The following is a 63863-nucleotide window of genomic DNA, read 5'->3' as shown; positions in this document are numbered from 1 at the left end:
TATATATATATATATATAGTCACAATCTAGAGCACACGAATTTTTTTGCAAATAATAATAAATTAATAATAATAAGTTGGACTCCTTTAAGCAGACCTTTTATTTTTTTTCAAATAATGCTAGTTATAGTGCACGTATAAAGCATGTCATATTTAATTAAACTAAATTTATATTTATATTTTGAATTCAAATAGCTATTGTTGGTACGAGTCTAGCTACCGATTGATTTTTTTTTTCTAACTTTCATTTGCTTTCAAATAAATTCTATACATTTTCAATTTAGTCATACCGTAAATACTTTTCATATGTGTTTTATAATATACAAATTTATTTTAATATGTATTAAAATTTTAAAAATTTAAATTAGTTCTAAATTTTAAATTAATGAATTTAGATTTAGATTTATGAATAAAACTCAAAATTTGAAGCTAATTTTTAATTCATGATTTAAATATAAATAGTTATTGAGAGATAATAGATACTGTGAATATTTTTAATGTGTGTTTCATAGAGGTTTTCTTCTTCGATCAGTACGAAATATTCTTTTATGATGCGTCTGTAAAAAATATTATATAGTAGATACTATGAATATTTTTAATGTGCGTTTCATAGAGATTTTCATTTTTGATGAGTATGAAATATTCTTTTATGATGTGTCTATTAAAATATTATATAGTAGATATCTTCCAGGTGGCTGAAATTTAAACAAGTATGATTTTTTTTTTCTATTTCCGCAAATGGAATGCGACATATATTTTTTTTTGCTAAAAAATTGGTCAGTTAATAACTATTTCAATAGTTATATCAAATCAGTATAAATTTGAGAATCATATTTATCCAAAAATGTAAACTTTTAAAAAGTAAATTTATCTGTTATATTTTATTCAAAAGTATTTCATATCTTTAATTTAAATTAAAGCAATTGTTGCCTATAATAATTATATGGTTCTATTTTATATACATATACATTAAATATTTTTTTATAATTTTCAAATTCTAGCGAATTTAAAATTTAAATATATATTTTAAATTAAAAGTATCAAAATTTTAATTTATAATTAATTAAAAATGTCATATTTAATTTTAAATTAAATTTATATTTATATTTTAAATTTAAATTCGTCTTACGTGGGACTTTTCAGTTTCGCCGCCCAACCAAGTGAAGTTGCGTAGGCCTGTAAACCGTATAAAAACCTAAACCCCAATCCTCGTCCACTCCCGAAGCTTCCCGAAACTTCCGATCTCTGCGATGGCCGCCTCCGCCTCCGCCTCCGCCTCGGAGACGTCGTCGACATGGGTGACGGAGACGGGGAGCGGCTCCCACCGGTTCACCGTCACCGGCTACTCCCTGACCAAAGGCATCGGCGTCGGCAAGCCCATATCTTCCGGCATCTTCACCGTGGGCGCCCACGACTGGTCCGTCAAGTTCTTCCCCGACGGGTACACGCAGGACGCCGCCGACTGCGTCTCCCTCTTCCTCGCCCTCGAAAGCGACGCCGCCGACGTTAGGGCCGTCTTCAACCTAACCCTCCTCGACCACGCCGGCAAGCCCTCGACGTCGACCCCGACCGATCGGCAGCCCAAGTCCTTCAAGCGCGGCGTGGAGAGGGGGTTCAGCCGCTTCATCGAAAGAAGCCGGCTGGAGTCCAACTTCCTTAAAGACGACTGCCTCGTAGTCCACTGCACCGTCACCGTGCTCAAGGAGTCGCGTCTACAAGTGCCCAACAGTTGCTCTACCAAGCCGCGGCCGTCGGACTTGCACCTGCACCTTGAGCGCCTGCTGGAGAGCGGCGAGGGGACGGATGTGACCTTCCGAGTCGGCGGCGAGGCTTTTTCCGCGCACCGGTGGTTGCTCGCCGCGCGGTCGCCCGTGTTTAAAGCCGAGCTATTCGGCGAGATGAAGGAAAAGAACCTGCAGTCCATAGAGATCAAGGACATGGAAGCCGTGGTGTTTAAGGCTCTGCTTCATTTCGTCTATTCGGATGCGCTACCTCGCTCGGAAGAGCTCGCGTGTAACGGGTCCTCGACGGTGATGCTTCAGCATTTGCTTGCTGCTGCGGACCGATACGGGCTGGAGAGGCTGAAGTTAATTTGCGAGGACGAGTTGTGTGCAGACATCCACATAAGCACGGCGGCCACCACGTTGGTCTTGGCCGAGCAGCACCGTTGCGGTCAGCTCAAAACGGCTTGTCTCGAATTTATGGCTTGTCCTGACGTGCTGAGTGCGGTCGTGCAGACCGACGGATTCGAGCACTTGAGGATCAGTTGCCCCTCAGCCCTGAAGGAGCTTCTCGAAAAGCTATCGAAGATGATAGTTATTGCTAATGTGAAGTGAATGGGATCCTACTATCGAGTATTGCGTCACTTTGGGGAAAATAAATATTTTGAAAACCATACATCTTTCCTAGTGTTCAAGTTTCTAGTTCTTAGGTTGTTTAGCTTGTGTGGTACAAGTATTACTACTACCTGGAAATGCTATTAGTGCCCTATTCTGTTGTAAAACTTTTGGCAGAGTAGGTTGTCTAACTACCGAAATGTAGTTCTTGTCTCCCGTGCTTTATTTCTGTCTACATATATAGCACCAAAACATATATAACTATTATAGGTGGATGCTTTATCTCGTGGATGCTTTATCTGAATTTCTTCCAATTATTTGATGTTTTCACTGATTGTTTTTTGAACTTGATCCATTCATCAATATTTTTACCTATGGTTAATTATTAGTAGAATTCTTTCATAAGAAACTTGTTCTGTTCCTTATTGTGTTTTTCTGTGGCAGTCTCCCCCTTTTTTGAGGTTTAGTAATTTGAAGAAGAGAAGATGGTGAAGGAAAAAGAATATAGTTACTGAGTTTCTATTTACATATCACGACACTTCTACAATCTCATGTGTCTGTGTCAGACATGTGCGTATCCGTGTCGGACATGTATCTAATGTGGACACTCCTTGGACGACCGTGTCGGACACGTATTCAATGTGGACACTCCTTGGACGCCCGTTTAATGCCGATATATAGCGCATACAACTAAAAATATATATATACCTATTTTTATTTTACTTTTTCTATACATATGTAATATACGATAATAAATATTTTAGCTTTCTTTTTGACAATATAAATAAATTATGTATGGTGGAAATTTTTTTTTTAAAATATATAAACTATCAATGAAAATTTTACTAACTTTCATTCGTATGAAGAAATATAATAATATTTTACCAAAATTAATATTTTATATATAATAAAAATATATTATGTTAGGATTTGGTTAGATTCGTAATTGAATCCTATTTGGATTAGAATTAATATTTAAATCTGTTGGAGATAAATTAAGATTTAAATATTAATTAGAGGATAAACCTAACTAGATTAGGATTAATATTTAAATATATTAGAGATTGATATAAGATAGATTTAGATATTAATTAAAGTATGAATCCTAAATATATTAGGATTGGAGTACCTTTTAAGTTGAGCATTATAAATAGGCATTGTGGCTCTCTTTTTGGGATGGGTACGGTCAAGAGAAAAAAAAAAAGAGTCTCTTGTGGGGTGTGTCGTACCCGAGAGAAAAAGTGAGAGAGAGAGAGTTAATGAGTTGAGTGCACCTAGTGCACGGGTGCGCGTGGATGATTGTCTTCTTTGTGGAATTATAGAAGACAAGAGAATGGTAGGAGAGATTCAAGAAAGAGGGCTCGGGTTGTAGCTACTCTGTGCAGAAGAGGAGTCAGGTGTAATCTTCTCTTATTTAATAAATCTTATTTTACCCGCATATTTTCTGTTTTGGTTTTTTCTCTCTTTTATGATTGTATCAGTTTTTGCTGAGGAGACGGGTTTATGGTAAAAACCCGATTTGATGTTTCCGTTGCAGAATCCCAACCATCGGTATCGGATTCACAGCAGTCGGTATCGGAGTGGGTTGCGGATTCACAAGATCCGGTATCAGGGCGAGTACCGGATTCCCAACAAGTGGTATCAGAGCTAAAGGTTATTGATCCGAGGGAGAGATCGACGAAGATGGCCATGAAATTCGAAATCGAGAAGTTCGACGGCAAGAACAATTTCGGATTGTGGCAAATTAAAGTACGGGCGATCCTCGTACAGCAAGAGTTAGATGAAACGTTGAACGGAAAAGAGGCGAAGCCGGCGGAGGTCACGGATGCGGCATGGACGAAGATGGAGCGGAAGGCGCTGAGTACGCTTCATCTATTATTAGCAGATGAGGTTCTTTACAACGTAGCCAGTGAGACGACACCAGCGAAGTTGTGGAAGAAACTAGAAGATCTGTATATGACCAAATCCTTGACGAACAGGTTATATCTGAAGCAGCGATTGTTTACGCTGCGGATGCAGGAAGCGGTAAGCCTACATGATCATCTGAACGAGTTCAACAAGGTGGTGGCCCAGTTGACTAGCATCGGAGTCAATCTGGATGACGAAGATAAGGCGCTGATTTTACTATCTTCGCTACCGGCGACATATGAGCATCTGGTGACCACGTTGCTTTATGGCAAGGAGACCATAAGCGTGGAGGCGGTCACGGCGGCGCTTCTCTCGAACGAGATGCGGAAGATGACTCAGGAGTCCGGCACACAGAGCCGGGATACAGCTTTGGTGGTGAGAGCGAAGAAGGAGGCGACAACATCAGCGACCGGAGATCGACAGAAGAAGCCGATATCTGAGGTGGAGTGCTTTTACTGTCACAGGAAAGGGCATATAAAGCGCAACTGTAGAAAACTTCAGGATGATCTGAAGGAGTTAAAGCGACAGAAGGAGAAAACTGTCGTGAACCAGGACGAGACGGTATCAGCGACGGCACAGACGGCAGAGTCGGAGATGTTCGATTCTGATGTGCTATATGTGGCGACCGGAGGTGCGAAAATTTCGGATGACGCGTGGGTGCTCGATTCGGCGTGTTCTTTTCACGTATGCCCGGAGAAAGAGTCTTTTGCAACCTATAAGGCGATCAAAGGTGGAAAAGCTCTAATGGGGAACGGGACGACGTGCAAAGTTTTGGGAGTCGGCACGGTGAAGATCCGAATGCATGATGGGGTCGTGAGGACGCTGACAGGTGTGCGATACGTTCCTGGATTGAAACGAAATTTGATCTCGTTACGCGCATTGGACTCGAAGGGTTGCGATATTTCGGCTTCAGGTGGAGCTATGAGGGTCCAAAAACGAGATCGGGTCGTGTGCGAGGCGAACAAGTATGGGAACTTACACGTTCTGAACGGGAGCATAGTCAGAACGGAAGCAAAGACGGTTTGGGTTCCAAAAGTTCGCGGAGGTGCAGTCGCTCGAGGCGGAGCGGCGGATGCGGCGACATCGAGCGGAGGAGACAAGCTCAAGGTGGAGCTTGCATGGTGAGCTCGACGTGACGGTTGAAGATTACAAATCCAACCAAGGTGGAGATTGTTAGGATTTTGGTTAGATTTGTAATTGAATCCTATTTGGATTAGAATTAATATTTAAATTTGTTGGAGATAAATTAAGATTTAAATATTAATTAGAGGATAAACCTAACTAGATTAGGATTAATATTTAAATCTATTAGAGATTGATTAAGATAGATTTAGATATTAATTAAAGTATGAATCCTAAATATATTAGGATTGGGGTACCTTTTAAGTTGAGCATTATAAATAGGCATTGTAGCTCTCTTTCTGGGATGGGTACGGTCAAGAGAAAAAAAAAAGTCTCTTGTGAGGTGTGTCGTACCCGAGAGAAAAAGTGAGAGAGAGAGAGAGAGTTAATGAGTTGAATGCACCTAGTGCACGGATGCGCGTGGATGATTGTCTTCTTTGTGGAATTATAGAAGACGAGAGAATGGTAGGAGAGATTCAAGAAAGAGGGCTCAGGTTGTAGCTACTCTGTGCAGAAGAGGAGTCAGGTGTAATATTCTCTTATTTAATTAATCTTATTTTACCCGCATATTTTCTGTTTTGATTTTTTCTCTCTTTTATGATTGTATCAGCTTTTGCTGAGGAGACGGGTTTATGGTAAAAATCCGATTTGACGTTTCCGTTACGGAATCCCAACCATCGGTGCCAGATTCACAGCAGTCGGTATCGGAGCGGGTTGCGGATTCACAAGATCCGGTACCGGGGCGAGTACCGAATTCCCAACATATTATTATATTAATAATATTATATTTTATTAATGGTGTTCATGCCGTGTCAGTGTTCTAATTTTTTGAAAGTTGTCGAGTCGCGGTGTCCGAGTCGTGTTATGTCTCGTGTTCCATATCAGTGTCCGTAACGTCTAGGTTTCTACACTACGTAGCAGCATTTTTTTGTTTCGTGGCTTATCCTACTCACATAAAACACTTCAATTGGTAGTATTTTCCTTTTAACCTCTTATACTCAGATTGTTTTCAGATTGGAGTCTGCTTAAAATTAGCTTTTTTACTTGTAATGATTTGATACTATTATTGCAAAATTAACAGAGTTAGAGCCATATAAGGATAGCTCTCTAGGTTGTGATAGAATCTTCCTATTTTCTTATTCTTTTTTTTTTATTTGAGAGATAGATAGCATGCTACCCGCTTGGTTTATTTCATTTAGAAATAAACGTAGCTAAAAATCTTTCTATTTTCTAACTTTAGTTTTTATTAACAAATCAAAGTCTTGTGCCATCTTCTAGTGATTCATTAACAGAACTGTTTTTTTTTTTTTAAAAATCTCTAAGAAGCATTTCTACGATTTTTCGAAGCTTATATGTTAAATATAAAATTATATAAACACCGTTTGCTAATGACTTAAGCTTTTAGAACATAATGATTGTTTCACATAACATCCGAATAGGAGGTCTTGAGTTCGAGCCACCCAAGCTCTTAGTATTATTAATTTTCTCTCATTTAATTCAAATTCATATTATGAGCCTTCCAAAAAAAAATTTTAGGAAGAGTATTAAATATAAAAATTTTGGGAAGAGTATTAAATATAAAAATATATAAACACTGTTTTATAAAAACTTAAGCTTTTAGAGTACTCGCCTCTACATTTCACTTACATGAGTATCAATGGTCTAGCAACACTTCCTCCTGATTTGCAGCTATGCAGTGCTTCATATTTAATAACTTTGTAACTTTTGTCATAAGGGATCATATTATATCTTCAACCTTAACTAATTTTTCTATTTGATCCTTAATCACATGCTAAGCTTATGCCATTATTTTAACATGATTTTCTCGATAAAGTAAACCAAGCAAAAAATCATACTTTGTATTAACAGAGAAAAAAAATAACGAAACTTGAGAAAGAAGACGAAATAAAGAAGAAAAAGAACACACACACTGCAAAGGTGTGCGGAGATACACATTAGTCCACAAATTAAGCTCCTTGATAATCTTCAATGTAATTATGATTAGAACATGATTTGGTAGAGCATTTTTTTTTTCTTATTCTTGCATTCACTGCTTGGTATCTTGCAAGAGTAATTTCTAAATTAGAATTAATTTGTAGAATAGTGTCTATGAGCATTTCAGATATCTGTAAAAACTCTTTGAACTCCCATGGATATAAAACACTATCCACGTCCCACCAAGTAAGTGGTTCGTCACAATCTCTCTTTTCCTTTATCGTGGGTCCCTCTCATTTTCTATGGTGGAGCCTACTTTTCTTGCCCTCTACCTCATTTTTATAATAGTCTTGCTTAATGCTTTTTTCCTGCTTATTCTTGTACAATTCTCTTGTATGCTTTACTTTCCCACCCTACTCCTGCCATCTTCATCCTTTTGGTGATTGCTTTATTACATTCATCCTTGAAACTTGCCATCCGAACTCGATGCCAACTATTGCAATTACTACTTGCAGAACACATGTGTTGGTTTCTACCATGGCGAATTTATGACCTCACTTACCTTATTAAATCGGCCTTTGTTTGATCTTGTCACTGGCCGTCGACGTTTGCTGGATCCGGGATTGATCTGGTCGTACCCTTTCTCGGCTCACTCGCAAATTTTTTTCCCACTTTTGAACGCTCAAAATTGGATTAGGGTGCCTAGAAGCATTGTTCCAAGGTGAGATGAATTCGAAACTCACTTTAGAACGCTCGATATTGCCGAAGGAGTATCCGAATAGGATTTGGGCCTTGGTTCTAGATGCTCAGAATTACTGTAGCAATCCAAAATTTAGTTGGTATTTAAGTCGGTGGATTTGATGAGTCAGCATGATGATTTATTAAATTTAATCATTAAAGATTTCGGATGCAGGAACTGGGCGACTAGAAAGTAATTTGGATATGACCGTGAAGGATTTCGAAAGATGGGGTGCAATAGGGACCATCCGAAATAGCATGAATAGGAGGTTTCGGATGCCCGAAACATTTAGGGGTCATTTAGTAGAATAGCGGAGATAATTTTAACTATTTTCGGTTTACTTGAGAATCAAACACTAATAAGTAAGAGATTAAGAACAGTGCAAAATGTTTAGGGGCACGTTGCAAAACGCGCCAAAGTTGAGGAGGCTTCTTACATTTTCACCATCAGGAAACCCTGGTTTCTTCCGGCCGTTGGAGATATCATCCCAACGGTCACAAAAGAAACTCTCTCATCTGCATCCCATCTCAACCTCCATCCAATGGCGGTTCTCCACTGCAACCCCGACCTCTTCCTCTCCCCCTCCCCCTCATTCTCTTCGCGCCAAAACCATCCCCGAAACCCTAAATTTCCAAAGGTCAGCAAATCGAAACCCTTCCCTCTCCTCTGCTTCTCCTCCTCCTCCTCCTCCTCTCGAGCCCCCGATGGATCTTCTTCTCCGGAAGAAGCTCCCGAGACGAGGATTTCGAAGCAATCCTCGTGGGAATCGAAGGACTCGGAGGGGAACGATTACTTGTATCGCCTCGGAAAGGAGTCGGATAACATGAACATCGCAGTAGGGGCTCGGCAAGGCGTGATTGATGATCTCTTTGTGGGACAGTTCCTTGGGAAGGATTGTAAGATTCTCTTTGTTTTAATTTTATTAGGGATTTTAGGGCTAATACGTTTCATCTAAGATGGAATTGGGGCTTTCTCATGTAGTTGTTTGCTTCTTGTTTGGTTGTTTATGTGTGCAGCGGATATCGTGTTTGATTACCGGCAGAAGGCGACGCGGTCGTTCGAGTATCTCGAGGGCGATTACTACATAGCCCCCGTTTTTCTTGTGAGTTCTTGTTCTTTTGGATCATTTACTTCGAAAATAAGGTTGTTAATTTTGAGTTCTTCTTGTTTATGATGCTGGCCTTATATGGAGTGCCATGGTTTTGATCTGTTACAAATTCACATTTGAAAATAGCTACATATGGAATAACAAGTAGAGGAGCACAGTAGTAAAGAATTAATACAGAATATTGGGCCAAATTCGACAGGGTTAAGCTTTTGAGTTAATGGGTTTTGTCACATCGTCGGGATTATGTGGACTTGAACTCAGCTTGAACTTCCCTAACAAACTATGTACTTGATTGGTATTGTTTTTCTTTTTCCGCTCTTTATGAAAGGGTTCAAGTTGAAGCAACTCAACCTGCTTCATTCATAAGCAAGAAAACAAAATCACAAGGAAAAGGGAATTGACACAAAAATGTACAAGCTAAGGCACGTCATGGTTTATGCTTCTAGTTTTTATGATTTTAAATACTTATATATTAAAAACATGAGAAATGATTTGGTACTTTATTTTATAAAAAATAAAAAAGATCTTAACCGTTGATCAATAAAGGGTAATGTGTTATTTTAACATATAGCAGGTTAAAAGGTTACTTCATGTAGAGGGTATTTTTTTAATTAAATATCACAAAATTTAAGAAAGTTTTGATTGATATCATAAATTTAGGCATTAATTTTGCACTAATTTAAGTATTAATTTAAGAAAGTGATTGATATTTCATATTTAAGCATTAATTTTGCACTAATTTAGGCATTAATTTTAGGAATTTTAGAATTCCTATAATTTAGGCATTAATTTAAATTTTAGGAATTTTAGAAATAGTATTATTTCTAAATATGTTGAATTGAAATATTAAATATTAAATATTTAAATTTAAAAATATTAAATTTAAATTAGAGGAATTTTTTATTACTTTTTTTAAAAAATTTTAATGTCGGTAAATGTTTAAATTCAACATATTTAATCTGTTTAAGAAATTTTTAAATTCCTCTAGTTTAGACATTAATTTTGTATTGTTAATTTAAAAAAATTTGAAAGTTGGTAAATATTTAAATTTAACATATTTAATATGTTTAAAACATTTTAGTAATTTTCTAATTTAGACATTATTTTTGTATCGCTATTTAAAAATTTTTTAATGTTGGTAAATATTTAAATTTAGCATATTTAATATGTTTAAGAAAATTTTGAAACAACGAAACATCTGTGAATGGAGAGGAAAGATAGAGAGAGAAAAAGAAAACAGAGAGAAAAAGGGTTTTGATAATATAGTTGAGGTAAAATTATTTAATACGTGATAATTACCCAAGTATTAAAAGACCAGAATATCCCTCTTTAGGGTACTTGATAATTGGTACCTTTCTTAAAGTGACATGTTATTGTAAGTTACAACTTAAAAAAAATTAAATCTGAGCCGTAGAATAGAAATGAATGAACGGTATCGAAAAATAACGAGTATAGAAGCACTACTCTAAAAACATAGGTTTGAATGACTTTTACTTTTATTTGGGCAAGCTAGTTTACCTGATTCTTTTCTAAGATGTAGGCAGAGAAAGGCCCGAAATCTGGCATATGAGAAATTTTAGCTGTTTTAGATAGAATACATATTTTATACTTGGTATGAGGCATGTAATGAAGTTACCAGTTTTTGAAGAGTATAAATGCAAATAAGATATTATTGCAGCGTAAATATGTGAACATATGTGAAAAATCTGTAAGTTTACTTCTTAATAATCACCCGTACCTGTTTGTTTGTAATTAACTACACTATATCACACTTAACTATAATGATGTTCTCACTTTCTACACTATTTTTTTTGCCAAATCCTCCATTTTACTTTGAATTTTATAGCAATCCCTGCATGCCTCATGCTTTCATCAACAAAAGTTGTATTCTTTGTCGAACAGCTAGAATATTTCCAAGGAGATTTTTTGGGAGAATTTGTTGAGCATTAGTTATGGGACTAGAATATAACAAGACCTCATGTAGCCCTACTTGCCAATTGGTCTCATGCTTTCATGATAAGTTCTTGTTGTGGATTTTCTTTTTTTTAGCGGTTTTACACAAATTCTTTCAGGGCCTTTTCATCTTTGAGATGTGCTTTAGCTGCTTCATTTTGTTGGAGACAGCTTGGATGATGACATGTAAAATGACATTTATCAAGAATACTGTGCTGCATAAATTTTTGCTTTTTGCCTATATAGCTTACTAATTGTACATGTTCTTTTCTTCATTGCTGGTTCTTAACCAATCAACCTCAAGTTTCAACTACGATGTCTTGTGCATTCATAAGAAATTCTTTTGTAGGATAGTGTCAACCTAATTTATTGCAATTGCTATAAATGTTCTCTAGTTGCAATGAGCAACCAAAACAATATGTTCTCTTTTGCATCGTTGCATAATATTAGCTTCTTAATCTCGCTTGTTGTGTCATTAATAATTTAGCACCTATTATTGAAATCGTATCATGCGTGAATTAACCTCTAGCCCTGCTGGGATTTTGGAGAGGACATTTTCAGCCCTCTATTTTATTAAGTTGATTCCTGCTGATGGTGGGTTGTTTATAAAAATTGTCAGCACTTAGGGCTGGACCGCCCAAGCTTCGAAAAATCATTAAAAAAAAATAAAGTTACACCCTAACAATGTGTCCATTTCAAGCAGCCATCTATGCTTATTTCCATCAGTTTTTCTTGCAGCCATTCATCATATGAAAGCCAAAAAACCTCAAATGCCCCTCCACTGGTTTCGAAGATATGGGTAAAATATGAGCTCGTAAGGATGATGTGACAGTCAAGTGCTAATAGTTATTATAAAAAAACTCACAAAATTGTGGGCTGGGTGATTGATAGAAACGAGTGGCTTGTTTTAATTGTTAAATAATACAAAACAACCGCTGTACTTTAAAAGCTTAAATTGATAGAGGACGGTATTTAAATATTTTTATATATAACACTTTCCCTCATGTTTGGGCTCGAGACTTTTTGTAGGCCATGATACGGACAAATTAAATAGGAGGAATTAATAATGTTTGGAGCCTGGCGTAATTCGAACTCAGGACCTCCTGCTCTGATACCATGTTAAATAATACGAAACAACCGTTGTTCTCTAAAAGTTTAAGCTGATAGAGAACGGTATTTAAATACTTTAATATTTAATATTAACTTTTGAAAGTTGAAACTATGGGCGGTTATCTACAAAAGTGTGTAGTTTAGGTTGTAATTTCCTCAAAAGGAGAATATGTATTTCACTAATTGGAGAAAATTTTATTTATTATATTTGCTTTGTTTTACCTCTTTTCACTGCATTATTTTATTCAATAGACTATTTTTCTCTCTTGATAATTTTTGTTGCCTCCCAACATTGATTAATAGATTTGACAAAATACATTTCTTATTTTCTACAGGATAAAATTGGTAAGCACTTTAAACTTGGCTTGGATTTTGCAAGCCTTGAATTTAGTGAGGTATTATGAAGCTGAAAGAACTTTTCTCTGTTTTTTTTTTGCCTTTTGATCTTCTACATGTTGTGATGTTTTTCATATTTGAAGATTATAGAGTTAGGTGTTGAAATGATTTTTTTTTTGCTTTATTGTTTAGCGTACATCCTTCGAATTATATGGAACTGATTCATGTGACTCTTTTACTTATTTGATTGTCCAGAAAGGATACGACTATCAAAATTTGTTGATTTCTCCATCTTGACTAACCCCTAGTATCGAGAAAATTTTATTTTCTGTTTCTTCGAATTTTTTGGCTTAAACAATGCCGAGTACAAACAATGCCGAGTACATACTTTGAGGTATCAACAAGCCAATGTAATTTAAATGGATGAACTTTGACAAATTTTTTTCATCACTGTAATCTGGAACCAAATCTCTCAATGTGATGTCTGGTCATGAAAATTTAGATGACTCCACTCTTGTGGCATCTTGAACTTCAAATATGCATTGTAATTTTTGGTAATTGAAGGTCATGATTATAGTGAATAACAAGAATTAGTGATAAGGCCTTTTTATGTTTCAATCGTGAAAGTAAGATTTGATACATGCATTTGACAATTTATCTGATGTAGGTCCCTTCTTTAAAGGTATGTCCCTTTTTTTCGCCCAATTGGTTCTAATGCAAGTGGACAAGTTGATTTGATCCCAACTTATTTTAGACTCCTTTCTAATTGACCCTCCTGATCCATAGGCTATCGTTTGATTTGTATTATGGAAGGAAAGATAACAGTGTGATCCGGTTGATACTGAGTTTAGAGGATTTTCTCTGGGAGCTAATGAAATGTTCTCTAAACACATAGATCTGAGGTAGCATGTATTCTAGGCTTGTCAAATTCTCTCAAGTTATCAATTAAGTTTAATAAAAGCCTGTAAACCTAAATTCCTCTAGTGTGCCGTTTGTTAAGTGCCCTGTTCTGTTATTAATATGCCATCATTATTGTAATAACATTTTATTCTTTTGCAGCATGCCACATTGTGAAGAACTATATTGCTCATCTTCTCAACATTAAGGTTCCTCTAATATTAGGTAAGAGAATATGTGTTTTCATCATCTTGACTCTCATCTGACAACTTTGAGATGGAATCAATTATCTTTCTACTGAGGAACCCTTATAACTCATCTGCAATTAAGAACTCGTTTTTGATTACTTTTGTTGTTCACTTGATGGTCATAAGATCTCTAATATAACGATAGTTCTCAAGACTTTTCAAACCTAAGTCATGTTTTTCTTGAGCTTACAAAGTTCCTGTGTATTATAGTACCATTTGGATTCTCTATTTGGCAAATTTAAGAATACTAATGTGATGTAGGTATATGGGGAGGAAAAGGACAAGGGAAAACATTTCAAACTGAGCTTATTTTTCGAGTGATGGGAATTGAACCAGTAATTATGTCTGCCGGGGAGCTTGAATCTGAGAAAGCAGGTTAAGATGCTTCTTTTATATATTTCTAAATGCAGATTAATGGCGGCATCATTGTTATTAATTTTTCTTCCATCAATAGATTATCGGAGTTCTTCTATTGTAGAATGCCTTCAATGGCATAACTTTTTAAAGATATCCCAGCTTTGAAAATTTGTTCATTAAACTATAACAAGCATGCAAGTACTAATAATGACTAGTTGATTTTCCGTAAGATTTAGAGATTGAACTAATTTGAGATGCATCTTTGACATGAATTGTATAAGACTGTTAACTTAGCCTAGTGAATTCAATATTATTGAAGAGTAAACGAAGCTTTAATTTTGCTTGCGATATCTGTGATATCATATAATTATGCTTGCGCGGTCTTAGTTTTGCCCATTATTTTTGCAGGAGAACCGGGAAGGCTCATACGTGACCGGTATAGAACAGCCTCACAAGTGATTCAAAACCAAGTAAGAATTCCTTGGTTACTTGCATTAAGATTTACGATGTTCTAATGGCTTTGCTTCAAAAGATGTTAAGCTAACTATTTATAGGTTCATTTGCTAAACAAATAGTTACTAAGGCTATGTTTGGTTGGGGGATAAGGGTGGAATAAAGGGTTTATTCCACCCTTATCCCCCAAACACAAACAAAAAATGGTGGGAACACTAATTCCCTCCTTAACGGGCTATTCTAGAATAGCCCGTTAAGGGGTGGGAACACTAGCGTTCCCACCTCTAGTGTTCCCACCCCAAGGTGGAATAAGCTAGGATAACCCAGCTTGTTCCACCCGTGAAGAGAGATAGAGAGAGAGAGTGTGTGTGTGTGTGTGTGTTTGTGTGAGAGTGTGAGTGAGTGAGAGAATTTTTAATTTATTATAAAATTTAAATTTCGTAAGTTTAAAAATTAAAATTTATAATTTTTAAAATTACAAAATTTAAAATTTTAAAATTTGAAATTTAAATTCTATTTTAAAATTAAATTTTTATGTTTTATAGTTTAAGATTTATTTTTTTAAGTTTTATAGTTTAAAATTTTAAATTTTAATTTGTTGAANTGAGATTTTAAAATTTTAAATTTTAATTTTGATTTTTAAAATTTAAAAGTTTATATTTTAAAATTTAAAAATATAAATATAAAATATAAAAATTCAAATTCTAATATAAAGAAAAGAATAATATTATTATTTTTTATTTATAATTACCCACTTTAATTCTTATTCCATCTTACCTAACCAAACGCTATTTTTTTTATTTTCAGGAATAACCCAATTTGCATCCAAACGCAAAATTGATCTAATCCCCGCTTATACCTCAATTTATAACTATCCCCGGAATACCCACTTTTTGCTTATCCTCAAACCAAACGATACCTAAGTGCACCAACGCGCGTCCCTCGCCATCCCCCGAAAAAAAACCCCGAAAATAAAAAACACACGAAATGAAAAAACGGGGCGATAAATAATTGTTTCTATGCAGTTTAAAACAAATTGATTTACATGTGCTGTTTCAGCTATAAACTCTATGCTATAGTTATTACCCACTAAACTTGAATGTCTACTATTAATTTGCCTTCACCGTTGCTACTCGAGAATTACAATGGTGTTATATAGAATTTTGTTGTGTGCTCTCACGACTCCTGGCTGATCCAGGGAAAGATGAGCTGTTTGATGATCAATGATATTGATGCTGGGCTGGGAAGATTTGGTGAGTGATTTGTGCAATTTGTGCAATAAATCTAATAATTCCTAACTTTTAGTATTGCACGTATATCTAGTAATAAAAAGAACAAGCAAACAGTGATGCACCTTCCATTTTGTTAAATAAAGTACTCCAGCATTAACCTTTTTAAGCAAATATATTTTTTAACTCCACTTTTCTATTAGACCTTTTTGACTTGAGTTGGCTTGAAATTGCTTTTTTTTTTTGTCTTAAGAGCCATATATGGAACCTTACAACTAGGATTGTTAAAGCAATTTGTGACACTTTGACTCCTTTATTTTGTTTGCCAGGAAACACACAAATGACAGTAAATAACCAAATTGTTGTTGGAACCCTGATGAATCTGTCAGATAATCCTACTAGAGTAAGCATTGGGCAGAAGTGGAGAGAATCAGATGTCACACATAGAGTACCCATCATAGTAACTGGAAACGATTTCTCAACTCTTTATGCTCCTTTGATTCGTGATGGACGGATGGAGAAATTCTATTGGTATGTGCCTTGTCATGCACTAGCATCTGCCTCTGGTTCAATTATTATAACAGAAAATTCGAGTGTCATGTCATTCCTATAATCAATTCTTTTATAGTTTAATCAATATAATCATACCCAATCCTCCTACATCCGCAAGTTGATTGTGATATTGGAAACCCAAGATTATATGTCATCAAGTAAGGACCGAATGATTAAACAACTTTAAGTGGAATTAACAGGCTATCTGCAATAGATTTCAATGAGAAGGTAATATCTGAATCTTAGGGGTGATATTAACAGTTATGTAAATCACGTGTCACAACACATGATAGAGAAAATGCAACAGGAAGTAAAAGCATATTTTGTAATGATGCTGTGAGAAAATTGCAGAGTTTTGGTTAAACTCATCCGATGCAGAACTCCTTCAGACACATACTTATTTGATATACTTTAAAAAATGTTGACTGCATGACAAAAAGAAAACTTTGTGAACAATTATCTTGTGTTTGTTGGATGTAATGTTATTGGAATTGGATTTGAGTTGGTGATGGAACCCCATGACTATGATACTTCGGCAAGTACGGACAGTGGGCACTATGTTTTGTTGGTTACCAATATTCAGGTTGTAAAGAAACCTAACAATCAAACAGTCACCTTAGTTGAAATGTATCATCAATTAATGAAACTGCTCACTATTTTTAGTTGCATAAATTGAGGTTACTTGCCTAAGACAGGTAACTTAACTGGTTTTCAAACGCAGGCTTACTGTCAATTTTTGCCAAGTCAAAACTTGAAAAATGGCAGGAAACCAGCAATTGGTTACTTCAATTGTTATTTTTTTTATTCTTGATTTGTCAGTCTCTGAATAGTTTCTACTATATATAGAAACTTGCGCAAAAAAAACAAATTACTTATACAGCATCATGCTTTTTAAAACTTCCTTTAGGCACCCTAGGCATGATTTCAATCAACTGCTAATAATCTAACAAAATACATCCTGTTTCATACAACTTTTTCTTATAATTATCCCTTGATATCCAATAGCATTTACTTGTTATAGTATTCTTTACATACTTCCATATGTAGCGAGAAGATAGTAACTAGAAGATCTTCCTCAATTGTTCTATTCAAGTCCTTTTTGTTGCTCCCTATGACTTTCTCACGATTCGTTCTATGAAATTCTATTGTGCTTATTTTATTTCTGATACTTCTATGTGTAATCAGGCAGCCAGACCGTGAGGACATTATTAACATTGTTAACCATATGTATGTTAAAGATGAAATATCCAGAGAGGAAGTCATAAGAGTCGTGGACACTTTTCCCAACCAAGGTAATTTTACTCTTTTATTTTCCGTAACAGTATTTCTTTTAAATGCTTGTTTTGTAAAAAAATTTGCAAACAAATTGACAGCCATGATCTGTTTATGGCTAGGAATTTCTTATAATATTCAGACTTCAAATTAGATTAGGTTTGATTATATTTAGAATTAAGATTATTTCTTTCTTCAAGAGTGGGGTTTTAATTAAATACTTTTAGGGATTTTAATCATGTAATTAGGATTGTGCCTGTGGCCTATAAGCAAGGATTAAAGTGCCCATCGGCACGGACCGTATCTACCGTGCCATATCGTGCCCAGCAAGATATCGGCACGATACAGCCCTCGTACTGATGGCACAACTCAAAACTCTCTATTGAAATTAGTAAGTAATTTTCTCAATAAAGTTTAAAAGATTTGATAAAAATACATAATAAATAATTGACATATTTTGTTGCTAAAGAAAATAAATATTTCATGCTATTACGTATCGGTACACATAAATTTTTTGTGATCGACACTCATCGGCACGGCCCGGCATGCATTGTACCGTACCGTGCCGGCAAGTTTTCGGCACGACCCTGTGTTACAACATTTAAATCCTTGTCTATAAGTAAGATGCCTCCCATCTATTGTAGTCATCAGCCACTCTTCTTACAAGCTTTTACCTTGGGCAAAGCGTAGAAGAGGTTCCTTTCACCTTTGATGGAAATCATTAACTCTGTCAAATGGTTTTTGCATATCAGTGTTATTTTTGTTCATTATTCTAGTGTCTTGGCTGTAATGCCTACTCTGTAAATATTCTTATTTATAATTTTCTGGTTGGTAATGATTTGAGACAGTAACAAGGTTCATTATGTGCTGTAGTCTGCATCCTAGAAGTCATGATTTTATAGGTTTCATTGAAAACAAGAAATACTTGCTGTATTCGAATGCCTTCTAGAAATACTTTTATATGGACTCAAATGTATTTTTTGAACGAGGAACTGAGAAAGCTCACAATAACTTGCTGAATAATTTTTCAAGTTTGTATGTGATGGTTCGGCCTTCAAACTTAAAGACTAGATAAAGAAAACATAGGCAAATCATTGATGATGCATAACGATGATGGTCAATGGTACTCGTAATAGCTAAATAGCTGTAATAGATTGAAATTTAGCAATAATCTCACAAAGAAAAAGTCGCTTCGTTTGTTAGATTTGGTAGAATAATTGTTACATCTACTTTGCCCGTCAGAAAGTTCTATGTTCTGAATAAGAACTTTGATCTCAAGAAAGAATCAAATTGCATATTTTGAGTTGCAGGCAATACCATACCAACAAACAGCGTATGTGTCACATATTTTTGCAACCAAAACATTTTACTACTCCTTTACTCAGGGTATTGGAAGTTTTGAGCTCATGGTAGTGGGACAAAAGGCTGAAGACCTATTAAACTACTGTCTTACTCAATTGGACCCTCATTTGATGCAACTCATAGTAGTATTTGTATTTTTACTTGTAAAGAATCTGGAATGATGAAAATTAAGGGTTAAATTTGAAAAATATTAGTCTTAACTCAATCGAACCCTCATCTGATTCAACTCACGGTAGTTTTTGGATAATTATTGAAAAAGAATCTAGTGTAATCTAGGATACTTAAAAAAAATTTGGGGATCATCAGTTTGGAAATACTAATATTTTCTGGAGTTAACCCTCAATGTCATCAAATATCTAAAAATTCATGAATTAAGCTTAAGACTCTGTAGATATAAAAGTTTTTTCACAAGATTTTCACTGATTTAATAAGTTGTATTATACTAGTTGAAAAATAGGGAAAACCAATGTTTGCAATTTCTACCCTTATGATCCACAAATTTCTTTATGCAAATTATTAAAGAAACTTAGAATAGATAAATCGAAGAGACACCGCAGTCTTTGTTTATAATTCTGTCAAATATTCTTGAACACTTTTGGATCTATGGAACATTTAGGTTAATGGCTTAGGAAAAAACATCTTCTAATAAATAATGTCAATAACACTGAACTACGTTATGTCAATCCTAAATGATGATCACAATGAGAAGATCCAGAAGGTTCACTCTTTTTCTGCCACTTATTATATTAGGTATTTTAACCTTCTATTTAGATAAGATGAGATTGATGGTTACTATTGGCAGAATCAAACTTTCCATCATTGTGAAGCAATGTCTGAGTTTATGCTTGCATATCGCTGGAATTTAAGCATTCTAAGTTTGTCAGTTGCTTGTCTTCTACTGACTGTATTCGAATGAAGGAACATGTACAACATAGATTGTTCCTTGTATGCCTTTGATCCATATTTCCACTGTGTAATATGATAATGCCTTTGATCCATATTTTTACTTTGTAATATGATACTTTGGTAATATTGAAACCAAACCATTCAGGTAAAAGTGTTAAGGTAACCTCTCTTCATCTATTTGTTAAACTTCTTATTTCCTTGTGCAGCTTTGGATTTCTATGGAGCTCTGAGGTCTAAAACATATGATCAGGCAATTTTAAAGGTAGGCACATATTGAAAGAGTTTGATTTATTGCCAGAGTTCATGTATCTAGATGCCAGTTTTTATCTATATCAACTAAAATGTTAGTTATGAAAGAATAGTAAGTATTGAAACTTGTCATTAGTATATGCATTTCCATCATTTGTAAGATAATTTTTAACTCAATAACAAAGATGACCAAACAACAAGCCATACCTAGTTTCAGGCTGGAGTAAATTTGCCTAGGCTGGCCTATAATTTGTATTACTACTGTGGCCTTGGACTTGCTCCAAATTTAACAGCGGGGCTGTGCATCAAATGAGAAATATCGAGCTAGGCTAGGTTAACTGAAGAAACTTAAAAACCCAGGCCCAGCCCTGTGAACCGTGTTAGGCCTGCTTGACTTGCCCTGAGCTATTAAAAACCAGGTTGCGCTTGTTGGGCAAATTTTGCTTGGATCTAATAGTTAGGATGTTAGTTGATTCTGACAAATGTCTAACTATAGACTCAAAATCTTCACTCTAATTTCGAATTATTATAGTTTTTCTTCCCAGTCGTTAATCATCCCGTACCTTTTTATTTAAGCTGTCAGAATAATTAGTTTTTATTGTAATAAGAATAAAGAATATTTTAGAAATTGTATCTGTACCATCTTTAATTATTTTGTAGATGTGTAGTGTTCTTCATGACTAATTTTGAGTTCTCTTCTTTAAGCTTGTTCAGTTTCAACTATGGAAAACTTCTTGAGGAAGACTTATATATATTTGTTGACCTTACAACTTGCAGTGGGTAACTGATATGGGTGGATTTGAAAAACTTGGTGAAAAACTTCTCGACAAAAGAAAGAAAGGCAAACTTCCTACTTTTAGTCCTCCCAAGGTAATTACTTTTCTGCACACATATACTTACATTTTGTACTTCAATTTCATAGTATATACGCAATCATTTTCTTCATAAATTTTTTCTGTAATTTCTACTAAGTGACATAAAATATTCGAAAATTCCCATATTGATCTACATATTTGTGGTAGACCCTATCAGTACAAAAGATTACTTAAATTAGGTAAAAATGTACAAAACATACTTTATTACACAACCATTCAATTTGTTTGATTTGGGTCAGTCAACGGTACTTTAATTTCAAAATTTAAACTAATTACTTTAATGAATTTATAATTACGAGAATTGCATATACTAAGTAAACATATAAAAATAAACGATGCATTCTAATTTTGATGTCAAAGTGCCCTTGATTGACTCAAATCAAACAAATTAAAAGATTGGGTAGCGAAATTAAAATTTTGCAAGGTTGAGTAGCCATTTCGAAATAATCCATAGTTTAGATAAGTTTTGTATGTTTAAGCTTCAATTTATACACTTTGAAGTTTAAAGTAGTAGACAACATTTTGGTTATTCACTGCCGGAGATTAACTGCCAACATAGGTTGCATCTCGTTCCAAAACCATGATTGGAAATACCCAGCAAATCCCCCACATAATTGTATTGTATAGGAATATCTTACAAGAAGAATTATATATTACAGCATGAGACGTAAATATTTATACTAGATTAGAAAGTTTGTCTGGATTTTTTATATGTTGTTTTAATCCAGATTTTAGAGCCTTCATTTGTTAATCTCTAAGTAATGCATAATATGATATCGGACTCTGAATAGGTGCTAATTCAAAGGACATTTTGTGATATAGACCATGAAAACAATATGCTGAAAGATGAGTGAAAATTTTCTATAGAGAAACTATTAGCAACCATACCGAAAGAAAGGGCAAACAACACAAAAAAAAAGGAAAAAAGGATTAGCCCATTGATTTGAATTACCAGTGCCAAATATATATTGGGAGTAAAGGGTTTGGGACCGAAGATCCTATATTGTACAAGTAGCCATGAAGATGCCATTCTCAAGTCTTAAACTCTTTTGTATCCAAAGGGCCGATAATTCTATTTGTTGGAAATAAGAAGGCAGCGGAAACTTACAAACTGGATAGTCAACGTATTCAGAAACCGAAATTAGATCGGATTACTTGTTTTACTAGCCTTCTTGGATCGTTCTGGTGTAGATGCTTCTAGATCTCCCACGTTTCTCGCCTTCTCCTACGCCTACGCCTCGCATTACGAATCGGGTGCGTCGGATACGGATGGGATGCGACGAATGCCAATCGAAGAGGGCTACCAGAGTCCTCTTCTATGTCCACACTTCAAAACCCGGGAACGTAGGTGGAAATCCCAGAGAGGAAGAAGAGAGAGAAGAAGGAAGATTCGAATTAGATCGTATTCGATCGTCCCTAACGGGAGAGAAAAATGGGGCATATTTATAGAATAACGGAATCCCTAAAATATCCTGAATCTTACAAAGACATTAGGATAAGGATTAATAAGAAACATAAAATTTATTCTTATCCTTAACTTATTAGGATAAATCCCAATCCACATCTTAAGTGGACCGGGTTAAATAAAAAATGCGCCAATGTGGACACACCACATGGCAACACTATTATTGGGCCTTCACACACATTATGTAAAAAAGAGCATGAACCCTGTACCATTCCAGCAATACAATGAACCAACGGGAGCACAACATATAAACAAGTCGATGTACTCTGGCTGCTGGGATACAAGGCTGATTTCAAGGGAGGAGGATTGCCCGGCCTCTCACTAGTAAATTACTTTTTCTCTTCATGGCAGCATGAATATCAAATTTTTTGAGAAAGTTTGAAGTGCTGGATGCATTGTGCATGGACGTTTCTGCCACAATTGAAGATGATGTCTGAAATGAGTCAACTTGACTCGCCTCAGGAATTCTTTGCACTTCATCATCTGCATCTTCATTGATTTTAGAAAGCAACTAGAGTTATTGGTGCATTTATATAAAGATCATTTGTGAGCATTTAACAAGAAAGCAATAACGCCACATCCCAATTTATATTTGAATGCAATCCAAAGTATCAAATCATGAAAACATTTTTCTTCGGCCTATTAAGTATAACATGACCAAGGCTTTGATAATTTTTTGTTTAACAAAAAATGGCATGAAAATGTAAATATTACCTATTTGTCTAAGAAACAATAAAAGTAGCTCTTTTAGAACCACAACAAATTCATTCATATCATCTGTAATCAATTAGAACACAAAGTTTGGATCTAAAAAATTTACTTGATTAGTTAAGAAACAATAAAAGTAGCTCTTTTATAACAACAAATTTGTTCATATCATCTGTAGTCAATCAGAACAAAAAGGTTGAATCTAAAAATTACACTTGATGTTCTCTTTAACCTGAAATAGATAGCATTGACAAGTCTGATTTGTCACGTCCGCTTCCATTTGGGTCTTTCGAGCTTCAAGAGATCCTACAGAGGAAAGTAAGTACGTGCTCGAATCGTCAGAAGCAACAGAGGTATTGTTGGGAACTGGTAGAGGGAGCATAGGGGAAGTGGGAGAGGTCTCAGATGTGGAGGAGAAGTGCTTTGGTGTTGCAGAGGGGAGGTGCTTTAGTGTTGTAGGCAAAGCATAGGATAGGGAGTGTCGAGAGATCTCAGAGGCTGGACACATCAGCATTGTGGACTCATGGATTGTTAGAGGGAAAAGGGAGAGGGAATGGATTGGAAGCAGGCTTTGTAGGAGAGGGACTGGGAATAGAGTACCAGGAGGTGGTGTTGGTGTAATTAGGCTGGGAGCAGATAGAGAACAACTAGGATTTAATATACAAATTCTATATCTAGGTTGGCACTTTGTAAATAGATAATATATAAACCAGCATTGGGGAAGAGCCGGGCTAGATCCTTTTTTTTTTTTTTTTTCATTTACTGGCCTGAATCTCTCTTGGATTATGAAAAATGCCTCATTTACTGCCCCAAATCTGTTTGTCCTCCTCTTGGGAGGTACAATGAGAGTAGAGTAGAACGAGAACCACATCTATTGTTTGTGTGAAATTGCTTCTTTTGTTATCTTACAAATGATTTGTGTCATTGTTTATTTGAACTGCATGTAAAACGACGGCATCTATGATCATCAGTTGCAACTAAATTAAATGGTTTTGATAATTATCAAACTAAATTTAGATACTCAGCAATCTATGCTTTTGGATTCTCAATTGCTTATAAAACCAGTGATCGAGGACTAGCACAGCAATATCATGTCAATTGTGGCTATCAAAGAGTGTTGTAAAGCAAGTAAAATTTGATTCAACAGTTACTTTCTTATACGTTCTTCCAACAGAAGAGTTAGTATTTCATATGAACAGATTGATTTTGCTTACTTATGACAGCAAACAGTGAAGGCATTACTTGAATCGGGGCATTCTCTAGTCAAGGAGCAGCAGTTGATTAATAGTTCCAGATTATCAAAAGAATACATGAAGAATATAGATGACTAGCGAACCCCTCGGCGAAATTTTTTGCGAAATTTATGAAGGGTGTGCTATCTCAATTTTTTGGCTATCTTTTTGCATGGTTGGTTAAAAAAAGGAAGGGTGAGATGGTCACAAATTATAAACATTACGTAGTATGTAAATGAATTTTTTTACTTTGCCTGCTACTTGTGACAGCATCTCAGTATGCATTATGGTATTGTTATCTTTTCTTGCTTTCTCTATAGTCCTTGTTTAGCTTTTCGGTTAACTACTACTACCCCCAATATATAAGTGAATTATTCCACAAAGTAACTAAACTAACATGCTAAATGCGTAATGTAAGTTTCTTGTCTTTTTACTCAAAAAGAGTGGGTAAATGACACTACTAATTCCTGAACTTTTTGTCAAGTTTAATTTTGATCGGTGAACTTTGAAGTTCGATATTTAACACTCTAATCTGTTGAAATTATTTAGCGTTGTTTTTTTGGTGGAAATTATTGGGTTTTTAACTTAGGTCTTTGTTACTGATAGGTGAAGTAAGTGTTTCCTACATCTGGTGCTTCTTCCTGTTCGTGCACAATGCATGTTTCAATTCTTGATTCCATCCCATTGTTCAATCGTCCTATTTATTAAGTTACAATCATTTTTCTATTTGGAGCTAAACCACGAGGTTGAAATTATGAAATGGATGGATTCATCGTGCATGAATATATAGATGCAGATGAACGAAGCACGAACAATAAATTTTTTTTTTTTTTTTTTCCTCCAGTAAGGACTAAAAGCGAAACATCTTGAAAGTTTGAGATCTTTCTAACCTAAACGTTCAAGGATAGAAAGCTTAGACAAAAGTTCATTGGTAGTGAAGCTTAAAAATATGTATCTAAAATTGACTTATGGTTTTGGATCATATAGGCGAGAATGTTTATGGTGTAATATTTACAGCACATCATCAATAACCAGTGAATAACATCTCTCTTTTCGGAGAAAGTTTACTATATAACACTTATACTATATCATCTTTCTTCGGCCAATCACATCTTTACTTTTGAAAAAAAAAAGTATAATAAAATTATTTTTTAAAAAATTATGATGGAATGGGTGAACGTCAAAAAAGTTTTTTGATTGGTTTGGTATACCATGTCGGCAATATAAGTAATTGCATTCTTGAGTTTTTCCTCTTTTCGAGAGAGAAGTATAGATGGATGAACTCAAGAAAACAATCTCATTAGTTGGACATGCCACATCAGCAATATAACTGATGCATTCTAGACTTTTTATATATAGATTAGGAATAATCATGACGCTTTTGGTCACACTAATTAGAGAGGTGATGGAAGAAGTAATTATATCAGGTAGGTAGATGAAAACACAACTGTCCATAGATTATTGGGTAAATTTTTTTTCCCTTTTTTTCTGTCTTTTGTTTCATTTTTTTTGCCCCTAGGTAAAGATTATCAAGTATTTTGCTTCAGTCATTCAAGATCCACACTCTTTTTAACTTCACGATAGTTATGAATTTTTATTGAAGAAACCAAAAATTATAATACTCAACATGGTAATAATTTTGTGCTAGGAACATTCATCAAGCATTAATCTCCTTCCAATCAAGTTCTAAAAACATCTATCTGTCTCATTTTTTCCATTTGGAATGCAAAAAAACAGAATGAAAGAAAATAAAAAATAAGAACTCCTATCTCTTCTCTTGATCTCTCTTTGACTAATATTAATTAAGCAATCCTTTGATTATTCCTGAATTAATTAAGCATGAGATAAGAATTTCTAAATTTTGGTGGACTACTTAGAAGTAGCTTTTATTTATTTTATTTTTTTCGATCTTTGAAGAAGCTATCATTTCTTATTAGGCTGGAAAATATTGCAAGCCAACTAACAATAAAAAAAGCAATCCATCCATCAGCATATTAAATTATATAATATTTACGATTAAAATAATAAAACTTTAGTAACAGTACTAATAACTAATTAATGGCTCTCAATCCCCCAGGATCAAATAAGGAGACCCTATCTCTCTTATCTCTTTATCTTATGTGCCCAATCGTTCACGGCTTTGTTTTGGTTGATAAAAAAATAAAAGATAAAATGTGGGACTTTTAGAAATTAAATTTATTACGATTGTTTAGTTAAAAAATTTTGCACATATCTTACTTTTTCAAAAAAATTGGAATCTTATTTTATAATAGGATTCCGTTCGATCAATTTTTCGTGCAATAAGACAAAAGTTATAAAGAAATTGGGTAATGAGTTATCACAACTTTCTTTAATTTTTTCTCCCGGTTTATTTTCCTCCCCCGCACGACTATTCGATCCCATGCTCCCTCTCTCACGTCATATTTTTATTACCTCAGCCCTGCCGCATAAACTTTGTTCATGCGCCCTACAGCATCAACTTTTTTCCGCCTTCCTATCTAATTCAGATCTATTTTTGATCTACCCTAACGCCCCACTACATACCAATACATAACACGTTTTCAGAAAAAAAAAAAAAAATCATCTAATATAAGCAATATGTGTTAGCAGCATACAAAGTTTTAGTTTTGTTATCTAATAATTTGTAGGCAACCAAATATAAAAAGTCAACAAAGGTTGAAATTTTGTTAACCACTTATTATACAAACCCAACAAAAAGTTCTTCCTGATTGGGTCCCCTCAGAGCTCATTTTTCTTTTTATATTTGTACCTTTGGTTTTAAATATCTCCAAATAGAATTTAATGTTAGAGAATATATATAGGAACCTCATAACTATATAAGACTGAATCAAAGCTATAACACAGTTCTTGACAAAATTATTAGGGTTACTTGGGAAGTTTCTGTATGTGACTAATCCAAGAGCTGAGGGGGCCCTTAATCATGTTAAGGAGGGCCAATGCATGTTACCAAGTTACTCAATTATCATATAGCTTTTTTAAAAAAAAAAGAGGGAAAGATAGCATGCTACACACTTTGATTGTTTTTTTTTAGAAATAAACTTAGTAGGAAATGTGAATCAATTAGGGTTCAAATTTGGGATCTCGGGTACCAACCAGCAAGCCTTTTGTCACTTGTGTTAGGAACGATCGGTGAATTAATAATATTGTTGCCGATTTCCTACTCCAAGCTAGGCTCAAAATTTCAGATCGTTTTGATTCAGCACACACAAACAGAGAATGTAATAGATCTTGCTAATAGTTTAGCTAATATATGTAGGCTAATAAGTGGGTCTATGCATCTCTTCTGGAACATTAATAGTATATTTGGAGGAAAGATGAATTGAAATGTATCCATTTTCACCTTTTGAGAGGACTCTCCAAAAGTATTTGTAATATTTGAAAACTTCTGTAGCTAGCTCTTTCAATAAAAAATTAAAAAGAAACAAACAAAAAAACAAGCCCTTAAAACTCTTTAAAATAGCCATTTAGTTTGATGATGACAGCAGAATAAAAGGATCAGCTAATGCACAGCTCCCTAAAAACAAAAATTTTGATTTTAAAAATTAAAATACAAAATAGTAATACTATTTGAATACCTTAAAAGGGGCATATATATATATATATATTAAGATATAATATATAATATATATATTATATATATATTTATATATATATTAGGTTAGGCTATATACTATATATAGTACGAGTCTCCGCGTATATAGTATTTGTTTCTATCTTAGGGATCTCAAATCACGAATCACCACCGTTAATATTGATCTAGGGTATAGGATTTCTCTAGGAATAAATTTTACCTTTTTTCGATATCGTTTAATTAGTAAATAAATTATATCAAATGGAGCGGTTTTGGAAAATTGATACTTTAAATTTGGCATATGACTTTAAATTCAAGATCAAAGTGTTAACCTTAATGTTATATAGTTTAAGTATTTTCTATCAAATTTGAAAGAAATTTAGATTTCTAACGTTTAAACTCCAAAGCTCGCTTAATAATATTATGAAAATTGACAATTTTGAAGATAGTTTGATCCATAAGTAACTATGTTAATGAAAATATATAAGTTGTTACTGTTATTTCTAGAAAACTTTAAATACACTAGATCCATTTTTAACGGTGTGGATTCGTTGATTTTAGAGCCCTAGATTCGCAAAAACCAACACATAGTACGAAGTCTCGGGTACTATAGATAGTTATAGTAGCCTTAGCTCATATATATATATATATATATATATATATATTTTAGAGATAGATCGTATGCTACTTATTTAGAAATAAACTTAGCTGAAAATGTGAATTAACTAGAATTCGAATTTGGAACATCGGGTATCAATCACCAAACCTTTTGTCACTTGCGCTAGGAACGGTCGATAAGAGGCATAAATATTTTTTTTTTACCAGAGATTTTGTGTGGTTAGGATTCATCTACTGATCTTATCAATTGTTTTTTTAATAACTATCCAATTTTTTTTTTTCTAAACCCTTGAATCCAAAGATGTAATATGTACACCCCTATATATGATGTACATATAGCATTTTTCAAAGGGCAATATTACTTGTACATTCTAAAAAATATATAAATCTTAGATTTAAACAGTTAAAATTTATCTACTAGCCTTATCAAAATACACCTCTTTCTTTTTTACACAAAATATGTTTAAGGTAAATAAATAAAACATCCCACTCATACAAGACAAAACAGTGGAATTCTATGTTGTTTTTATTTTATTTTATTTTTTTGAGTGGAAAAAACAATGTTATCTATGACATATTCCCATCGAATATTGCTAACTGTTCCTTGTATTACACGCACAGAGTTTTTAGTTAGCAATTTTATATTACATAAAGAAATCTATTTCTTGTGTTGTACTCTTGTGTTTGGCATTGTTTACCTTATATTTTTCCAAATTGTTTTGTATGGGAGTGTTAATGGGTTGGTTTTTATTTAGAATCAAAAATCAAATTTGCAAAATTTTGTTTCTTACTATATTAAAATCCGAATATAAATAGGATGTTAAAGGATCGGATTTGGGACGAATTTTTAAAAATTCAAATCCGAATTCAACTATCGAAATTGAAATCTGAATCTAAACTCAAACCTATCGACTTTTGAAAATTCATAACTAGAATCAAACCAGATAAAAGAACTGAAGCCCGAAAATCCGAATATGAAAATAATCATTTCTCTTTATCAAATTTTAAAGAAAAATCTGCACTTTAGGTGCTCAAATTTTGAGAGCTGTGAAATTTTGGTTCCAAACTTTACTTTATTGTAATTTTTAACTTGAATTTTCTAAATTATTGTATCAAGTCCTACAATCCAATTCAATTGGCTAAATATTGATAAATTATTAATGTAGAAGTGTTGTGAAAGAATCGCGATTAATGATGCGAGAATAATTAAAATATTATATCACCTCTACATCAAATAATTTTTGTCAATGTTTAGTGAATTGGGTTGTGCAACTGGATTGGAATTATTCAGAAAGTTCGAGATGAAAATTATAACAAATTAAAGTTTGAGGACTAAAATATCATGTACCTTTTAGGACCAAAAGTATAATTTATTTAATTTTAAAACATATCATACTTAAATTTAAAATTTTTATGTACTGATTTAAATTTCTATATATTATATAATATAAAATTGGTTCAGGTTTGACTTGGGTTCAAGTTCTGGTCATATAGANTATATAATATATAGAAATTTAAATCAGTACATAAAAATTTTAAATTTAAGTATGATATGTTTTAAAATTAAATATCATGTACTTTTGGTGACCAAAAGTATAATTTATTTAATTTTAAAACATATCATACGGATATTTAAAATTTTTATGTACTGATTTAAATTTCTATATATTATATAATATAAAATTGGTTCAGGTTTGACTTGGGTTCAAGTTCTGGTCATATAGATAAAAACTATATCTGAATTTAATTTGTCACATTTTTCTTTTTATATCTGTAACTGAAGGTATTCCTTTTTAATATTGGTTAAACCTGAACTATTCGAATTCACGCACAGATAAAATTTTAAATATCCATATCCATTGACATCTGTAAATATGGATCCTAGTATCCTACTAATAAGTAGTTTAATTCTTAGAATGTTAATAAACCCATTATTTTGATCCCATTAATAACCCGGTTTGAAAGTGTTTTTTTGGCAGTTATCACTCCACTTGGCACATATCGAGATTAGAGAGTATTTTTGGCGAACTTTTAGCAAATTGGAGATCAAAGGGGAGCATAATGTGTTGGATCGTAAATACGCAAAGCGTACAGATACAGCGTCCACGGGTTTTGATTATGACTTGGCCCAACCAGCTTCATGCCAACCTTATTTTGATCCCATTAATAACCCGGTTTGAAAGTGTTTTTTTTAGCAGTTATCACTCCACTCAGCACAGATCGAGATTAGAGAGTATTTTTGGCGAACTTTTAGCAAATTGGAGATCAAAGGGGAGCATAACGTGTTGGATTGTAAATACGCAAAGCGTACAGATACAGCGTCTACGGGTCTTGATTATGACTTGGCCGAACCAGCTTCACGCCAACCAGCCTTACGCCACTTCAAACATGAACATGACTCGTCCCAACATGGCCTCCCGCCACAGGGCAGGATGCTAACCTATTTAAGCCAACAATCCCCTCTCCAGTACTTACACATATTTTCAGTATGCGAAAATCAAACCTGTGACCTCTGGCTCTGATACTACTTATCGGATCGTTTGTGCTAACCATTAATCCTAATAGCTCGAGCTGTTAGAAATACGTAACCAATTCAATTAAAGTGTACAGATACAACGCCCATGAGTCTCGATTATGACTTGGCCTAACCAGCCTCACACCACTTCGAATATGACTCGACTCATTCAGCCTCACGCCATTTCAAACATGACTCGGCCCAATATAATCTTCCGCTACAGGACAGGATGCTAGTCCATTTAAGCCAACATAACGTATTTTTAATTCTCCTAAATTATTCCTCCTTTATTTCCCAATGCAATCAAAAGTAAAAGCTCATTGAAATTCGAAAACATCCCTATTCTTACACGTATTTTCCTAATGTACTCATTAGGTGACTATCGCCTATACAACCGACCGTCTCTAGAGTAAGTAGCAAAGGGTTTGGTGGTTAGTACCCGAGACCCAAGTTCGAATCCTTGTTGATTTACATTTCCAGCTAAGTTTATTTCTAAATGAAATAAACAAAGCGAATAGCGTGCTACCTATCTCTCAAAAAAAAAAAAGACTATTGCCTATACAAATCCTTAAATCTCAATTGCACAATCACTCAAATTTTACAGAGGTAGAAGACACTAAATATGCACTCTATTCAAATTATAAGCATAATTTAAATCGAAAACCTATAGAATGCAAGCAAAAGATAACAGGTAACCAGCATAACAATCACCTTTTTGGTTTAAATTTTGTCCTAAAAAAAAAACTTGAAAAATGCTTGATATGTGGCATAACCACAAATGGACAATTATTCAAATTGTAAAGATGTGATATAATTAACTCAACCAAGCATGAAAATGTCCATCAAATTTAGTAATATATCAAGTAACCAACATTGCAACATGAACAATTATTATTATTATTATTATTTATTATTTATTGAGCCAAATCTCTAGAATTAGCAATGCAAACCGCTTCCAATAGCTTACAACTGCTTCTAATTAATTTGACTTGGTCTCTTCATAACCAATTTTAAATATGGGGCTCCACATCTCTCTCTCTCTCTCTCTCTCTCTCTCTCTCTCTCTCTCTCTCAAGCAAAGAAAACCCATTTGAGAATATATATTATAATAGTAATGGGACAAAACTTCCTCCCTCCACCTTCTCCCATTTCTTCAACCTCAGGTTTCCTTAAACAAATGGAGAAGATAATCATGAGTTGAGCACTCCAATCCAAGGTACACCAAAAGCCATTGATCCTTTTGTTTTCTTTTTTAAATGTAAGATTATTTAAATTTTCAATTTATGTTTAGTGATTCTTGGTTGTATCCTCTTTTGAATTAAAAAAAATAAAAGCAACAATAATTGTTCAATGATCATTGGTATGTTCCACTAAACAGATTAGGTTAGATGAAATTATGCACTAAATTCAATCATCTAAGTCACATAAATAAATTAATCAAAATCCAACCACCTTTAATCAAGTGATTAGATGCAAACGTAAGAAACATGTGCAGAGAATTCATAACTTGGAGAGATTAGACACAAAGAACCACACGATATATGTTCACACATTTCTATTAGCTTGATTATATGAAAATTAAATGGTGATCATGGGTCTTATACATGTTCACAAATTTTTTTTTTTTTTTTTAAATCTTTTGTATTAATGATGCAGACGACGAGATTCCTATGAGTATTCCTACCTTGTATCATGATTTATTGTTTGTTCTGTAAGAACCCTAACTTTTATTTAATCAACTTCTCTATATGGCTAAATTTGTTTGATAAATAAACGAAGCACGTAGTAGTGTACTATTTTTTTTCTAAAAGAAAAATTGTGTGTGTAACATAGTTGAAAATCACCTAGCTCATGGCTACATCAAAGCCAATAAAGGAAGGAGTAGGAGGAAGAGGAGGAGGAGGAGGAGGAGGAGGAGCACCAACACACCAAAGAAATAAGAGCATCACCACCACCACCACCACCACCACCACCACCACACCCACACCCCACTCCGGTCGCCGACCGCCGAAGCAATCCTCTCTCCCAAACTCCCCCGGCCGCAGCCCCCCTCCCCCGTCGCAATCCACCGCAGCCGCCTCCTTTCTCCGTCCCACCGTAAGCTCGAGCCGCCACCAACATACTACTACTACTTTTTCTTCTGCCTCCACTCGTAAGAAACAGAGCACCACCAAGGCGCCATTAACAACCCTCAAGGACAGTAAGGAGAAAACCCCTAAAGCTTCTTCCTCTTCGCATAAAACTACAATTTCTCATCGGCCTGGTTCGGATAAAACGTCGGTTACTGCTCCGAAGGGTGCGAGACTGAGTGCGGTGTCGCGGGTGAGGAGCCCCGGGACGGGCACGAGGAAAACAGAGGCCAACCATGGCTCTCTTTTGAAAACAAGTACTACTGCTACTGCTACTACTACTACTACTAATAATAATAATAATAATTATGCGGTGGTTATAGAGAGTGAAGAGGAGATAGAAATGAAGAGTGAGATTGAGGAGAGTGAGAACATGAGCATTGCTTCTATAGAAGACCACTTGGTCGAAGAGCTCCCTGACCCTGTCGAGCCGAAGAGTAGTTCGGAAGCGGCGGCGGCCTCCGATGCTTCTCCTCCTGAAACAGAGGACCCATATGAAGTGAGTGTGGATGTTGAGGTCGGTCATGGTGACGAGAAGAAGCATGAAGAAGAAGCGGAGGAGGAATGCTCTAAAGGGTTCGAAGAGAATGCCGCTGCGGCAGTAGAAGACATTGAAAAGCCGAAAGCAGAAGCAGAAGCAGAAGCAGAAGCAGGGGAAGGGGTGGAGCTGAAGCCGGAAGCAGAAGCTGAAACAGAGAAGAAGCCCATATTGGTGGAAGCCGAAACAGAGAAGCCCACATTGGTGGTGGAAGCTGAAACAGAGAAGTCCACAATATTGGTGGAGCCAAGTACGACAACAATGGCCGAGGCAGCGACGGAGAAGCGAGAAGAGGAGAAGAAGGCGACGGCGGCGGAAACTGCCGCGAGAGCGGCGAGTAGGAAGGAGGAGGCGCCGAAGAGCAACGACGTGATAGAGAAAGCGAGGAGTAAGCTCCTGGGGGTGAGGAAGAGCAAGGTGAAGGCCCTCGTCGGCGCATTTGAGACCGTTATGACCTTCAAAGAAAACGAGAGTCAAACTGGTCAAACTCAGGGAACGGAAGGGGAGGGCGAGTCAACGCAGTCAACGTAGCTGGGTGGATTTGGTTGGGTTGTGGAATGAGATGCGTATACTCATATAATTAAAATTTTTTAAAAAAAAACAAAAACAAAAACAAAAACAAAAACAAAAGAAAAAGGTTTGACCCTTATTAATGAGACGCACTCCCTCTATCGATTATTGGATAGCACTGGCTCGAATCTTAAAGCACGTAATTGATGATAATTGATGCTACTGATATCAAGGGACGCATGCATGCTTTTCAATCAGATGCGTGTGATGATTTCTTCTTTTTTTCTTTTTTTCTTTTTCTTTTCTGATGCTCCTCTTCATTTGATAATCACGTCATTTAAATTAACTATGGTGAATGTTGGTGGGAGGAAAAATATGTGGGGGATCTTTGTTATATATTTGTTAACTTTTAAATGCGCGTAAAAACGTGATTTTGTGTTCGCTTGTAAGTAAATTTATTAACAAATATTTTAAGGTATGGAGATTTCCTCTAATATGGATGTAAATATTTCTTTGAGATGCTTCGGAATATTTGACGTACCGGTTTTATTGATGGGTTGAATTACAAATTTTGCCTTTTTTTTTTTTTTTTTTTTTTATTCTTCAATTTATGTCCTAATTTGTAACTCTTTATTTTCTTTGTTTTTTTCTTCTTTTTTTTTTTTTGAGAGATAGGTAGCACGCTAGCTGTTTTTTTTATTTTATTTAGAAATAAACTTAGCTAAAAATGTGAATCAATTAGGATTCGAACTTGCGTCTCGGGTACCAACCATCAAACCCTTTATTACTTGCTCTAGGGACGGTCGGTAACTCTTTATTTTCTTGAGATAACTTAGTTGTGAGTCAAAGAGCTTTACATCATTAGAATTATAAAATCTGTGGAAGCTTAGTTATTTATATCATTATACAATCCCTGAAAAGGGCCACCTTTTTTTTAAACCCATTTATAAAGAACTCTAAAGAAGAGTTAGAAAATTGAAAAAAAAAATTTCCTTCTTCTAAAAGTTTCAAAATACTTACAGTTCTAAAATGAATAATGAAGAAAATTAAAAAAGTAAACCCAATATTCTGATTTGAATTGAGCATAGCGAAACATATGAAACGACTGAAAATAAAAAAGATTTTGAAATAAATAAATTTTGACCTACTGAGAGGTGATTTTGAAATGCTTGAATTGGTTATTAGAGAAAAAAAGGGAAAAATTTATCAAAACTGGCCCTACTCATAATGAAATCAGCGTTCTTACAATCTTATTATTTAAGATAAATCAGATTTTATAAGTATAGGAAAGATAGAGCAAACAATTATTTTAGGTTGAGAAATGCTACGTAGCCCGTTAATAAGGAGGATCAATGCAGTATCTTTGCATTGAATTAAAGAGATTGGATTGGTTCAGTTTGCTTGTAAAGAGTAAAATTTTAAAAACTAAGATTAGAGAAGAATAAAACTATTTTGTACTTGTAGTCACTGATAGTAAATTGTTATATTTGGTTTAGATTTGTAGTTATCTAAATTAAGGATAAATCCTAATCTAATTGGGATTAGATATTATTTAGATTTAATTTGGCATATATGGATTATAATTAGGAGTATAATTCTAATTGAATTAGAATTAGACTCTAATTAGGAGACATGTATTATATATACATGCTACGGCCAAATTAAAGAAGTTGCGACACAATTAAGAGCCATGCAAATTAAATTAAAAGGTTGGTGCGGCTGAGACTATTCTTCGTGCGCTAATTAATTGAAGCCTCTTGGAGCAAGATCCCTCAAGCATGGTGTTCCGTACAGTCAAGAAGCCGGATTCTTATTACCATGCTAATTAATTAAGGAGTGTTTCTTGTATTCGATCGTGCATTCTTGCGTGTCGTGACCCGAGCCGAGTTGGAGCTCTAATTAATTAAGGAGCATTGAGGTGGTCCGTACGGGTGGTGAGAGAGAATCAAGTTTTGGAGTCTCTTTTAAAAATTAAGATTAGAGAAGAATAAAACTATTTTATACTTGTAGTCACTGATAGTAAACACTGACCATTTGCATAATAAAACAATAATTTTTTAAAAAGGGTAACAAACTGTCCACTTCATTCATTAAGCAAAAAAATTTAATTAAAAAAGATGAGACAATCTGGCCTCTGAAAGCCTAACATAATAGTAATAAAAGAAAAAGGAGGAAAAGGAAAATAAACAAAGATTGAAAAACAAAACAAGAATAGAGCACCACTGCTAATTAGAGTGGGGAGGTAGAGGAGGGAGGAAGGGGTCAAACAAGTACAAAGTAAAATTGGTCAATCAAGCACCAAGTAAAATCGGCCAAATAAGCAAGCACAGGAGAGACCTACTACTCCAAAATCAATCAAGGTCAAGCTGCATCCCAATGTCTTAGCTGCTTCCGAATCCGAATACCCTCCAATCACCTTGTATCGGTTTTCGGCTCCTCTCCCTAATACGTGGTGTTCTTTTTTTCTTCTTTCGAGCCAGAGAGCCCACCACGTAGCCAATAGAGTAGTTAGGTTCTTCTTAAGTTCCCTTAACCTCTTTCCAAGTTCACGAGCCATATGCGATAGCACATTTGAGTAAAAAACTCGCTCTAGTACTTACAGAATAAAAAACAAGTATACATATATCCAGCAAATAAATGACCAATCGTTTTCAGTTCACTTCCATAGAGGGAGGATCCATCAATTGTTGAACCCGAAATCCACTCCTCTCACAAATTGTCTGCCGTGAAGTCACGCCCTCTTAATAGTTAATACCAACCAAGCAAAACTCTTTACTTCTTTTGGGATTTTCAATTTCTATATAATGAGGGTGTTTGGATCCCTCAGCCCTCCATTGATTAGGACTTTGTATAAGAATTTGACTAAAAAGTGCTGAGAAAGGGAACATCAGATGGCCCCAACTTGAAAGGAAAATTAGAAAAAGGCCAACATAATTAAAGCTATAGTTTTTAATAAGTGAATGAAGCTGAAGGCTTCAGTACCCCCTCAGACTAAAGGCCTAGCTACTTGATGTCTCTTTCCGCAGTACTATTTTTTGTGGAAAATGAGGCCAGCAAGTTTTTTTTTTTTTTTTTTTTTTTTTTTTTTTTTTTTTTTTTTTTTTTGAGAGAGAGATAGGTAGCATGTGCGCTACCTGCTTCGTTTATTTCATTTAGAAATAAACTTAGCTGAAAATGTGAATCAACTAGGATTCGAATTTGGATCTCGGATACCAACTACGAAGCCCTTTGCCACTTGTTTAACTAAGTAGCACACCCACTTTATTAGAAGCAAATTATATATCAACCAGCTATAGATGCACCAATTTCGTGCTTCGGTGGAAATCACTTTCGCACGGAGTTGGTGTGTGTCGACAAAGTACGTGCTTCAAATTAAGATGAGTGTGGTGACTTGGACTGGTCACTCCAAAATTCCAACTTACCCTAATAAGAATACGAAAGCACTGAACATTTCAATGTGCGGTTGATGGGTTCTTTTGTTGTGGATTGATAAAAATAATATTGACTATCTATGTTGAAGATATCTTAAGTATTTTGTAACTTTTGGGGATTACATTTAAAACTGGCTCATTTACAAAAATAATAATAATAATAATAAAAGGGGGTTCAAAATAAAATATCGTCAAAAGTTCGCTGACCAATAATATGGACGGTATCCTTACATTTTGTCCATAAATATATAAGTAAACAAATATTGGCAAATTACTTTTTAGGGTTAAATGCATACACGTCGCGACAAATATAGTAAATTACAAATATATTCTTATAAAGATTAATTTTTATATATTATTCTTGCAAAAGTTTAATATTTTTAAATATATTCCTCTGTTTTGTTACAGTTATAAAACTGTTTATATTTTAAATAAAATGTCAATTTTGCCATCACAAGTATGCCTCTCTAAAAGACACAACAGGAACAAAAATGTCAAGTTATCTAATAAACTAATCACAATTAACTATTTAATCTATGGTTAATTAAAGTTTTCTAACGAACTCTTACGGCAGAGATATATTTGAAAATATTAGTACTTTTGTAGGGACAGTAAATAAAAATTAAAATTTATAAAAATATATTTATAATTTATTATATTTGTAGGGATATGTGTGAAATTAATTTTATATTTTTATTACGGTGATTCATGATGATGATGATGATCAGCATTAATTGGTAAAGGTCGGGGGGAGCGGCAGAGTCAACTGCCAAAGTTCGGAAACGGCGCGTAGGTGTCGGCCGACACCGCATTTAAAACATCCGCAGAATTTCAATTAGGAAAAAAAAGAGGCGCCGCTCCGACACGCACGCGTCCTGACCGGTCAACACGGGTCCCACTTATTATTCCCGGAGCGAAACCGACACGTGTCGGTCGACGATGCCCCAATTCTCCCGGATCCGCAGCCCTTCGAATTCCACCACGTGTCGTCGAACCAGCGTCGGCGTCGGCGTCGGCGTCGCGGCGACCGACTCGTGTCCACACCTACCGTGAGCGCATCCGAAATTTGTTCCCTGCACCGAGCGTTTGAGCCCTAGTTTGGGCGCGCCTTTCCAGAACCATCCACTTTCGCGTTTTTGAAAGGTCTTGAAAATCCGAAAATATTTCGATTTTTTGTTTTTACTCCAACAAAACTATAAAATTACAGTGACAATCGATGGTGTAGAAATATGTAATACAAACATTAGGCTCCATATCTAAATATAATATAGACTAAATTACAAAAGTTTTTTTTTATAAATATACAATTTTTTTAATTTTTTTTTCTAACTTTTAAAAATTTATATTTTATTCTCTCAACATTTTAAGTTATTGCATTTAGACCCCTTCTGTCAAGATTTCATTACTATTCCATCCACTTTTTATAATTTATACCGAAAATAGTATTCAGAACGATAAAAATATATTTAAAAATTATTTTTTTTTTATCGAAGAAATAATAATAATTTGGTCATTTTGCCTTCTCCAATAACATCGTATTCCTGGAAATATTTCTAACATTTTAAGAGAGAAAAATATAGAATTTTGAAAATCGAGAAAGAGAAATAAAAAAATAAATATTTATAACAAAATTTTTGTATTTTAGCGTATAATAATATTGTAACGACCCAGCCCACTACCAACAATAACTCTCCAATAGTCCCACAATAGTCCCACATCGGATGGGAATGGGGTTTATAAGAGATTTAGACACTAGTAATAATAACTAGGCTTAAGTATTTTGGGCTGGTGGTTTGGGCCCAACGAGTTATTGTTGCTAGTGGGCTGGGTCGTTACATTTGGTATCAGAGCCGGTTCACCAGCTGGACATGTGTGGCGAGTCTCGGCTGAGCCAGGGTATGGATGACGGGCTAGCGAGACGAGTCTCACATCGCCTGGTGGTGATCTTGGGCTGTGTGTGTGATTGGACTGACGAGAACGTCAGGGCCTTAATGGGGGGAGTCTGTGACACCCCAATAGTCCCAAAATAGTCCCACATCGGATGGGAATGGAGTTTATAAGAGACTTAGACACTAGTAATAATAACTGGGGTTAAGCATTTTGGGCCGGTTGTTGGGCCCAACGAGTTCTGTCGGAGGTGAGCACGGCCTCCGGCACACTGAAACCTATCAACGAGTGCGACGGTCTGATTAATCGATCTCTGGTTTGCGTGCACGGTCCAGAAAAGCCTAGAAATCACATAAAATGATGTGATTCTATGTAGCGGTAAGGGCTTTTATGCTTTTTGCTTCGATGTGGCTGTTGTTGGCAGCAAGTGTAGGCTGAGGATAACCTCTGGACTGATCGTCCAAGGCCCCAAGCCTTTCCGGAAACCAATCGTTGATTTTCGGTGCGTGGTTCGGGACTTCCGGTGTGTTCGGTAATCGATTTTGGGAAACCGATTCCCGTGGGTTTATTTGTGGGGTTATGCTTTGAGGGTTTCTTAGTAGTGGGTTAGGTTCTAACCCGGTGGACCTTTCGTAGGTTCGGTTGCACCGTCTTCATAGTCGAGAGATTTTCGTCAGACACGTACAAGTGGGTACTTCGATCCGACGTCGGTACAGTAGTGCACGTTCGGTGACGTTTCCTTTACCCTTGTTGTTTATACTGCTTACCTTATACACGTTGAGCCTTGCACCCATGCTATTTTCATATTTACTCTACTCAGTTGTTTCCATATGTAGTATCATTGTGTAGGAGTAGAGTAGACTTTATCTGGTTATGACATCTGCGACCTGGTTAGTCTGTTCTTGTATTTACATATGTGACCCGGTTGGTCGGTTCTCCAAATAAATAACTTAGATCTAGTTATGGTTCAGTTTTTGATATTTCAGTTGAACATTATATTTTCATTGGCTTTATGATGTAATAAAAAAAAAAAAGGGAATTTGTGGATTTCAAATGTTGAATGGATTTCTACCCCTCGTGGTAACGTTTTTAAAAGATAAAAGTTCCTGTATAGGGAACAGTTTTCAAAAAGTTTTCTGTGGATTCTGTATCTTAGTATTTCAAAACCTATTTCTGTGGTTGGAAACATTTTAACTGATAGATGTGGATTTATTTTTAAATATTGAATGTATAAATGTGAAACTGTGGTGAATGGTGTAGGAATGTATAACTGTTGGTTATTTGTATGCTCATCTGGTTATGGTTGTATCATGTTTGAACTCTGTACTTGTATGACGCCGTGCAAATACAGGGGAGACTCTGTCTGTGTGAACAGTGGATCTCCTGTATTTGTGGCGGATCTGGCATACTCTGGGGTTAGGTTTTCAAAAAAAAATTTCAGACGCTTTTCCGCTATACTTTAAACTAAAAAGGGACCCCGGGGCGTGACAGATTAAAGTGGTATCAAAGCCGGTTCACCAGCTGGACATGTGTGGCGAGTCTCGGCTGAGCGAGGGTCTGGATGACGGGCTAGCGAGACGAGTCTCACATCGCCTGGTGATCTTGGGCTGTGTGTGTGATTGGACTGACGAGGACGTCAGGACCTTAACGGGGGGAGTCTGTGACACCCTAATAGTCCTACATCGGATGGAAATGTGATTGTCATTGTATTTATAAGAGACTTAGACACTAGTAATAATAACTGGGCTTAACAATTTTGGGCTATGGTTGGGCCCAACGAGTTATTGTTGCTAGTGGGCTGGGTCGTTACATTAGGTATCAGAGCCGGTTCACCAGCTTGACATGTGTGGCGAGTCTCGGCTGAGCCAGGGTCTGGATGACGGGCTAGCGAGACGAGTTTCACATCGCCTGGTGATCTTGGGCTGTGTGTGTGATTGGACTGACGAGGACATCAGGGCCTTAACGGAGGAAGTCTGTGACACCCCAATAATCCCACATCGGATGGGAATGGGGTTGTCATTGTGTTTATAATAGACTTAGACACTAATAATAATAACTGAGCTTAAGCATTTTGGGCCGGTTGTTGGGCCCAACGAGTTATTGTTGCTAGTGGGCTGGGTCATTACATTTGGTATCAGAGCCGGTTCACCAGCTGGACATGTGTGGTGAGTCTCGGCTGAGCCATGGTCTGGATGACGGGCTAGCGAGACGAGTCTCACATCGCCTGGTGATCTTGGGCTGTATGTGTGATTGGACTTACGAGGACGTCAGGACCTTAACGGGAGGAGTCTGTGACACCCTAATAGTCTCATATCGGATGGGAATGAGATTGTCATTGTCTTTATAAGAGACTTAGACACTAATAATAATAACTAGGCTTAAGCATTTTGGGCTATGGTTGGGCCCAGCGAGTTATTGTCGCTAGTGGGCTGGGTCGTTACAAATATATATATAAACTTATTAGAGACTTTGGAAGTAGTTCTTGACACCGTGTCACCTCTTTTTCTAAAACAAATGACAATCTTTACAGTAGCGGCAAGTTGATTATTTTAAAAATTTTATAAAAATTCAACAACAGGAAAAATTCTATGGTATGAGACACTAATATTTGAATTGATCTTAACTTAGATGACTTGACTAATTTTATATAATAACTAGGGAATTATTAACACAAAAAATCTGAATTTGTCTCAATATTATGTGACTTGTTGCTTTTAAATAATAACTAATTTGGAAACTTGTATTCTAAAAAGTAACTCGAAACTAAATTTAAATAAGTAGACTGGATTGAACTTAGCCTGATAAAATTTAAATTCTTAAAATGTTCAAACTAAATTTGCATAAATAAATTAATTTTATGCAACCAAAAGTTAAGGTAGGAACACAATTTAAAAGCTCATCACTTTATAGTAAATTTTATTTTAATTATAAACTAAAATATTTGAATTATATATAAACTAAAATATTTGTCACATGCCAATCAACGCCCAACATTTTGCGGCAGTTAAAAAAAGACATTGCATGAACTGCAATGCTCCAAGTTGGAGGCACAACTCACCTCTTTGAATTGACCGTCTCTAGCGTAAATAGCAAAAGATTTGCTGATTGGTATCTGAAATTCTAGATTTGAATCTTAATTACTTCATATTTTTAATTAATTTTTTTTAAAAAAATAAACGAAACAGATAGAATACTACTTTTCTTAAAAAAAAAAAAAAAAACTCACCTCTTTGGGCACTAGATTTGTTTACACTGAGTTCCTTTCTCAAATGTGGTCCCTAACCTTTTAGTGATTTTTTTTTAAAAAGAAAGGTAGCATGCTACCCATTTCATTTATTTTTTTAAAAAATAAATTGAGCTCGAAATATGAATCAACTAGAATTCGAACTTGAGACCTCGATCGAGTACTAACCGCCAGATCATTTGCCACTTGCGTTAGTGACAGTCGATTTAATTGTAGTGTTCCTGAGCTTTGGATAGGATTGGCTTCAGTATTATAGACTGGTCGACATCTCTGGAGAGTGTCGGACTGAGTCGGAGTCAATTCTGCACGAATTGGATGCAGAATTGGACTCGGCGCACTCAAATAAGCAAAACTGAAGTTTTGCCAGATTCGGGCGCCCAGAACATTGTTAGGGTCGCCCAGAAACGAGNGAGCCACAGGTTTCGGCTGCTGCGCCTTCCGCGGATCAGGATCGAGGTAAGGGCGTCGCGAGTTAGAGCCCTACCCGACGTGCTGAGCTAGAGGTGCCCCTACTGCAGGTAGATGTTTTGTTTCGAGTTTATGTACATAGTGGACTTAACTCGCCAGTGCGAGTAGCTTTGTATTTTGGATTTGGACTATGTATATGAAACTCAGTTTGTTTAGCTTCTGTTTTCTCTAGCAGCTCTCTACTACTGTTCGTAGTAGTGTTTGATTTACAGGTACAGCTAACGCTTCGTATACAGGGGAAATTCCTTTGTATACGGCGGATTTGTCGGCGTGCCCGGGGAAAGTGTAATCCGGGGCGTGACATTAATTTTATCATATTGACCATCAAATCTTAGATATAGCACACAAAGTGTCCATATTTATGATTTATTATTATTATTATATCATTAAAGTTAGGTTTAGTGGCCCTTGGGGACAACCTTATATGGGGCCTCCATAATGATTTTATTTTAGGCTACTAACACCACTGTAATCTCGACGAGTGTTTAGTATGGGTTGTCTCTACGAGCTACGCCATTTAAATAAAATTTATCATCTTTGCTAAATTTCTACATTGTCTGTTTCTTATGTTCAAATTTAATTGCATGAGAAAATATGAGGATATTTGCAATTAATTAATTATGCTAGTATGATCTACTTGCTATATATATATATATATATATAGAGTTAGGCTACTATACTATCTATAGTACCGGAGTTCCGGTACTATAGTGTTGTTTTTGATCTTCGGGCATAGTTATGAGCTCTATGTGATCATATGGACAAGGAAAATCAATTGACTGATTATTTGCAATCATGTAGTTATTGCAGTCTTGAAGTGGAGATTTAGAGTAGGATATGTGTGAGTCAATGTTCATCGGGTTTACTTAGCCGAAATATGATCTAAAACTGCCAAGAAGATAGGGTTAAAATCTAACCTTGAGATTCATAGACCATGACAATCGAATAGGGGTAACGTATTGAGGTAGCAGCATACATCGTGTGAGGATCGATGTACTAGGTGACATTTGAATAAACTAGTTGGTATAATCGATGTATACTATGATGGCCAGATACAGTCGAGATCAAAGAGATGCATCCAGATAATATTAGTAAAAATGAATAGCGTATTCCTGAATAGTCAGATATATTATGACGAGCTATTCTGGAGTGATAGTATTTGGAGACGGAGGTATGCGCTTAGACGGAGTTATGGTTTGGTGGTTGTCGTTTGCAGTATTAGTGGTACCCACCAGTTGTGAACTCCTTTTGCTCTCCTTGAATAGTTATATTTGGATTTAAATTTATTTATCAGCATATGAAAAGTAATTAATATAGTTATATAGTATCACTTAACTACTTTAGTTAATTAATTAATATTTAACTTTTTGAGATAGTATTCTAATCATCTTGGTTGTGTGTGTCACACCACGAGACCACCAATTAGGCCCGCTCAGTCATTTGCAACAGAACGGCCGAATGGGCAAGACTTTTCCTATCCGCACGAAGCGAAATCACATACCAACCCATACAATCATATATGATATGCTATATGCAATATCAAAGTATACAACTACTAATTTAAAAGATTCAACTTTAAACAATTTTAAATTCTACAAGTTTTTTTTTTTTTTGGAGAAAGGTACGTACGTAGTATGCTCCCGCTTTATTTATTTCTTTTAGAAATAAACTTAGCGAAAAATGTGATTAGGCTTCGAACATGGGACTTCGGGTACCAATCACTAAGCCCTTTGTCACTTGCACAAGAGGCAGTTGGCTTCTATAACTATTGAAACCATTTCACAAATATTAAACTATATTAAAGTTTACATGTTTTGATCCCAAAATATTATAATGTTTGATTGTCCAAAATAAATGGTATATCTAAACTTCTCTCTAGATCCACTATTCCGCAACACCCTTGCCTTGGTCACGCACCTCACCGACAATGTAAGCTCCAGAAAAGGATAAACAATAAAAGCGTAAGAATTACAGTTAGTTCCTAGTGAGTGCAGCTGCCAAAAGTAGCACTCTATACTCACTTGGTCCAAACAAAGTATTAGTAGATAATTTATGATAACAACAGATATTTCTACTAAATAAATGCAATAACTTCAATTACAACTACAATGCCTGTAATATACTGAATCTTGAGCCTCTTGGTAAGTTCGAGGGTTGGATCGGCTTTTGGAACTGGTCTACGACTTTTGCAAGACTATTGAAAGGTTTTTGATAAGTTACTAGAGTAAGTAAGTAACTAGAAATGGAAAAGTGCATCGCAAATGCATTATCAATTGCAATGCTTCGAATTTGGTCAATTACGAAGTTCGAACGTGGGAAAAGGTAAATGAAACTGCCCTACACATTCTAAAGGGTTTGGACAAGTTTTTGGACAAGTTAGAGAGTGATTGGAGGGTTAAAAGTAAGAAAGTGCATTGATCTGGCGAAATCAGTGTTTTTCTGCTTGCTGTACCGGTACAGCCATCACCTTGTACCGGTACAGACTAGCAGAAACGTGGCAGCAAGGTTATTTAAGTAATTTCACATCTTGTCTCTATCCATATTACCCCAGCACGACCCCTGGACCCTTGTGGATGATGCTAGAGCTCTGAGAAGCAGCCTTGCACCTCTCTTACTCTCTCTCTCTAGAAGTTTTCTCTCTCTACATAGAAATCAATGATTTAGCTCGATTTCGTCGCCTCGCTTGTTCTTCGCTGCTTGCGAGTGTCACTGAGCCTTTGTGGACGTGTGAGAGGGTATTTTGGAAGGTTTTTCGCAGCACCAAACCAGTGAGTTGCTGGTTGGAAGCTTGAGAAGGTAAACGACTCGATTTTTCCGTTATCGGCGTTCTATTCGTCGATTTGATTAGTGATTTTGAGTTTTTGCTTCCAACTGACTTAAACTGAGAATTCAGCTATTAAATATGAGTTAATTAGCTGTGATTGAACCTCCTTAGACCTGGGATAAGCTACTTTGAAGCTTATTGGAGATGTTCCGCTATTTATGAAGTTATTTCGGCCTATACGCGGATCAATCGAGCGAATTGATGCAGTTTGAGCTTTTCTCTTCCCAGCAGGTTTGCGAATCACATTAAGCTCTTTTGGTGACCTGGGAGGCTGGTTTAGAAGGTGTTCCAACTAAAGGTAAGCTGAAATTGCTGTGAGGAAACTGAATTTTCAAGATTCCGACTATATCTATTGATATTTGACGACTATGATGCCGTTTTGGAAATTGTTCGCAGCGGGCTTGCAACGGACTTTCGGAGTATCTCCGGCTGATGTGTAAAGGCTTTTAGAAGCTTAATTTGAGGTATTAACTGAACCCAAAACAGGGATTCAAGTTATTACTTTGTACTAAGTGCAAATTGTACCGAAATTGGACATTTCGGCCGTAGTTTTGATGCGCTTTTCGTGTTTCGTTTTCAGCAGCGTCGAGGCTCCGTTGAGCAGGGTTCGGGACTCCTTTTGGCTGGATTGAGCTTGGTGATAGGTGGGTCGGACCTTCCCGAAATGGGTGAATTCCCTCTATGTCTCCTTTGACATCTGAGTTGAAGTTATTTCATATTCATGTGAATATATGTATAGTTTAAGGCATTGAGACATGCACTGATATGTAGATCATATCGGAAATGATAGCATCTTTAAATGGTAATGAAAGATTCATGACTTGTCCATTCTACATGGTTACCTGTTAAGTACTATGGATTCATGATACTAGTAGCTTGCATATGCAATTTGGCTTGATGTTATCCACGAGGATAGAATGGTAAATTCGTGAATGGACCAATTAGTTCTGTTGAACAACAAAGAGACTGATGTACTTAGGATTGAGCTATGCAATGTTATATAACAAGTATAATGGCTAAACTCTGAAAGATCAGGTAAAGGCTTGTGTTTGCATATGCATTCCTAATTGTAGAATGAATGGCATGGAGATCATGTGAAAAGTATTTTATCGTTTATATTCCTTGCTTGTATTACTCTGTTAGTTTCTACATTCACATGATAGATTCATATTGTGGTATATATTCTAGTAAGTAACTAGAAGTTTATATGATGGCATAATTGAATGATATACAACTGAATATAATCTAGTAGATAACTAGATTTAAATATGATGACATACTTGTATAGTCAAGTAGAGGTGATTGTTTCATATTTGTTTGCTTCAAGTAATAGAAGTTTATATTGAACTTCAGGTTATGTGCCATGAGTCTATGAACAGAACCTTAGTAAACCACTTTCCTTATGTGTAAGGAGTAGTGAGAGATTGTGAGTGACTGACCAGGTATAGCCTGATAGAATCACTAGTGTGATGTAAAGCTTTAACTTGTCAAGTTATATTAACGACTGGTAGAATCTTGTCAACAAGTTGTTGATAGTGACTTATGATTGGGTACTACAGTGCCGACCTTGGGTCGAGTTGAGATTCCATGTCAGAGACATGATGCTGTTGAGATATTTGTACCCTGGACTATAGCTAGCATGCCATTATGCTCTTTCGTACATGCTTGCGGGGGTCGCGCCCCCCAAGCCCCGCGTTCCGGAGTGGCTTGAGTTGAGATTCCATGTCAGGGACATGATGTTGTTGTGAGACTGGTACTGTGGACTACGGCTTGCATGCCATTGTGCGCGTTTGCACACGCTTGCGGGGTCGCTCCCCCCCAAGCCAGCACTCCCGAACAGCTTAGCGACAGATGCTCGCAAATGTACGAAGTGAGCGCCGAAATGGAATGCCGTGGGGGAGGCTCATTCCTAGAGTGGGGATGTTGACTACCACGGGGCCATTAGGCACGGCGCGGCTTGAACTTACCTTGTGTAAGTCCGTTGGAAATTGGGTTATGTCAAGTACTTTAACCTTAGCTGGACAGAGTAGTAAAGTTACTATATGTCTTGGGTTAAGTGAACTTATTGATGAACAGACTAGAAAGTTGACATCTAAAGTGAGCTTAGTGATGAACAACCTAGAAGTTGACATCATGATTGGTTAGCAACATAATGAATGACATTATGTCTCTTTCTTGCTATGGAACAAGGTAATTACATGATATCATCTGTAATTTCAGTAAAGTGAATTATCTTGCATACATTCTGATATATGTTTGGTTAAATTGTCAAGTAATATGATTGATAGAATCTATCATGATAACTGATACCTGCAATCTATTGTTATTTATTTATGGTTGAGCAAATAGCATGAGTAGTTTACTTCCATATCTGTTGCATATAATTGCTTATTGTATTATCTGCATTTACTCGCTTATTTATTGCTATCTACTCATGCCACAGTTGACCTAGTGGTGTACTTCGCCACTCTCGGCGGCTTACCCACTGGGAACTATTGTTTAATAGTTCTCACGCCCTCTTTGTTGTTGTTTTTACAGAACCTTCCACCCCGGAAAAGGCTAGGGTTCTTGGCGAGGGGTCTGCGGCTAGCTAGAGCCTTTTTGGACGTGTACTAGACGACCTCCACCAGTTTATGTAGTTTAGTACAGAGATGTATATTAAGTTTTTTTTGTAAATTGTACTTTATTTTTCTTTCATGTATTAAGGTTTGGATTGTATAAGTTTAAAAGTCGTGCTCTGATTACCTGGTTAGAATTATATGCTTTTACTATATGGTTTGTAGACGCCTTGTGTATACTTGAGTGGTGGTGTACACGGCGGGTCTGTGCACGCGACCGGATATGCTTCCGCTGGTACCCGGGCGTGACAATGCCTCGATGTATACAAGATGCCACTAGATCAATGTAAATATGTTTATTCATTTTCCTATATATCTTAACCATCTATTTGATTGGTTTCATTATGCACCACAACTCCTCTCATAACTTTAACCAACTTATTAGTTTAATTTCACTTGCTTCCTTGCACCTCATGGAGAATCGATTTCTCTCAGACTCCTCTCCGATATTCGGCAGGTAAGTTGGGTCGATTGCTCTCAGACTCCCCCAAGTAGTAGATAGGGAGTTGATATCTCTCGGGCTCCTCCCTTTCATTGACACTTTCGGATGGTTGCACATGTTTTACCATTTTTCCGTACGGCGTGTTTGGTTTGGGTTATCCTGTATAAACCAAACATGCAAGAGAAGAGCCTTCTCTTTCCTCTTAGACCTTCCTCTTGGTGCTCTCCACCTTTTTGGTCACGTCTAGGATTCACAGCAAAAGCCCCCAAGGGTATCGATAGATCCGCCAGATGTATAAAGTACACCTCGTACACCTGAAGCGAACAACCACAATCTATCAATAATCCTAGGAGTCTACAACTAGTATACAACAATTTCTAAGAGTTGACAACTAAGTAGATATCAAAATAAATAAATAATACAACAATTATAGCAGCATATATATAAAAACAATCACATTGTCTTATAATATCATAAATGAATTGTACGTATATGACAACCCCAATATCTCACAACATGCAAGATATACATCTCTTAATGGTCTCATCGGTATATCATATACAAGCTGCTGTATAGGAACTGGATCTATAAGGTCATCCTCTAGCTATCGCACAACTTGGTAGGAGATGCTTTCTAACTTACGATCTCCTTACATCGATTTGCTGCTATAACTGGTGCTGAATGCTATGAAAAAGAAACAATAAAGGAGCGCTTGAGAACTATAATCAATAGTTTACAGTGGGTTCAAAATCGATCTGATAGACCTACACCACTAGATTTATCAAATACAAAAATAGTAAAAGAACAGTAAATAAACGAATAACTGAGTATAATATGAATAGAAAAATAAATAACTACCATACCTCTATCTGTGGCTGTGGAAACAAACAAATAATAATCGGGTTCCTACTGTAAAGTCACAGAGAATAGAAAGCAAATATCATATGCATCAACTTACACCGGCCGTCTCATAGGTTTGGCTTTGCCTGTGCCGCCACATGCCCGGTAACCACACTAACCTGGTGGCCTGACCCACATGCATACACTTAGCACATCTAGTCAGCTACCATAGCCCGAGAGGGGCATTCATAGGGCGCGACCCCATTCAGAATCATAATGTCGTACCACTTACAATCGAGCTCAGTCTGGCCCAATAAAGGTTATGGTCATGATTAATAATCAAATAGATAACATAAGTTATATGTCTGTAATTGTTTTAGCATATTGACATGTTTGCTTGTAACACAGGATCTCAATAAGAATAATGTGCAACAAAAATAAAAAATTGTAATCAGCATAAATGTTCATGGCATCAATAATAAGTAATCTCATATACGGATACATGGATATGCAAGGAAGGGAACAACTACTGTAATACTAGCAAGTGTCTTCAAACTGTAACAGATAGAACAATAGATGTAGAGGTTAGTTCACTGCGTTCGGTCATCTAGAACCCACCTAAAATGTTGCTACCAACAGAAATTGAACGAAAGAAGTTCAGCACCAGAATCCCATTTTAAACTTCAGCAAAATCACCTTCTAAAACATAATTTACTATATTTATTTACTGACATATTATAATCCTGGAAATACTAATCAAAATAATATATATTTACCTATCTTCAAAATCATGCTCCAAAATCCACCTCATCGATCACAAACTCACCTCGAGCTCCTTCTCTCTCTTTCTCTCTTTCTCTATCTCCTTTATGTTCTCTCTCCCTCTCTCTTCACAATTTACAGGTAAAAGGAACCTCCCAACCAAATAAATAAGGCTAAATTATAGAAAATTTTCCTTTCAAAACTCACCTTTTTACTTCCCACTGGCATTTAAATTTCTATACTTTGCCCTCTCCTGATTATGGAATTATCCATTTACCCCCCTGCCATCATGGTTTCGTAAGTGATATGTCCACTTCTCAAAATGTATTAGTAGATATACCAAAAATACTCTTCAAAATAACGGGAATCCATTAAAAATCCATTATTTTCCTTCTAGAATGTTGCTCCCCACTTTTTTTTCCACTTTTTCACCCTTTCAACCATTAATCCATCTCCTTCTCCTCCCAGCAGCAACATTGTCACGCCCCAAGCCCCACGCCTATTTGGCCGGGTTCGGACCGCCGACAGCGCCGAACGGACAGGGTTTCCCCTGTACCGCGGACAGAGTCTCCCCTGTACGTTCAAGGCTCAACAAACAGTACAATACAAGAGGTTCCAAACAGGAACAGTATTCGTACAATGATTGCATAAGGAAGGTATCAAACAACATAACAAACATCACCATAGTTATTGGAGCTAGGACATGCATGCTCCTATAGTTTCCAAATACATCAACAACACATGCTTTTTCTTCCTTGATCTCACATGTGTATACATATAGTTCCTCTCTCAAGAATAAATAAATTTTTTTTTTGAAATATACTATGTGAGAATGAAAAATTGCTTCTCTTATTATATTAAGCCTTATCGTCATTTTATTTTATTTTTTCTTCATCTTTGGTTGCAACAAAATGTCTGCCTCATTATCTAGTAGTTGCACCAATGGTCTATTCAATATGGACTATCCTCTTTGCTTCTGTAGACTAAAGGCTCCTCTGAACATCATTAATAATTGATAATCCCGAAAGATGATTTTATGGCTACATAAACTACAAGAGAAATGGTTATGGAGTTTTTGTTGGCATGATCAAGAGATATGTGAACGAGGAAAGGAATACATCATCAAACTCCTAAAACAAATTGGCCATGGAAAAAGAAAGTAATAGCATTGGAAATAAAGTTTCAATTATTACTGAAGATAATTATGCTCTTAGGAAAAAGCTGACAGCATTGAAAATTCGAGAAAAGGCACTTTGAGAGGAAATGGATAGGTTAATAGCCAAAATGGCGATGGTCCAGATAAGCTAAAGGAGAAAGGCAATTAGAAGATTCACAAATACTATCTTCTTCTAATATTTATTGTCCTAATTATTTTATTATGGTATCTAATAATATGAACGGACTCATATTATATATATTTGGTATTCTGGGCTAGCTATTATTATGCATGCCACCTTATTTTGTTTCCAAGTGAGTGACCTATTATGTAATATAATGATTTGCAATATATCATGCAAACCATTTAAGTTATTTAGTCATTACATAGATCTTTATAGTGTCTTTTATGTGCCCTGCAATTAACTATATGTGAGATATACTTAATAATGTGCATTGCAACTACACATTACGTAGTTTGCAGCTATGCAACAACTACATGTACTAAACCACTAGTCCAATGCACCATTCCTGATAACTAATCACAATACATAAACCTAGAAAACTGACATTTATTCAGTAACAACCACATGTTAGTAATAGGTTCATTGCTACGTAAAACTAGAACTAACATGTTCAACAAGATAACTAACGTTCAACATAAGCTATATATTAACAAGAAAACTAACAAGTTGACTTTAAATTTAGTAGAGAACTAACAAGAGAATAACAAGAGCATTTAATATTAATAAGAAAACTAACTACTATATAACATTAACAAGAGAACTAACAAGAGAATTTAACAAGTTAACTTTAGATTCAAGAGAAATAAACCAAAACTCGAATTTCAATTTAACCACTTTTAAAGTTTATCACTGATTTCTTAAAACTCCCAATTAAGCACTGCTTTCGAATAACTTGAACCAAAATCAAAATTAAATGATCTAACCTCTTCAATCTTCCAGTTAAGCACTCGTTTCCAAAAACTAGAACCATATACAAAAAGATCTACCTTGAGTTATAAGATATTGTTATAGCTAGAACCGAATACAAAAGTATCAAACTTGAGTTATAAGATATAGTTATATAAGTAACTTACAACTCTCTAAACAAACGGAACCAAAATACAGAATGATCGATAGACCAAAAAAATCACTTGTGAGTTGCCTCTGGCCTAAGTTGACTAGCTTACTAGTAGATTCTTGAGTTGTCACTGACCTAAGTTGCTCTCCTATCCCTCTTTTGATAAAATCCATATAAGAAAAAAAATTAAATATACATATATAAGGAGTAGGGCTAGAATACTTGTAAAAGTATCATGGGGGTGATACTTGTGAGTTTTTAGCCCTTGGATGGAGAGATGTGAGGTTGAGATGATGGTGGTAGGTGGTGGTAGGTGGAATAGTGTTTAATCCAAGGGCTATTAATAATCAAAAAGTAGATCCAATGGCTTAAAACCTAATAGCACCATGATGGTGATACTTGTAAAAGTATCATAGCTCAACTCCATATATAAGTATATAAGAATTAGCTTGATAATCAGCTACTAATAAATAGTATGGTTAGAAACATATTGGCCTATAAGGGCTTTTCGATGTTTCTCCTGTTGCTCCGCTGGCTCGAGTAGATATATTTCTTATAGCAGCAACAAATATATTGGAGAATGGTATATGCTGATTAGTGAAAAAATCTTGCATGGACCTCTACCTCTCCTAGTTAATACTCTTCCAAGTCTACCAATTAATCCTTCTCTTCTTTCAATTGGTATCTTTTCTTCCCTGACAGTAATATTGATTTTCTCTCTACTTATCAGTGCTTTTCTACCTCTCCCAAGGGGTGATCTTCCTTCTCGACTTAGTGGTGGTGTTAACACAAAAAAAAAAGAAAAAAAAAAGAAAAGATCACTTCCCTAAATTCACTCCTCCACTATCTCCCACCATTCCCTCCATTTCTACCACTCTCTCCATCATTCCCTCCACTTTCTCACCATTCCCACCACTTCTCCATCACTCACTCCACTTCTCCACTATTTTCTTTACTTCTCCACACTTCTCCACCATTCCCTCCACCACTCCACTTCTCCACCATTTTCTCTATTTCTCCACACTTCTCCACCATTCCCTACACCACTCCACTTCTCTACCATTTTCTCTCACTTCTCCATCACTCCACCATTCCCTCCACTCCTCCATTCACCCTCTCTCTATATAAAGAGAAGTGAAGAAAAAAAGGGAGGATTCTACTCACAAAAAAAAAAAAGAGAAAAGAAACTTGAATTAAAAAAAAAGAGAGCCAATAGAAAGGTGGGTTTAGATCCTCTCACTTTCATTTGTTTTTTTTTCTCTTCTCTCCTAGTCAAGGCACTCCATACATCGAGTTTTCTATGCACACCGGGCTATACATGCCGTTATCAACCTCTACTACGTCGGGTCATCGTCAACCAAGAAAAGACGACTGCTCGTCGCCATTCCGACACCTTTGCTGACAGGCATTGCCCTGTCGTTGTTGATCCCGAATTGGTGCACGTTCCCTTTTGCTAGTGTGGCGTCATCATCGACCAAGGAGGTGGCCATCCGCCTGCTGTTACTGCGCCGACAACAACGATGATCATCCAATTGACGCTTAGCCGTCGGCGGTAGGCGACAACAATGACGACGACGATGATCATCCGCTTGACGCTTAGCCGTCGGCGGTAGGCGACAACCACGACGACGACGATCCGCTCGACGTTTAGCCGTCGGCGGTAGGCGACAACCACGACGACGACGACGACGATCCGCTTGACACTTAGCCGTCGGCGGTAGGCGGCAACAACGACGACGACGATCCGCTTGACGCTTCGTCGTCGGCGGTAAAGGTGGCGACGACAACGACGACGATGATCATCCGCTCGACGCTTAGCCGTCGGCAGTAGACGATAACAATGACGACGACGATCCGCTCGACGCTTAGCCGTCGGCGGTAGGCGACAACCATGACGACGATGATCCACTTGACACTTAGCCGTCGGCGGTGGGCGACAACAACGACGACGACGATCCGCTTGACGCTTCGCCGTCGATGGTAAAGGTGGCGACAACAACGACGACGATGATCATCCGCTTGGTGCTTAGCCATCGGCGGTAGGCGACAACAATGACGACGACGATCCGCTCGACGCTTAGCCGTCGGCGGTAGGCGACAACCACGACGACGACGATCCGCTTGACACTTAGCCGTCGGCGATGGGCAACAACAACGACGACGATGATCTGCTTGACGCTTCGCCGTCAGCGGTAAAGGTGGCGACGACAACGACGACGATGATCATCCGCTTGACGCTTAGCTGTCAGCGGTAGACGACGACAACGACGACGACTATCAGTTCGATGCTTAGCCGTCGACGGAAAGCTCCAATCAAATTATTGATTGCCGCTATTTTGAATTGGCTTTTGTCAAAAATAAACTGTGCGTGATGGATAATTTATGTGCACACGCCAAGTATTAGACAAAGTGCAAAAAAGAATTTGTGCATAGCGCGTTGTTCATGTACGCATGCTAAGCGTTCGATGAAATGCCAAAAATGGTGTGCATATCACGGAATGTCAAAAGAAACTTGAGCATGCTGCATTGTTCATGTACGCATGCCAAGTGTTCGATGAAATGCCAAAGGCAATTTGCACATTACTTGTGTGCATGTCAAATGCTCAATGAAATACCAAAGAAAGCTTATGCATGATGCATGGCCGACATTATTTTGGAAAAATACCTTGAAGAGGAGAAAAGTAGAGAGATGATAATTGTTGCTTTTCCTCTTTTTCAGTTGTATTAATTTTGTACACGATATACAAGAGTAATAAAAGAAATGCATTCTGTTTTGCTAATTATCATAATTAACCAGCTTAATCGGGGGTTGTCTAAATATGAATAGGCGTAATTAATTAGAAATCTTTATGATTCCTAAGGAGCATAGAACCTTTAATTAATCTCTGTTTTTTAATATATAATACTCTCGTCTAACGCAAACGCTTGTAAATTTTTAACTCACACAGGTGGTCTCTCTTCTTGATTCTAGTGGTCTTCCTCCTCGATCCACTTGTGTTCTCCCTCATCGCTTTTACTTGTTCCCTTACCACATATTTCCTCTCTAGATGCAATATTAATTAGTACAATGACAAGTGTTGTGTCCAAACTGTTTACACTTTGTACATCTAAACTTCTTACCTTCTCTGCTAATTTTACCTTTTTGAGCTCATCAACTGCCTTCTTCCTTACTTTTTTTAGGTTTTCTATATGGAGGTGGAGTTATAGGCTCAATCCCAACCTTAGGTCACATTGAAGAATCACGTATCGGCATGATCATGTGGCTATATGTTCTTATATGTCTTTTTTAAAAAATTGTGAACAAATTCCTCGAGATCCATCTTTTGCTTGTATATCGCAGAGACAACATTCACAAGATGATGCTGCTAAGTTAACAGTGTATTGCTTTCCAGTGCAATGAACATCATAAATGGTTTCTCCAACTTATATTGGCTCACAATGTCTAACTTTTTCCTTTATTTCTTTCAACTTTGTTTGAACTTCAGGGTATGGTATACCATCTTGTCTTATTGTCTCTTCTTTTGAAACTTTGCCATCACTTGCCTTCTAATCTTCTCCATTATATCAATAATTAGTATCTCCTTTACATCCAGTATTGCTCGACTCCATGCCTTACACATGTCATTGTGTAGAAGATCAGATTTAATGTCAGGTCTGAAATAAAATCTTGTCCACAATTTGGTGGCACTTTCATGAGCCAATCATAAGCAGCTACATTTGTATCCTTAATTTTTTGCATGCTCCTTTTTTAATTGTGCAAAGTATAAGATGTAACTACTTCTGATCGAAGCAAATTTTTTAATACGTTGCCTTTAAATTATTTTTTAAAGTTATTGTACATATGTTGCACACAAAATCTATGGTCCACTCTTAGAAGTAGGCCATCAAAAATCTCTACCAGACCCTAAGACATTTAATAACAAAAGTAAATAAAAGTTAGTAGACTACAATTAATTCATCTTGTTAAAAGTTCTATCATTGTATTAAATAAAACTTTTTACCTTTTGTCTATCAGATATAAAAGTCCACTTATGAGCCTTTGCTGGTCCAATAGCTTGTAAAAAAATTATTAACAACCAATTTTAGAATCCTTCAGTTCTACTTCTAGTTCTACTTCTACAATAGCAACCGCAATTGGAAATATTTTTATTATTCTCTTCTCTACTAATAGCACTAATAACATGTCCGCCTAATGATCCCATTAGAAAACAACCATCTATAGTAATGATAGGTCTTTATCCTTCCTTTAATCCATTGATTTGAGCATCTTATTGTATAAAGATTCTCTGAAACACTAGGGCTAACTCAAGATGAGGCTTTTCCACGTATAAAAAAGCAAGGCTTCCTAGATTCCTCACTTCGATGATATTGCCATTCCCAAAATTTCATGAACTAATCTCTATGTAATCCTATTATAACCTTCTTTCCTTTTCTCTTAGCTTTATATATTAATTTGGCTCTTAGAGACATCAATGCACAACTCTCTTCTCATTGTCTTTCTCATTGCTGATGTTCCCAATATAGGATCATCTCTCAATTGTTCCAAGTATTTATTTGCAATTCGTGATGAAGTAGCTTAATATTTTTTGAATTGCCTACCATACTTATGCTTAAATTATAAAGACTTTATTTGAAAACATATCTTAAATGCATTCCAAAATGCATGTATGAGGCATCCATATTTTTTTTCCTAGTCAGTAGTATCTTTTTACACTTCACGTAACTCTATCACCATCATTCTTGACAAAACTAAAGTCATATCCAATTAATATTGCATGATTCCTCAGCAATGTTCTAAACTCTGCAACTAATGCAAAGTTCATGCCTAGTTTTAGCTCTGTTCTCTCCAAATCTTTTTGTTTGAACATAGAATACTTTGTCCATGAAGGACCATCTTCATCTAATGAGGACATACTACCAAGATCATCAATAGGCTGATAGTCTATTTGCTCCTTGCTCATTATCCTCAGCATATTTTGGTTCAGAAGTAGTGGCACCCCCTCACCTGTCCCATCAATACCATTCTCCCCCTCTACATTGTTTGTATTAATACAGAAATCACTATTATTAATACTATTCTCATCATTATCACCAAATTTTCTTCATTCATGCTCACTGTCACTTTCCGATTCACCTTCAGCCTCTTCATTGTTATCTTCGACCCCTTCAGTTACATTTCAATCAATAGCCTTACTCATTCCATCATCGTCAACCTTTTTATCCATGGAGTCATTACTAGGCTCTCTTGTTGCATTCACTTCCTTCCCATGTTCAGATACATCTTTCTAGAGCTCAGTCTCAACATTGTTGATATTTTTCTTCAATTGCTCCACTTATATAGCCATATCTTTAGTGGGATCATTTATACCCTCCTCATCTACCATTCAGGGGAAACTCATAGAGCATAATGACGCCAAATTCATCATGGCACTTAAGCATCTCTAGAACCGCTTTATCACCATCCACAAGCTTCAGACTATTAGTTATATCTCCAATAGGCATAGTGTAGTATATAATTGATTCTTTTATTAAACTATGGCTCTCAACTCATGGCTCTCAAGCATAGCCCATATTTCAATAATCGACATCAAGTCTTGGTCCACATTATTGTCATATGATATTTTTCCTCTACAGTATTCTGTTATAAGATTTCCTTCAAAAAATCCACCAAAGTGAATTCAAGAGTCCTCAATTCCATCTATATGATGTAATAAATTAGAAAAAACAGTATACAAATGCAAAGAAAAATTAAAATATATTGTCATCAACTAATTAAATGCGTATAGAAAATGGAAAGAAGAAGAAGAATTAATTAGAAAACAGTAGGACGCCATGTATTTAGCAAACTATGATCTCAAATAGTACACTTAAAACAAAAATTTAAATGCATCACATACAAATCACTAAAATATTTGGGGACTACAAGCATTTCATCTTAGAAAGTATTAAACCAAACTTCAAAATAACTAAAAATGAAACAAAATAACACAAAACCATAGATCCCGAAAGAATTGCTCAAACCACAAGAACAAAAAGGACTACATGAACTAAATTAACACTTCAACTCTTAAATCTAAATACACCTCAAAAGAGTAAGAGGCTCCCTCATTCAAGCTCGATCATCTTCCTCCCTAGGTCAACTCTCTCGCCCTACTCCTTTGTTTGAAGGCGCTTGCCTTTGTCCTGTGCTTCGAACTGGCTTGTCCTCCTCCCCGGATCAAACGCTAGATCTCCTCTTCAACAAGAAAACAAATGACACAACACTTCCGCGCTCACTCTGTCCAATAAAAAGTAAGGGCATTATCGTCATATCGCCCTTTTCGTTAATAGTGTAGCCCCTCTGTGGATAATTTTGTAACTAGGAGGGGAAAAAGTGTACTTTTCTTAATGTAAGGGGCGAAGTGAAAAAAATGAATTTTGACAGAAAGGTTGTCTATAATTTAGCCAATAAAGAATATAACAATTGTATTTAAGTCCCCAAATTACAAAATTTCCACTTTTAACCAAAATCGGACATTTCGGATGTTTGTGATTCGGGCGTTCGAAACCTTATGCTCGAGCTAACTAGGATGCCTCCTCATGCTCCTAGTTGTCCAGAACCCATTTCAAGAGCACCCGAATTATTTTTTAGGCACTCGATTCATGTGTCCGAAAACTAAATGAGTTATCTTGATTAGTCAGCACAATGAGTCATCAACTCACTGACTTAATCACCGACCAATTTTCAGACTACTAGAATAATACCGGGCGTCTGGATTCATAGCCCAAAACCTATTTAGATGCTCCTTCAGTAGATTTGAATGTCCCCAAGTGAGATCCAAAATTGAATCAGCCCAACTACAGCACCTCTGGGTGCCCAGACACCCTGTTTCAAATGTCCGAAAAATCACTAGAAACTCAGTATCCTCCGGAATCTGATTTCCAAGCCTGTTTTTGCATCAATTTTATACCATAGTGGTTCTAACTTGACCCAACATTCCTAAAACATGTTGATCAATATCTCAAACTATATCTTTGTCAACTCGAACTCCAACTTCAAAAGGTTTGAAACGAAATAGAGGTTAGAATAACATAGAAATTAAAAGTGAGAGAAAGAAAGAAGAAGAAAGAATAGAAGAGAGGGTGACCTTAGGGCTTCTTAGAGTAACAGAGATACGATAGGCCTGCTAGGGTGAGTGTATTTATAAAGTGGCAACAATTTCATTTCAACCCCTAAAAATAAAAAATTTGCAATATAACCCATTCTCAGTCCGGGACACGTTTTTGGCACTCGGAATATATTTCGAGCGCCCAAAAGCCATTTCTGAGCTCTCAAACCAAGGGTTCCGAACGCCCAAAACACCATCTTCTCAATTTTGGGCACCCAAAAGTGGTTCTGAGTGCCTGAATAATTAATTGAAATATAACCCGAGCTCTTTAGTTGAGCGTCTAAAATGGGTTCTAGGCTTCCGGTCCAGGATCCGATAGATTCGGGTCCAACTAAGTCGGTTCCGAGTTATGTACAGATTCTAGGCCCACACAAGTGGTTCTAGACGTTCGATACTTCACCGAAATTGAAGTTTCAATAGAATGAGTTTTCGGACTCTATTTTCGTGTCCGTTTTGCTTCAAACTCAAACTAACTAAATGTAATTTCCCCAAGATCTATCAAACGGTATTGAAGATATTTTATACTAGATTCTTACGAATTTGGGTCCAATACACCACAACATTTTTTGCCGATTGTTGGAATCCACATCAAGAATGTCGTTTTATTCATGTATTTATGACCATATAGCATCTACATAGAAACATTGTTGGCATATTACATTTGGGGCAGTCGGACTTGTCGCTTTAGTACCTATGTATGTTCTTATATGTGGGACTTCAAGTTGAGCATCATGAATTAATTGGTTGTTCGAAATTTGGTATTTGGATCATGTTGAACATGCATATGTTGTATAATTTGTTTGATATGCATGGTCTAGTTGGGATACCAATGGTTTGTTCGCATGAATTGAGTTTCCTCTCAGTTTGGGTGGGATGGTACTACATTTGCTATTGCAAAGATCGGACTTTCCCTTGGATACAGAGAATGTACATGTGGATTGGGCAATAACCCATGGTATTGTGGCTCTAGGTAGTGACCCGAGATTTTATGTGCCAGACAGAGGCCCAAGGCATCGATGACGGAGGCATATATATCGATGACTGAGTCAATGACTCAAAAAAGAGAGCTATACGGCTATATGCATGAGAATCAATCAAGTGTATATCAATGATAGCACTATTTGCATGATCAGTAAAGTGAAGATTTAGAGAAAGTGCGCATGAATCAATATACGCCGAGTTTAGTAGGCCTTGACGTGGCCTAATGCTACAAATAGGACAAGATTAGATATGATCTGAACGTCCGTACGCCTGGATGGCAGGATATAGAAAAGGTGCCAAGGGTTACCGTACATTCCATTCAAATTAGTTAGGATGATGTAAACTAGGATGGCCAAAGACACACGGGACCAAAGAAATACAATTCAGTTAATATCAATGAGGATGAATAACGTTCGCATGAATGGTCAGGTACGTTATGACGAGTTATTTTGGAATAATACACAATGGTTGGAGGTTGGCGATATGGTGATGGCGGTGTTTATGCAATTGGTCGATTTGTATTGGCAATACCAGAGGTATCCGTATGTTGCATTTACTTTCACCACATTTTTGCATGGATGCATTCGGGACACAACCATCAACATCTTAAAAATTTAGTACATGTATCATTATTGAGTATTTAAATTGATTTCTTGTCACCATACTGATGCACGGTTGAGATCCAATTAGTTAGCAATTTGTGCAAAAATGGAACAAAAAGTTCCACAACTTTTTACTAGTATGCTACTTTGCTTAAATTATGAACAAAGTATTACAACTCATAAATAAAATGATATTATAATGGCCGGAGAACAAATAAACCTAGACGAAAGTAGAAAAAAAAAAAGTATAAGAAAAATGTCAAATCAATCTAAGTAAAAACTATTGAAATTTAAGTATTTTTTTCCCTCTAGCTGAATTGTAGGGAAATTAGTTTTTAATAAAAGTATTGTTACGATTTCTCATGTATATTTTTTGGGAAATCCACAGCATAGGGAAGTTATATGCTTATACGGCAAGTGATTTACCAAATTAACTAACCCTATTGGACTATTTGAGATAATGAAAAGTTTGATTATTTTGTAATATTGTAGTTTAGTGTTAAATTATATTACAAAAGATATTTTATTTTGATATATTGTTTTCTGAAGTAACATGTAGGTCATAAGTCATAACCATTTCTCATTTCCATATAAAACAAATTTATTTTCTATTTTAGTAAGACTTAGAAATGTTGGCTTAAATGAGTCAGCATCCTGCCCTGTGGCGGGAGGCTATGTGAGCTGAGTCATATTCAAAATGGCATGAGGTTGGGTTGGACCGAATTATGTTCGAAGTGGCGTGAGGCCAGGTGAGAGTCACAATCGAGATTCGTGGGCGCTGTTTCTGTACGCTTTAAGTGAATTGGCTGCGTATTTCTAACAGCTCGAGCTTTTGGGATTAATGGTTAGCGCCAACGATCCTACAAGTGGTATCAGAGCCAGAGATCACGGGTTCGATGGGTTCGATTCCCGCATGCTGCAAATATGTGCAGGTGCTGGAGGGAGGATTATTGACTTAAATAGGCTAGCATCCTGCCCTGTGGTGAGAGGCCATGTGGGCCGAGTCATGTTCTAAATAGCGTAAGGCTGGGTTGGGCCGAGTCATGTTCGAAGTAGCGTAAAGCTAAGTGGGCCGAGTCACAATCGAGATTCGTGGGCGCTGTTTTTGTACGCTTTAAGTGAATTTGTTGCATATTTCTAAAAACTCGAGCTTTTGGGATTAATGGTTAGCGCCAACGATCCGACAAGAAAGACATAAGAAAACTTTAATTTACAACAGAGGATAAATTGGTGGGCTATCTGAGGATATACTTGTAAATGCAGTAGTAAGAGATGCGTGCATATAAAAATGCAATAATTGTAGTTGGACATAACTTGTTGAATGTAGTAAAAAGTATTCTAACTACAAATAATTTATTTACCTGTATGCAATTGGAAATTGTATTTATAAATTTTATCACTTTGATGTGTGAAGGTGGTGAGTTTACTTCAAATATAGAAGATGTTTTGTTTTTTGTTTTGATTGAAAGAAAGTTGGATAGATAAACTTACCTCTTATTTTAAATTTACTCTTTCTCTACTGGACACGGTAAAAACTATAGCCAATTTAGGTATAATTTCATCTACCGCAATTAAATCTTTGCTTTAATTTTCAACTACAACACCCAAAGGCCGATGCATCAGTTTCTAGGATAGAATCGACTCTGCATACATAAGTCTAAAATAAAGTAACAAAATGTACCAAACCAAAATAAATCTTTAATTCAACAGCTCGGAGAGTGTGTTTGGTTCAAAATGAGAAATGAAATCGGAATGGATAGGAATCAGAAACGGAATGAAAAAACCTCCGAATATGTTTAGTTCAGAATAACAATCGAAAATCGGTATGATTAATTCATATTTCAATATTACCAAGAAAATAATTAAAATTAAATTAAAATACGATTTTGAATAAAATAAAAATTTAGTTTGTACCTCAAAACATAAAATTAAATTTATAATTTCAATTCAAAATAAATTTTAAATACTAAAAATTTACATCAAAATATTAAAATGATAAGCTAAAATTTTAAATATAATTTTTAAAAATTTTAAATTTTAAATTGAATGGACAATTCAAAATATAAACTAATTTTTTATTTTATTCAAAATCAAACTTACAATTAAATTTATATTTATAGATCAA

General features: G+C 36.0%; 3 protein-coding genes and 1 long non-coding RNA gene across 9 annotated transcripts; all 4 read left to right on the top strand.

Moving 5' to 3' along the window:
- LOC109706732 (BTB/POZ and MATH domain-containing protein 1-like) lies at positions 1244 to 2534 on the top strand. Its single transcript, XM_020227706.1, has one exon. The coding sequence runs from the start codon at positions 1250 to 1252 to the stop codon at positions 2333 to 2335; it is 1086 nt and encodes a 361-aa protein (XP_020083295.1). The 5' UTR covers positions 1244 to 1249; the 3' UTR covers positions 2336 to 2534.
- Positions 8520 to 24730, top strand: LOC109706530 (ribulose bisphosphate carboxylase/oxygenase activase, chloroplastic). Of its 2 annotated transcripts, none has more exons than XM_020227436.1 (12): positions 8520 to 8935; positions 9056 to 9141; positions 12546 to 12555; positions 13606 to 13668; positions 13953 to 14066; positions 14457 to 14518; positions 15700 to 15754; positions 16120 to 16261; positions 17468 to 17574; positions 20029 to 20084; positions 20849 to 20941; positions 24343 to 24730. In XM_020227436.1, the coding sequence occupies exons 1-12, from the start codon at positions 8581 to 8583 to the stop codon at positions 24448 to 24450; spliced, it is 1251 nt and encodes a 416-aa protein (XP_020083025.1). In that variant the 5' UTR covers positions 8520 to 8580; the 3' UTR covers positions 24451 to 24730. The 2 variants fall into 2 exon arrangements, with proteins under 2 accessions (XP_020083025.1, XP_020083024.1); XM_020227435.1 differs by having other exon boundaries at positions 8521 to 8935; positions 16060 to 16261.
- On the top strand, positions 32168 to 34702 carry LOC109726547 (retinitis pigmentosa 1-like 1 protein). Of its 3 annotated transcripts, XM_020256199.1 has the most exons (3): positions 32168 to 32292; positions 32733 to 32787; positions 32910 to 34702. In XM_020256199.1, the coding sequence occupies exon 3, from the start codon at positions 32928 to 32930 to the stop codon at positions 34272 to 34274; it is 1347 nt and encodes a 448-aa protein (XP_020111788.1). In that variant the 5' UTR covers positions 32168 to 32292; positions 32733 to 32787; positions 32910 to 32927; the 3' UTR covers positions 34275 to 34702. The 3 variants fall into 3 exon arrangements, with proteins under 3 accessions (XP_020111788.1, XP_020111794.1, XP_020111781.1); XM_020256205.1 differs by lacking the exon at positions 32733 to 32787 and having other exon boundaries at positions 32925 to 34702; XM_020256192.1 differs by lacking the exon at positions 32733 to 32787.
- LOC109706747 lies at positions 45844 to 48667 on the top strand. Of its 3 annotated transcripts, none has more exons than XR_002215306.1 (5): positions 45844 to 46079; positions 46339 to 46405; positions 46504 to 46571; positions 46688 to 46751; positions 48646 to 48667. It is a non-coding gene; the product is annotated as an uncharacterized LOC109706747 (long non-coding RNA). The 3 variants fall into 3 exon arrangements; XR_002215307.1 differs by having other exon boundaries at positions 46336 to 46405; XR_002215305.1 differs by lacking the exon at positions 45844 to 46079 and having other exon boundaries at positions 46231 to 46405.

This window comes from Ananas comosus, linkage group 2, assembly GCF_001540865.1.
Source record: "Ananas comosus cultivar F153 linkage group 2, ASM154086v1, whole genome shotgun sequence".
NCBI lineage: Eukaryota > Viridiplantae > Streptophyta > Magnoliopsida > Poales > Bromeliaceae > Ananas > Ananas comosus.
Note: the sequence above shows the minus strand (reverse complement) of the source record. Positions and strands in the feature narration are given on the sequence as shown.

Coding starts and splice junctions, on each gene's coding strand:
- LOC109706732 (XM_020227706.1), top strand. CDS start 1,250: ATGGCCGCCTCCGCCTCCGCCTCCGCCTCGGAGACGTCGTCGACATGG.
- LOC109706530 (XM_020227435.1), top strand. CDS start 8,581: ATGGCGGTTCTCCACTGCAACCCCGACCTCTTCCTCTCCCCCTCCCCC. Junction 13,669..13,952: donor TAAGGTTCCTCTAATATTAG/GTAAGAGAATAT, acceptor AATGTGATGTAG/GTATATGGGGAGGAAAAGGA. Junction 17,575..20,028: donor GGACACTTTTCCCAACCAAG/GTAATTTTACTC, acceptor TTCCTTGTGCAG/CTTTGGATTTCTATGGAGCT.
- LOC109726547 (XM_020256205.1), top strand. CDS start 32,928: ATGGCTACATCAAAGCCAATAAAGGAAGGAGTAGGAGGAAGAGGAGGA.